The 72089-nt window shown below is 37.7% G+C and overlaps 1 long non-coding RNA gene across 1 annotated transcript; it reads left to right on the top strand.

Moving 5' to 3' along the window:
* Positions 1-29484: 29484 nt before the first annotated feature.
* LOC148051558 (uncharacterized) lies at positions 29485-43941 on the top strand. The gene is made up of 3 exons (XR_015699866.1): positions 29485-29540; positions 43447-43526; positions 43669-43941. It is a non-coding gene; the product is annotated as an uncharacterized LOC148051558 (long non-coding RNA).
* Positions 43942-72089: the final 28148 nt, after the last annotated feature.

Raw genomic sequence — 72089 nt, 5'->3', positions numbered from 1 at the left:
AACTGTTTCAAGGTTCTGAGGGAGTTTCAGTAATACACACACATCTCTGCAAGGAATATACAGAAACTAGTCCGTGGTAAGACCAAGTGTGATAAAGAAATCTGCTGAAATGAAAGAACTTACAGGAGGAAGAAATGGCACAGAAAAGTTAGATTACAAGAAGGAGAAGGTGAAATAGAAAGGGAGATAATTTGTAAAGAATACAGGGGAGCCCTAATTCTAGTTTGGCCGTTCCTGTGTGTCTCTGACTTCTATTGCAATAATAAAAGGGTATCTTCACAAAAGATTTTCTTAGTAAAATAAGTAGAACAATAATAGAAAAAAAAATACTGTGCAAGTTCCTAGTACTTCAAAGTACAGCAAAGAAGTACTAATGTATTCAACCAATAGCTTCTAAAACTAGAGAATACGGAATTTAGGAAAAAAACTGCAATATGAATAAGGCAGAAAGGAGAAAAGCTGCGGAGGGATTCTGTTTTGTTTGTTCTCCCTCCCCCATTTCAGATGGATTAAAGAATTATTAAAAATTAAAATGCAAAATCACTCTCTGACAAACCAAGTGAGAATGGCTTCAGCTGAACCGGGTAATATCTGGATCCCAGGGGGCCCAGTTCTTCTTCGTCTGATTTTGGCTATGATATAAAGGGTCTCTCTGCATCATTTGGAGTGGCCTGCAGCAGTAATAATGTATTCCTTAGGGCTGCGCTGCTCATTGACAGAATGCAGGACAAGAGAGGCAAAAACCACTGGAGAGGCTTTTTGTCAGTGTGAAATGAAGCACTTTGCCTTTTGCGCATGAAAACGAGCCTATGGTGGCATTAGATACAACTTAAGGGTGAAAACAGGCTCTGCTGTGAGAGGTATTTCCCCAGAGAAAGCCATCTCAATTTTTGGTCTGCAGGCAAAAAGGGTGTAGGGCTCAAGCTGAACTCAACTAAAGTGTGGAATGTGTTTGCAAAATTAGGGTTGTGAATATTTTAGAAAAATGTTGTAAAGTTTTGTTCACTTAATTGTGAAAGTATCATTAGGGATTCAGGTGGAAAATGTTACATTGATAGACAGTGGTGTTACAAGGAAAAATAAATCCACTGGTCTTTCCGTCAGTAATGGGCACTGACATAATTTCCACTCCATGACACAGAAAACCCTGTTCCATGCATAAATAGGGAGGAAAAACAAGGGTTTACGTATCGTACTAAAACAACCCAGTAGTCTGTATTAGGGACTCCCAGGCGTACGCTTAAGAGAGCGAGAGTGGAAACTCCTCTAACTCCCTTGCCTACCCCCGGCGCGGTGGCTGGTACTCACGCCGCCTTTCGCAAACGCTCCTGCGCCCAGTGTGGAAAACGCAGCCAGTCCTACAGAAGGAAAGACGGCACAGCGGTTGCCTCGAGCAGCGGGAGGCAGAGGGCACAGCAGAAGATATTCTCATTGGTATTGGTCTTTCGAGACAGCTGCTGCAGCGCTTAGCTGCTTTTTTTTTCCCCCTCCGTCTTAACTTTCGAGTCCGTGCTTTCCTTCTAATTATAAAATAATAAAGGAACCTCACAGTGGTGCTGTGCAATCATCTCGAGGTTTTAGTCGCAATTCTCAACTCGCAATATTTTTATTTCACTTTAATTTCCTTCTCTCCAGTGGTATTACTCCCCAGTAACATTGAAACACGACTTTCTGAACTATCTTTATGGATAACGTATAGATGCAAATTCAGCTAAACGTATATTAGGCAATTTATTGCGAGTGCTGCAGTACATCCAGGGACAAAGACGGAACCTAACGTGCAAAAAAAGACATTGTAATAACATAATTCTGTTTCTACCTTTGCCCATAGTGAGTGAAAGACGGCAGAATGCGTAACTGTGAAGACAAAGGTACGGTATAATACATTTATCCTTATACCGCCCGAGTGAAACAACCGTGAGAAAGATACGGGTCCTAACCTCACAAGGTATATAAATGATAAATGTGCTGTAATATTTCCTCTCTCTCTGTATTTTTTCTTCTTTGGTAATGCTGTTATCTCAAGAGCTCTGCCACCATATTAGAGAATACATTTTATTGTTATATAAGTTGGTGTGCTGTCTTTATAAATAAGTATGTTCAGCCTATCAATATGTTAAATGAAAATAACATTCTCTTAGCATGCCTACAAAATGAATAGCATCTTTACAATGCTATTTGATATGCTGAAGCCTAGTGATATTTCTTGTTCAGAGACTGTAGCCATTCAACTTGAAAACAAATAATTAAAATAAATTATACCCTTAGTGTCTACAAACTAAGGAGGCGAACAAAAATAGCTGCGCAGGAGGGAGGTTAACACGGGGATATCTGTTGACAGCGTTATGAAGACCTCAAAGGGATTCATACGTTTGCCTGCCTGCAGGGATGTGTGTAAGGAATCCCATGTCAGACTGTTAAGTTTAGCAAACAGGATTTCCAGTAATAGATTTTCAGAAAAACGTGGTTACCCTGGGGTAATGTGTGCTTCACGATCACTCAAACATTCAGAGAGACTTTGGCCTTTTTCTTCTTCGCTCCTGTATGCGTGTGCGTATGTGCATGTAATTGTTGGGTTTGCTTGTTTTCTGTGTTTTTCTGTTTATGTGGTGGTGGGCTCGGTGCAGTGAGAGAGATTTCGTGACCTGTAACACAGCTGCCAGTCGCTTCCTATAGGTGCCGGCGCGGATGCACGCCAGTTTTTCTGATGTTGATGAGTGACTCTCACAGCCGTTGTCGTTTCACCTCACAGCTCCTTTGAGTTTTCTTCCTTTGTTATTTTTTTCAATGCGCAGCGGCAAGTTCCCGTGTTCTGGAAACTTCAGGTCCTGAATATTATTAATGCTGAAGGCTCTGAGATGCAGGCCCCTCTGCCGTGCTGAATAGCTAATGACCATGAAGTTTCTACTGCGAGGAAATCATCATAAACAACCCAAAACTCTCAGCTTGGGGCAGGGCATCCTCTTTAGTCTTTTCCGCGTGTTCCGATATCTGTTTATTGGCGCTCATCGTTTCAGAGGAAGGAGCCAACTGAGGTGATGTATGAGTAGAAACAAGGAGAGAATTTTAATAAGGAAAGCAGCATGGGCCAAGTGGCCTTCTCTGTACTTTAATATGCCTTGTGGTCTTGTTGTCTCCAAACACATCCGACTATAAATAGCTTTGTTTTCACCAATCTGCTACTCTTGCAGAAGAGGAGAGAGGCATTAGGCAGGGCTACGCTGGCTTGCTGGGCAACAACAACCCACGCCAGCCCCCTCGGCGCGTGAGCTGCTGAGACAGGTCTTCAGGGCGCATCCAGATCACACCTGTCCTGCCCACCGAGCACCTCATCGGGGTGTTTGTAGGCACGACACGCGCCCCGAGGGGCTCATGTCACCTCCCAAAAGGCTTGACACGCAGCTACGCGTGTACCCTAAAAATCAGTCTTCGACAGCTGACATATAGATGGACTTATATGACTTAGCACCAGCTGAAAGGGGGAAGACTGGAGGGACCAGGACAAACAGGTTTGCATTGGTCTGCAAAGGAGGTCCCGTCCCCCCCACCCCCAAGGATGTCAGCAGCTGTGCCGAGCAAGCAGCCGAGCCTGCTCCCAGTCTCTTGTTACCTGACTGCCTGAACGGATGATGTCCCACACAATCACGTCCCACGCAACGACTGGAATCCAGCCTAATTTGAGATCTGTAAGTTAATTTGCTGTCGGCCTATAATCTTTAGATGATTTAGGCTTCTCTGAATAAGGCTGGTAACTAGATTTCTCTTTTTCTACCCTGTTCTTCTGTCCCAGTTGCTTTCTCAGGAGATCCTAGTCCATAAACAAAAAGTAGAATAATAAAAAGCCAGAGGGAAATGAAGGAAAGTTTTCACAGGGGAAAGAAAAAAAAAAAATCAGATTCAAAAGTTGAGAAAAGTTCTGGCTGACTTTTGATTCTTTTAAAAATTACTTACTTTCCCTAAACTAATGGCTGGAAATGCTTTTGGTTTTTGGGTTTTTTTTTCCATTTAAAAAGGAGGTGGTATTTGAGATTTGGTTCTCCTTAGGGAGAACTATTGTTAGCTTGAACTTGTATCAGACTTCTTTTTCGATGTAAGTTTCATAATTTCAGGCATATCAGTGAGCAGTGTCACACTTAGCAGCTCTATCTATCTGCCTCTTTGGATTTGAAATAGAGTAAGAATACTTCAGTGATTCAGTTACCAGACCAGAAGTCAGAAGATTTGGGGACAGATTTAAGACTTGTCTGAATTGATCTTAGCTATTTATGGCTTCAGAGTAAGTAACCTAATTTACATCAGCTCAAGACCTGCACTTCACAACCTTTTCCCATCTGTTTCCGACTCTGACGAAAAAAAATACTTATGTAAGAAGTCTAGCAAATGACTTAACCCCTGTACCCCAGTTTTCTCTTTTGTAAAATAGGATGACGATGATGATAATTACGTATGTTACTTGGATAGTGATAGCGAACCAGGGAATTTGAGATTTTCAGAATGAAATGTCTGTGCAAATAAGAAACTGTATGGGAATGATATCTAGGAATATTTTCCAAGGAAATGGCATACCGAAGCAGTTTGGTTTTAGAAGCCAAGCCTGTTTTGTCCACGTTTTCACCCAATCTAGGTCATGACTCTTTGAGGATGGATACCTTCCCCTCCTCACTCTGGTTTCTGTACAGCTCCGGACACACTGATAATAAACTTAACTAAAAATGCTGAGTTACTGATGACAGGAGAATGTGCCTACAGCACAGCTCCTGCATTCATTGCCTTGGCCATTTCTCGGCCTATACGTGTCTTTGTAGAAATCGAAGGTTATTTCAGTCCTGAAAATGGTGTTGCTGTTATTTCACTGTGCTGAGCTTTTCATGCAGTGCAGCAGCTAAAAGAGGTGAGAGAGCTGTCCATTTTGGAAAGAAAAAGCTGAGACCATCCATTTAATGTCACTTAGGGCCTATTACAGCAGAATAATTCGGTCATTTAGAATTTTAGATCAAAGTATAAATAGTCTAAAGCTACACTGCATCCCAGAGGTGAGAAGATGGAGACTATTTGCAGTCATAATACCAGATGTTTAGCCATTGCTATAAATTCAACAACAAAAATGGAAAATAAAAAGCGAGCTGTTAATTGGGGATATTTGGAGTCATGTCACAGGTGAAAGATGATCTAAAATGCTGCTTCGTAGCACAATGCAATAGTGAAATTAGCACATGTCTATTATCACTGCTTGTAACTCTGCAGGTAACTAATGGAAATAGCTTAATCTTTTCAAGCTCCTCTAAAAGGAGAAATATAGGATTTCACCTGTTACTGAGTTTTCCCTCCTCTCTTAGTCCTTGCCAAATTCTTACTGCACGGCAGATTTTTATTATTTAATGCCTTGACTGTAGATGGAACCACAGAGATCAGGGACCCGATCGTTCATTTTTAGAGGCAGCTGGAGTGGTCCGTTGTGGTAACGGTTAGACAGGGAAAGGGTGCAGTCCTAAAATTCCCCCTCTTGAACCAGTTTCAGGGAGTTCTCTTTCCAAAGCAGTAAAAGCAAAGGCATTAATTATACATTTCCATTATGACAGAGCCAACATCAGCAGTGACTAAAACATAATTTGTTTAGGTGGCAGTGCAGGCTGTTCTCTGATCAAGTTTTGTTTCCCACAGGGAGGCATCAGTCTTAAATTACACAGCAAGCAGGCAAGAGAAAGGAAGCAAACAATAAAACACTTCCCAGAGGAAGAAAAGAGGAAAATTTGTCTCTCAACGTCCTATTAAATAAATAAATCTATGGTTTTTGTCGCTTAACAAAAAATCAGCAACAGGGTTCAGCTTTAATTAAAGGAAGTATGTTTTCTGTGGGGCTTCATAGGGATTATATTTTAGATTTCCAGTGATAAGTTGCTTTTAATGCAAAGGAAATTTCCCACTGGAAGGAAGGAAAGGAATATAGAAAGAAAAATCCGAGAAGTGCTGACAAGACGGAAACATGGGATGTCTTACTTGTCCTGCTGTAATCCATAAAGATAGTCATTTAGATTTTCTTTAGGAAGGTATGCACAAAACCAGGACCGGTCTCTATCAGCATAGTGAATTGTACAGGAACACTGATATCTATATATTTACATACAATTAAAGTTGGACATGCGTCTTTGAGGAAATATATGTATGTTTTAAGCTAGAATTCAGTTTAATGCTATTAAGTATGGGCCTAATTTTACTTTCTCTTCAATTTCAGTGGATCTATTATTTTGCATAAATCTACGAACATATTTTAGTACCTTACTGAATCAAAGACCCCAAAGGAATGCTTTTGTTATTTGCTTTTAATTTTTGGCTGCTATAAAGAACCATTGGTTGTGATTTTCTATTGTAATTTGACTTTTAATATCACATCCCCTGACTGCTTCAGCCTCTCTGTATTTGGTGTGCTTAAACCAAAAGCAAATATAAGCTGATTTCTTACTATCGCCAACACATTCAGGAGAAACAATAAAAACTAGGATAAGCTACGTGCCATTTAACAGGAGTATCCTCCTGTTCAACATACCATTCCCCCTCCAGTGGAGTTCGCTGGCGATTTCAGATTGAATAGTCAGACAAATCCAAAAACGCACGTCATTTACCCCGTGCGCGGCAAAGACTCCTTTGGAACCGCTGCTGTGCAAAATTAGATTCTCTCTAATACAAGCAAAAAAACCTCCGTGTCATGAAAATGATTCTACAGAATATTGTGTGAGCTTAGCATGTTTGATTTAATTGAAGTAGTTAATATTTCCTGTATTTAAACAAATAAGAAAAGATGCTTCTGACTACTCAAACTTTCCGAAGCAATTAGATACTAGAGAGAGTTGCTGCTAAATATTCAAGTAGATGTTGGAAAGGTCTGCTGATAAGTTTTCGTCTATACCGACTCTCTCTCCGTGGGCCTAGTGAATTTATAGGGAAGAAGGCAAGACCACAGGAAGGGAACAGCTCTTCTTTCCTTGCTTTTTGGTGCACCCGCTGTACATGAGGTGGCGGGAAGAGGAAACGCTGCACTCAAGGGCAGGAATTCTGCCCGTTCCTGGGAAGACTGTCTTGTCTCCTACCCCAAACATGCCAGTTCATTAAAAGAAGAGCTTTTCCTATCTAATGTGTACAGTTAAACCTTCCTAGGTGGTCCAATCTTTCACTTCCATCCTTGTTAAAGCAGAAAATAAAAACTGTGAGTGGAATAAGGCTGAATAATTGTCCCTGCATTGCTCGTAGCAAGTGTTATATCATGGAGCAATGGATATCATGTTTTACATCCAGGTCGCCGTAGCATCTTTTAACTGAATGAAAAGCAACTTCTTTTGTCTCTTCACCACCACCACCTCTTCAGTGGACTGAAATTAAATATAGTAATTCCCGACCAACCCTACATATCTGTACTTTAGTACCATCTTCAATCCTTTATAAAATGTTTGAGTTACTAGAAATTTTCTGTTGAGAAATCATTCCAAACTGTGTGACAGTTAAGTCTGATGACTGCATGGTCTCGCCCTGATTGTCTCTGGGCTTGGTTGGGGTAGAAGACTGCAGTGCTGCGGGAGGCACGAAACTGTTCAAAACAGGAGAGCGGGCGGGAGCGTGAGTGCACAAACACAACTGCAGCGATAGACGCCAGCCTGCCGGAGCAGCTACGGAGTGAATTCCTGCATCATTTGGATAGTTTTCTTTTTGCTTAGTCTGTTTTAAGAAAAGAACTAGTAAAAACCCCGCTTATCTTGCTTTTCTGTATGCGTAATTCTTCATAGGTCTTGTTACCTTTTGATAGTTTAGAGCCAAACCAAAAAGAACCAGGCAACTTGAAGAAGTATGTGCAGTGTTTTGATGCTGGAAGCTGTGAAATTAATTGGGTTTTGAAATGTTTTCTGTATTTTCAGATTTTGTTTGTGAGAAGTGAATATTCCTAGAGACAGTTTTGCATCTTTGGTTTTGCTTTCCCTCAAAAACCAGTTATTTAATGATAATATATTATGTGACATTTTCCATTCTGTTTGAAAAGCCATCTTTTATTTAACAGTGTTCTGACGATGTTTTTAAGATAATTTACCTAAAGTCATTGTCATTTTTTCACACTGTTAAAATATCACGCAGGCTTCGTGAACAGGGACACTAAGAAGATCTTTGAAAGTTCAAAAATGCGTTTTCTGCAACAGCAGCTGTAATAGAGTTGCGCTTGGGGAACATTTTTCCTCTGATGCCTTGTGTTTATACAACTTTTATGACCTGAAGGAAAGATCTCAAGCTGATCCATAGCTGTAAGATTATTTTCCTCCTCATAAGTATGGCACGTAAGACTGACTACGCTGATTTACTGAAATCACTGAAAACGTCGTCAGTTCCTTCCCGCTGCAGATGAAGGCTGGGCAGCAGGAAGAGCTTTCCCCCTGTGTAAATGTTCTAGTTTTCATCTGTAGACATCAGGGCTTCCTGGAAGACGCCAGACTGAAATGGTTTGGATGTGAAAAGTGCCATTTGGTTATTATCCAGACGTAGCGAGCCATTATCTAAATTGTTCTTTTTTGGGGGTACGACGAATGCTGGAATCTTAGTAATTTCCTTTCCAAGCCCATTGAAGTGGACTAAGTTTTGGACTAAATACTGTTGTGAGCAGATTGGAGACCCAGATAAAAGGAATTAAGAAGAGAGGTTGCTCGAGCTGTTCATCTCTGTAATGTGTGTATTTGAAATTTGGAAGTCTGCTGCTCCAGATTGGCTGCTTGTTTCCCAGGCACAGTCATTCTTAAGTCCCCTTTTAACTTTCTCTCCTCAGCAGGATTTCTTCTGCTTGCTAATTGCCAGCAGTGAAAAATCTACAGAGGCAAATTGATGCAGAAGAAAAGGTTTCCAAACCACCAAAGTGGCTAAAATAATTCCAGCCATTGGGGGGGGGGGGGGGGGGGCAAAAAGAAAAGCAAAAAGCTTTTGGCATTTTATTTTCTTTCTCTTTTTTTGTTACAATAAGGAAAAGATCTTTTCCTACTAATTCTATTGACAATGATTTGGCACCTCGGGAAGTATTTCTGTGGAGTCTCATAGTCCCAGCTCCATAAATAGGCAAGAGATCAATAGTTGAAAATAAACATGGTAACTACAACTTCTAGATTTATGTTAAAGATTATGTATTTGCTATGTTTTTTTCAGCTCTGAATCACAATATAGCTTGAGCAGAATGGCATACAGTCCCTGTTGGTGCAGATCAGCAAGGACGTACGTTTTACAGCTTCAGGTAAGTGCATTTGTTTTTCCCTCCTGATCGTGCTAAATAGCAGGTATCTGTAATAGAGAGTGATAGATCTTAAAAAGTAATTGTACATAGGAAATCATCTGCTGGGAGAATTTCTAATTGTTTCTGCAGTTACCTGTTCTTGGCCCAGTACTAGCCAGTATCTGTATCTATTAACTGAAGTCATAGGCCAAACTGGTATTGTTCTAAATGAAAACAGCATTTGGCTGCCCTGGGCTGGCAGCCTTACTCTGGGCCGCAGCATTAAAACAAAGCACTAAATTTCACAGAGGACTGTAGTTTCGCAGAGGTAAACTGATGAGACAGGTCGTTTTTACAGAATTGTCTAGGTCATCAAATTTTCCATATTTCCAATGTGGTGTTATATGTATATGGATCAATATTTCTCTTGAAACAAGAATATGAGCCACACTTACTGAGGAGACTTGTAGTGTCACAGGTTTAAACCAGGCTCCTTATTTAAAATTGTAAGATAGGATTCCTGGATGGAAACTCAGGAGAACGTGCAGTAAAAGTAGGTATTTACTATTCTACTGCACGTAACATTCATGAGAGCATTATCAATTGTTGGGTCAAGTTTCACTGTATTTTTAAAACAAATTCAAGAAAGAACTGCAAGAGTGATCTGAAGTTAAAAATATCTGCTTTTCAGCAGAAAAGTAAAGAAATACTAGGAAGCATACTCTTCTAGTACCCACTCAAGAAGAAGGTTTTTGATGATTTTTTAATTAGCGTGCTAACTCACAAGAAATTCTAGGGACAAAGTTGAATCTAGTTTCAGATGAAAAGTTATGTTTATAACATAGGATGTAATTAATTACTGAAACAACTCTATCAGGGATATTTCAGTTGAGGTCTTTAAATGAACTTTTAGGGACATGCCTTAGCTAAACCAGAAATGCTAGATTGTTTGCAAGGCTCACAGAAAGTCAGTCCCTGACATTCAGAGCTTTCTGTGCTTTTCTCAGCAACGTTGCGAAGCCTTTTCCATACACTGTCCCTATTCTAATCTCAAACGTTTCTCCATGACTGTAATACAGGATGATCGCTTCCTTTTCTGCAAGACAAAAAAGCTGAGTTGCTTTAACTCTTGCACTAGAATGAGGTCTGATTTTTTTTTTTTTCTTTGCTGGATTCCTTTTGTTTTTCCACGCTCATTTGGAACTGTTTGTATCGTTCAAAACAAGACACAGATCCAAGGTGTTTATTACAGATCTTATTAGCATTGTGTGTACATTCTTCAGTGTTAAATTCTCCTTTTTTGTATGTCCAAAGACTTCGTTAGACCTTTAGCAATGGTAAGCTTATATACCGATGTGCTTGTAGTTGATGTCTCTTAAATTCCTGTTTCCTCAGAAAGGGTCTTTTGTCATAGCTTGAATGTTTTCTTCACATATATCTTGCACTGAATTTTTCTGTATTAAAGCTTACTTATGGGTATCCAGGCAATCTGATCATTCTTTAATGGTTCTTTTAATTGCTTATTATCCTTCAAAACTTTTGTAGATGTGGCAGAGTTGCTGGTAATTATATTGTAATTGGAGTTACTAACAAAAATACAGAAGAGCATTTGTCAAAATACAGAACTCATAAGGGTTTGCTGATGGTTCTCTATCAGGAAATTTCAGTTTGGTTTAACTTGAAATCTATTTCATTGCATGGTCTGTTCATTCCATTTACAAGTTTTCTTTAGTTAGTAAAATGACCTGGAGAGTGAAAATTAACGGAGGTGGCTTTATCAATCAAACCTGCAATCTTCAAAAAAAAAAAAAAAACCAAACCCAACAAAAAAAAACAAACCCAAAAAAGCAATAAAAAACCCCCAAGTCTGCTAGAAAAGATCTGAGCTTAGAGGACTGTGTGAAAAGCCTTTAATTATTTTTATGAAGTTTACTCCTCTTAGAGGCTTAAATAGATAGTCCCATTAAATATTCTCATCCAAGATTCATCAAGACTATCACTTACTGGTTCCCTGGGGCAATTACCTTGTCCCATTCTTTTTGGGTACCAAAAGGCACGGATATTATTCCCACTCACTGCAGAATCACACTGGAAGGCGAACATCTCGGAAATACTTCAAGCCATAGAATATTTCCACCCTCACTGAGAGACTGAAACGCTCTCCTGGCCAGGACAATTCCCTGAAAGGAAGCTGAAGAGCCTGGTGATCGCCTGACACACGCCCTGCGATGGAAGGAGCTGTGCTAGGGAACGCTTCCTAGAGAATCAGCGGTTCCTGTTGTCTCTCTGTAGTTCAGAAAGCAGGAGAAATCAGGAAGGTACAAATATCTGAGGAGGAAAAAAGAGGTTTAAACAGCCACAGTGTCCTAGGAGGTCACTCGGTCGGCTTGCTCTCCAGAGGCCCCCAGAGCCTTGCAGAGCTCAGGTCAAATGAAATACCAGGCATGAGGGCACGACGTGGCCTTGCTGAGCTGCCTCCCCTCCTTTAGAGAAATACGTGGTCTCTTAAAGGAGCTGTAAGGGAAAAGCACTGAGTGCTCTCTCTGCACCCCCTACACCAGTGCCAGTAGAGGTGAATGGGTATGCAAGGAAATCATACCATAACTTGCTTTTCTCTGAGCTAAGGGGAAAGTATGGAAGGGGGATGTAACCCATTCCCCAGGCTCCCCTGCTCTGACAGGGACTGTTAATTTGCCAACTCAAAATGCTGCGAGGAAACTCAGACTGTCTCAAATAAGAAAAGGGGATGCTGGTAATTTCTCCAAGATCTCCGTGTGACAATTCCAAATTTAGTTTAAAATGCAACATACGTTCCATCATCCAAACGTACTAGACTATTTTAATGCCAAGTACGTTTTAATTCTTGTTCATATAGGTTTCCAAAGTGAAGACAAAGAAAAGGCGTAGTAAAAGGTGAGAAGCATTCTTGCTATAAGTTCAGAAATGAACTAGAAATAACACCCAAGTAAGGGAATTATTTATAGAAAGCAGAATCTGAGGAGAAATGCCAAGAGATGTCAAAACTGATTGAAACATGCAGCCTTGACAGCTCTGAAATTCATAGGCTGACTGTCTGCCAGAATTTGTGCATGATGCTTTATTTTCTTCAACCGCTAGGTTTGGCTATCAGTATGGTATAAATGGGTGAAGGAAAACAAGAAGCTAGGAAACGTTCGTTAGCTCTGCCTCCCTCCCCCAGTCTTGCGCGACATATACTATTAACCACTCTGATGCAGTTGAAACGATAGAACTCACTGAAACGCCACTCTTTTCATTTAGTGCAAAAAAGCAGTTTAAAATAGATTCCAAGATTAAATTAGACAAGCTTCCTATGCAAAGTTGATTCTTGATTATGATGCTGAATAATGATTACATTCTGATCATTTTAATACTTCTCCCAACAAACAAAATTATACAGAGAAGCAGCACCAGGTGGGAATGATATACAGCGAGCTCTCTTCTCCTGTCAGGGCACACGAGTACTATGTCTTTGCACTGAAATCTTTTGAAGTTACACTATTATAAAAAATGTATAATAAAAAGAGAATGAGATACAGTAGTGTTTTCGTTATAGATTAATCGTAGTTCTGTAACAGTGGCCACGTAACATCAGTGTAACGGAGGCATATTATATAAGCAAGCCTTGCAACACCACTGAAAATATAAATAATATTATACTGTATTATTAGGTCTTTATCTACCTTATTATTCTCCTTTCACAAAAAGGCAAATTGAAGTGTACAATAGTTAACTGACCTATTTAAAGTTGCACAGTATCTTCAGAGGTACATCTGACACCAGATCTCAGATCATCTAACCCTGGTGTCTGCATAAAGACCAATAAAATGGCTTTCTTTTCTACAAAAAGAAAAATAAATAGGCTTTGAACAATGACATCTTACGTAGCTCCATACAAAGGCTTTGTCAGGTGTAACACTGTAGGGATTCTCTCTTATTCAGGACCCATTATAATCCAAATCATCCCAGAGACTTATATGAAAGCAAGATACATGCCTTGTTTTTGTTGTCCTGTAATCCTTAGAGGAAAACTATCTTAAATAAAAATAGCAATTATGATTATTCTACAGTTTTACTTTACATGTAAAGCTCTTACAGAGATACAGTAAAATAAGCATGGAAATAAGTTAGCAAGTACTCATCTGATTTCATTGCTATACATTTCAAACTGCTGTTTTCAAAGAATGTCAGTTATCTATTCATAACCACTTCTTAGAGTGGAAAAGTACATTCTTCTAATAAAAGCAAATTTAGGAGTAATACATTAAAATTGCAAAAGAGATTTTTCTACTGATTTGGTGCAAACACAAGATAAATTAGACACTTCAGTATTTCAATATTCATCAGAAATACCCTTCTAGTTTCAAGACGTAGATATGTAATCAATTTTATCTTTCTTTAATTATGTTTCATAGCATAACCTTCTGCTGACAGACTACTCAAGGCTTATGTCAACCAGAATAATAGGTTGCACATGTTATTGATTTAACTATCACTTCTAGGAACTGATCTTACGGTTTTATTAGACTGTTTTTAACAGTTCCTTTTGGACAAGGTAATTCTACAGATCTAAACAAATATAGATCATGTTCTCTCGAGATGTGCAATCGTTATACCTTCCTTTTAATCATCTATGATAATCAATTAAAATTATGGAGCATTCAAGCAGATGTTCAGATGCATTATGTTGGATGCATTAAAGATAGAAAGATGTACGTTAAGAAAGAGTGGGTATACGAGACAGGTTTACACAGAGTCGTTTTATCTGAGAAGCGATCCCTTAAAGCTTACCTGTAGAGTTTTTGACTACAAATCATAAGGATTTTGCTTCTCCATTTCAGTTTCAACATATGCCCAGGAATTAAGGAACTCCACCAGGTTCTTCAGGGTCCAGAACACCATCAGACCTTCCATAAAATAACATTCTTTTAAATTTGGTTGAAACGGTCTTAGTTAATGTTTAAAAGTCCTCTCTTTTATATTCAAATCCCAATTCCATGCTCAATAAATTAGAAATAGTGAGACTTTTCTATCAGTGTTGACACGTACCTGCATTTTCTCTCTTCCCTTTGCTTTTAAGCTTTCCCAGCTGTGTGCTTCTGAATAGGCATTTAGATTTCTACATTATGGATTTGCGATCCTTACCTCTAAGTTCATGTGCGCACATTTACATCCTACACCGTTTGCTATGTGGCCACAACATCCTTCTGCTATACATAGGTGCTCACTAAAATATAAGGGATAGTACTTAGTAAATACATTTTGCTCCACTGAGGTGAACAGAAGGCTGCTAAATTATGTGAGCTGAAGCTGTCGTTTACACTGAAAGCAGGAAGCTTCAGCCTGCAGTACTGGGCTGTTCAAACAGTACACAAAACCCCAGGAGAGTTTCTGTAGTCCTTCAAGCTCCCTTATAGGAAAGGCCAGATTTATACCTGTATTTACATGCTAAAAGATGCCAACGCCTGGCTGGTTCTCTTGGGCACCGAGGTTCTCGCATACAAGAGACCAAGAATCTGCAGCGATGGCATCACGCTTTTAAAAACTCTCCTTCCCTGAATTTAGCAGTTTTTCTTCCAGAAGGCTCAGCTCACCTGTTTTTCTCATTTGAAACTTCCAGGGATTTTTGACAGGTGAGGAAAAGGTGAATCTTTTTCTTTTCGTTTCCATGTTTCCTATGTTTGATTTTCTTCATTGTCTTTCTTTTCCTTAATAGAGTTGAATAATTAATGGGAGTTTCTGCCTCCTAACTGTAGTACAAACTGGTGACTCATCACAGATCTTTCGGTGTTACCTTTAGGGAAACCTTCAAAAATCTCCTATTATAGGCAAGTAATTTGATTTCTCTTCTCCATAAATCATTCTTTTTTAGAATATAAAATTAAAGAGATTTCTTGACATTTACCTACCCTTACCTAGAAAGAAAACAAAACTGAAAGACACTTCTTTTATGTTTGCTGTACTGAAACTTTGCATGTCTTTTCAAAGTTAGATGCGTACAAGCTTTACCTTAGTTTAAAATAAAAATATAAAAATAAGATAAAGAAAATACAAAGCTTTCCTGTGAAGCACTCTGGGACTGAATTTTCTTCTTTGCACTTGGGCTGAGATGCTGATGAAATGTCAAGTAGATCATATCTGCCTCATCTTCTGAATATAAAGCTCTTGACAATCGGAATCTTCTCATGCGATAGTATGTAGGCTTGGTTTGAACCATACTTTCCATAAAGTTTAGAAAGAGCTGAACTTATTTTACTTCTAGAACTCAATAGGAATCACATGGAAATATTTGAATTGCCTTCCAACTTACTATTGCAACATTTTGATGAAGTCAGTCTCACCGAAATTATCAACAAAACTCCATTGACATAAAAAACCTTTACAATTTTACATTGCATTATTTGTTTTTACTTTATAGTTCCTGCTGTTCCTGTTTTACAGTACCATTAGTATTATAGCAAAGAGGTTGACAATAGTCAAACCATAGCAGATTTTTTCTTGGTTTTCTACCTTGTTAGCTTCAGCAGAATAACTAGAAATGTGTTGGGAAGATGTGCGTATAGCTCGCAGATTTGCTCAACAGGCTTCCAACTTCTCACTCATTCTGTTGTATTTCTGCATAACATTACTCAAATCCACCGATGTTATTGCATAGGCACCTAATAGTAAGGATGGTATTCAACCCACTGTAACGTATCCTATCTCTTACAAACATCTTAAAGTTCATTACAGTATCTTATTGTTTGATCCTTGTAGCAGACTTTTGGTTTAGAAGAATGAAAACCTGCGTGTGTGTATATGCTCTCTTTAGTTATCAGACCTACTGTGAACATATAATATATACAGTTACATTTATATAAATTTATTCAATCTTAGTTGCGTTATCCAAACTCACTCGCTTTTCATTATAGTCAAATACAGGCAGCCTTTCTGACGTTTCAGCTCCCCTTTTTAAAAAAGTGAGTGTTTTGAAAATACCTTTCTGTATGGTATTGTAAGCTTTCTAAATAGGTCAGTTTTCATAGCTGTTTTGTTAAAAAAAAAAATCAAAACCAATACTGAACTCAGAGCACCAAAATAGGTCCATGTACTTGACAACTGAAAGGACAGCAAAGATCTGTGAAATGTATCAGTGGTTGTAATTGCTATTGAAATTATTTTGCTTCTTGCTAGTTAGTGGGGTTGTCTCCTACAACTGTAAAAATGTTATGATAACTAGACAATGTAAAAGTTGTACTAAGAATGTGCGCTTTTCTTTTTCTCTAGTTATTTGATCAGTGTAATACATTTAAAAGAACAGGCAGAACATTTTTTTTATACAATTATGCTTATTTTAATAACATGCACTGCTATTTTAGGCCTGTTCAGTACAAAATCAGACTTGTAAAATATAGATTTATTTTTTTTTTTTAAAAACTCAGTAATAGACAAGTTACAGCTTGCAGGATCAATGCATTGCTGTGAAGTAAACTAAGAGGGATGAAAACTTGGAGGGCAATACTGGTGAAAGCAGAAGCGAGATCGTCAGGTAGATTTGCTCTTGGAATATTATAATTGCTGAGTATGTGCTAGTACGTAGAGCATCAACAGGGTGTAAAAATAAAATGGTTTTTCATAGTTACTTATTTCTGTTGTGCTGCTTTTTCTATTGAACAGAATTTTTAATTAGCTTTTTAGGTTTTGCATGATTTGTAGTGACTATACAATGTCCATACAATGCTTCTTTCAGGATCTGGGTCACTATTTTATACTTATATGATCGATATTTGAATTATATTCCTTTGAGAAGTCAATAATTTCGTTTTACGGAGTCTCATTGCATTTTTATGTTACTTTCTGCCCTCCTAGTGCACAGTATTGCTACTGGGTTGATTCTGAACTTTCTGTATTTTTCAGTTACTGGTAAATCTGGCAAATTCTTCTTCCTTTTATTAAATAAAAACTTGTACTTACAGCAATCTATGATTAATCCCATATGCGATGTTTAGCTTTTGTAAGTCTTTCAAAACTGGGGGATTTTTATGGAAAATAAAAAAATCTTCTTCCCTATTTTTATTTCAACTAAATATATTTTATTTTGCCAACCAAGAGATGATGACAGCCCATTTAAAATGTCAGATCCTTAGCTTGTTTCGGTGAACTGTGTTAAAACTGCATTAAATCTCTCCTGAGAGAAAGACCTCTGTGGGCACGCAAACCTGAGGCAGAAACCTGAAGAAAAGGACCATAGATGGCGAATTTCCATTACTTTTACTCTGTATCCTAGATTGATCTTCTGGTACACATCGAAGCGTCCCACACTGAATTCGATGTCGTCATGCCGAGCAACGCTCAGGTTAAATATGAGACTAGAAAAACGAGACAGTGGTTTGCCTTTGCCCGGGTGCCCCACTCCTGCACTAGGTGAAGTTCTCATTCAGCATAGCTGCAAATGCAGGGTTTGCTTACTCTGTCTTCCATACCCCCGGCTGCACCTCGGGCATGGCCGCTCTCGAGGGCACGGCTGGGCCCCGGTGGGTCAGTTTTCCTGCAGCCTGGCACTGCCGCTGGCGCTGCGTGACATGGCTCCGTGATGAGGGGACAGGAGTAGCGTGGGTCCCACCGGGTGGGATGCTGAGCATTTATTTCGCCCTGATTTCTGTTGTCTGAACATTTTAGCTTATTGCAGAACACCCTGTGCTTTCCTGACTAACAGTTCTCCTGATTTCAAATAAACCAGTGACCAAACAAAAGTGGGTCTTAATTACCTAGATCGCATTTTTTTTTTCTCTGAGAGATTCGAACAGGTATGAAGTGTTACTGTCGATTTCCATGGGAACAGGAAAGGGCGGGTGTTATACGATGCATACTGACAATCCCATGACAGTTACTGGAAGGCAAAAAGACACACTAACTCTCCTTTAAATTGCAGGATGAAAATCGTGTATTAGAACAATTATGCCTCAGGGTGAATGTGTAAGTATAATGATACTGAAACTTGGCTTCTTTTCAAAATACACAAGTCTATGACAGTTTGCTATTGAAAAGCTAGTGATTCACGTATGTAAAAAATAGAAGCTGAGCAAAAATGTCAAGGTGTGACAGAGGGCAAACCTAAATTACTTCCAAAAAGAAAAAAAAATGTTTGTTTTCAAAAGAATAATTGCTGAGTCTCTTTCTAGGAATATATTTATATCATTAAAATATCATTTATGTATTAGACATAATTATAAGTTAGATGGAATAATTCTTTAAAAGGTGCAAGTATATAAAGAAGCCTCCCACTCTGCACATTTAGCACGCACAGAAACAGCTTACAGTACGAAGAGCAGGAGTTAATGGTCACTTTTCTTGCCGGAAGAAAATCACCACGGAGTCCCACGGGGACGTGTTCAGCGGTGATCTGAAAAAGAGAATGAGCAGTGAAGTGACACAGTTTCCTAAGTTATTCAGGGTAATGAAGGCAAGCGTAATGACAAAAAAGACGCAGATGGCGTTCTCGGGGACTGGGTGGTAAAATAGTAGATCGAGATCCATGTTGATATATGTAGCGTGGTAAACGTAGGAAGAAAAATAATAGTAATTCAACATACGTAATGGTCGGTAGTGAATTGACTCTTACGCTGAGAATCTTGTTACTGGGTATTATAAGAAAGTTTTATGAAATTCAGCTTAAATTTCCTCTGTGGTCAAAAACTCCAAATATTTTTAGAAAAAGAATGAGGCAGAGAGCATTGTGAGCCGTTACACATGCAGCTGCCACATCACCTCAGTTTGACAACTGGGTGCAGATCCACTCTGCCCTCACAAACGGTACAGTAAAATGTGACACTATCGGGATAGCACAGTAAAACTCGATAAGATATAAAGAAAGGTGACCAAGATAAGGAGAGGTTGGGAAAGATTTTGGGCAAGTATTTGGGAAAATTCAGCCATGAAAAATGGATCAACGGAGGTGGGAATAAAGCATATAAACAATAAAGTGCCTGCGCTCCTACGCTCTTCCAGGGATATCTGTAACTGACCAGTCAAAACCACACTGGTTTCTAGACCACACTAAACTCGCTTGCCTTTTAATTTATGCCAGTATCGCTATACTTATGAAATGCATGTACCTGGATATTATACTGTTGAAACATTCTGTTTCTTTTCATGAGAGAAAATAACCTTTTTATTTGCACAAACATCATCCTTAGATAAACTTGCATAGCTTCTACTGAAGTTACTGCAGGTTCTCCAAATTCTAGTGAGATGAGAAACAACGGGGGCACTGGACTGACTAACAGAGGAATTCATATGAATCCGTAAGTTGTGAGTAAATAGCTTAGCACCCCTTCGGGCCTCAAATCTTGCATCTCGGTAAGTCAATTATATAGAATAGTTACATTTGCTACCTCTACTGTGATCCAGTTTACAAATTAACTATACCACTCTGTCACATCCATTTATTTCCTGTTTATTTCCTTTATTTCTGGCATTTTCAAACCATTCTGTTCTTTTATTATAGTTTAAGCAAGACAAATTGAAGAAGAAATGACACTAAATTACAAAAATATTTTTTTACTTTATCTCAATTTTTAAGTGTCTTTTATCTTCTTTCTTTCACCAGATTACCAATACCACCTGTTACATTTTGTGTTTTAAAACAACACGGAATGTGTGCAAGCCTTGGAAATACATGGGTTTACGACTGCTCTCAGGCTCACAGTCAGAGTACTCTTTATCTCCAGTCAAAGAAACATTTAATTATGAAGGGCCGAGATTGATTTTCAGGAATGGTTGAAATGGGGCTGGTTCAGAAATGCACAGTACTGCTTTGATTTTTATCGTGCTTGGTTTGGGGAATCTCTGAAGTAAGTGTGGTAAAAACTAGCCTAGAAGGATATGCTTAGCTTGTTTTGGCAGTGATGGCTTTTGAGAAGCTCCCTTTAAGTCCAGGTCAGTATTTTGTTTTGCCATAATGAAGATTTTGTTCAATGTATTATGCTTATATCTCGTTTGGTTAACAGTATATTATTTTTTTGCTTTGACAACACATTTTGATTGCATGGGATAATTTCTAAAGGGACACCATGCTTTGTGCTTACGGTGACCCTTAGGTAATGTGATGGTTTTGCTACACCATTGTACCTGTCTGTTGGAAGACAGACTGTTAGAGTTGGTATTATACTTTGTGAACGGATGGTTATGGTTCGTACAGCAGTGATCTGGCCAGAAATTCTATTCTGCTCCAGCAGAAAATCAGATCTGGAGTTCAGTGTTCTCTGATCTTTTCCACATATGAAAGTAGTATTTAAAAGTATAATGTCTCCCATGGTCTTATTTCATCAGTTTGAGGGAAAAATAATAACAGCATTAAATGAATTCCTATGCAGAAAATTGCCTAAGGACTTAGGCCCCAAATGGTTTAATTTCAATATAAAATGAGAAATAGCTGCTTTTCACCTATCACAGCAATTTTTCCCTTCAGCTTTTCAATTCTGCCTCTGCATGTTGTGTAGTTTCAAATGTACTGAGCACGAAAACAAGCTCTTCTGGATATTTTGAATCCAAATTTTTATGAATACTCTTTTGAAGTTACCTATTTAAACACCAGCCTTTTTTGAGCTTTGTGTTCAAGTCAGCCACTCTCAACTGAACAACTGGGGAAACTGGCGTTTATTCATATTACATCTATTAATATTGCTTTTATTCAGCTACGTCGCCTGCTTAAACACACATTTATTAGCACTAAACCATACAATGAATAAGATATTAATCGGCTGAGCAGTAGGGGGAGGGACAATTTTGTAGGTTTAGCTCATAAATTACACATGTACGACACCTAAGAAGTGTAAGTGTAAAAACTACGGATGCTTGTGTCACTATTAATTAGTAAACCCAGTTAACCTTATCTGGCTATTTCTTAAAAAAACCAAGGCATTTGAATAAAGCCTGCCACTTAGATTCAGCACAGTCACCTTTAATTTGGTGTTGAATTCACCAGCGGATTCTGCAACATCTTAAATCAGCTCAAGAATGCTCGTAACATTTCCCAGTGTCAATGAAAAGCTTCTAAACCAGCCACATTAGATGTCCTGGCAAGCCTGGTTTGAGCTGCAGGTCCTCAATGGCTTTGGTTTTCCTTGAATAAGTTAAAAAAAGTCCAAATAGGGAGAATTTAGTCTACTTCATACTGATAAACCACTGTATTGTGAACCTTTGCTTTATTTGTCAGGATTTTCCACCCCTTTAGCTCACACTTAATTCTCCAGCTTCCTTTTTAATCGTTTGTAGTTCCAATCCTACTTGGTATGAAATAATTGCGTGTTGTGCCAAAAAGCACTTTGAAGCACTCTCCCAATCACACATAATTTCCCATAGATTTTTTTAAAGCTTCTGCATATTCAAAGCAGCTGTTTCCAACTCAATATGATATTTAGCAATACAGGCTTTATTGAATATCCCAATTTAATTCCATGCTAGCTACTAGAAGGATCCTGGATTTATTTTCCTTTTAAGTCTTCCTTCAGAAACAGACTTCATGCTCTTCTGCCTTTACAGGTAAGAATAGGCCAAGTTGTTCAAATCTGGTAGCAAATGTTCAAGACCAAGGACATACGTAAAATCCAATACAACAGTTCCCTCTCCCGTAAGCACATGATCAGCCTCAACTGCTACAGCTTGGATAGATTCCAAGGATCACGTATTACTTAAAATAAACAGCTGCCCTTACGCAGCAAAACTGATGTACCAACAGACAAAAATAACCTCCGTACAGTGCCACAACTTGAACTATGGAAGCATCACAGATGAGGTGAAATGGTACTGCTTTATTTTTGATTCCAAAGTGGCGCGCTCTTTTAAATAAGGTACAGATTAAAATGTGACATTCAAAGCATAAGGGCCAAACAATTTCACCAGATGTGCAATTACTAAGAACTACAGCATATTACCTTCCAATCTTGCTTGAGAAAACAAGGAGAGCTGTTTCAGAATAGCAGAAAAAAGTATTCGTATATTCAAAGGGACCCCTGCGCTTCCCAGGCTGATGAAAGGGAAATGAAGGTCACTGCTTATGCAAGGTGTGGCCTCTTGGAGACAATACCAGTAGTTTATTACGAGTGAAAAACATTCTCATTTGACCAAGGTCATGCAGAACAGCTCATTTTTTTTCTGGGGAAAAAAAGATTTTATTTATTGTGCTACATATCACACAATTTAAATCTTTTCAGCCTTGTGCCAAGCATGTTTCTTAGGCCATATTTTCTATTACAGTACACTTATTTGTAGAAATTTCTGTAAGAAAGAAATGTCCTTGTCTTTCTCACAGAAAGATCATCTTCACTGAAAAAAAGCCCTTGGATGTATTAAAGATTCTGCCCCCCACCTCTCAAAAATTATAAGATGTTCCACTCCTCCTCTCTTACATCATTAATAATAATTGATTAGGGGAAAAATGAAGAACTTTATTTTGTACTCTGTAGCTCTCAGATTATGCGTTGTGGGGTACCAAACGCCTATTGACCTCTTCTTTTTCATCAACAGACTGAGTTTGCGTACGTTGTATTGGTTTGTGAGCTTACATATATTGCACTGCATTGTGGAATGACACGCCAGGGCGCTTTTTTAGGAACTCTGAAATAACAGAAGCAAATGTGGACCTTTAACTATAGAGCAAGCAGTTAAACAAACTATGCACTCTTCAGTTTTCTGAGCCAGGACTGTGCAAGTTCTAGTTTCTTGTTTCTTACACTTACGAGTTAGGTGTGTAGCTCATGAAACTAAATTACAGTAAGATGTGGTTAGAACTAATCTGTTCATCCCTACACACAGATTTGCTAAATCTGAGGACTGAGCAACGCCGAATCAGTGTCATGTCTGTGGTAAGAAGTGGTAACTGCAGGAACTGGATGTGAAATCGTGTCATTCGGTCCTGCTACACCTGAGGCTGCCACCTGACATTCCACACGCTGCTGCGAGGTAGGCATGAAGGCTCCCCTCCGCGAGCAACTTCAGACCATTATTGCTGCTCTTGCTTCTCCTCTGCGCAGTGGCAGCACCAGCGCTGTTGCAGAGCTTGTGCGCTGGAAGAGTGGCCACGGGGTTCTCCTGGTTCCCTCCTCTGCTTCAGTCCAGCTTCCCAGATGACTGAAATCCCTTCATATTCCTGGGGGCCTGAGGACGCTGCTGACTCACGGTAATTGTCACCTTTGCATTATGAACAAAGAGCCCGTGACTTCGATGATACGTTTTCTTTGGGATCTCTCATACTAAAGACTGTGTAAACTGGGAGTAATAAGATCCCTAACATATTATCTATGGGGAAAATCACCTTATTTTATTGGGTTTTTCCTGTGCTGGAATGCTTTCCCTATCGTTACTGCAAGTTTGTCACAGATTCCTTTTACAAGACGTTTAACAATTACATAAGCTTCAGCTGAGCCCTTTTGTGGTAGATATAAGGTGTTATACATAATCTTCTTAGGAGCTTTGCACGCACTGCCTTATACAGGCAGAATAATAATAAAGTTATGTTGACTTGCTCACCAAGAAAAAAAAAATGTTACTACAGCAAATTAAATATTCTCCTAAACAAGCATTTAATTAACAAAACAAGATATAGTAGTTATTGTTGGTCAATTAGAGATGTAATAATTACTCCGATTAGCTGATGAGAACAGGACAAGTAGGCAATTACCATAAAAAACTAAAGTGCAAGTAAAATCAACTAAAGCATATATTATGTTGAAGCAAGTGGTAACTGAAGTACACCATCAAGACTTCTGTTCGTCCTTTCAAGTACATGTTAAATTAAAAAAAAAAAAGTCAGTATAGAATGGTAGTATAGAGCTATTATTATAATTATATAATATATATAATTAATAGGTATAATATTATAATACTGTGTTCTTAGTATAGAATAGTATAGAGCTTCTCTCTCCCTCACTCTTCACTTTAGTTTCCCCAATTTCTGTAAAACCAAGAAAAAACTGGGCTTCCAGATTGTGTCAGATTCTTCTCGGAGAGAAATTTGGGCTCAAATGGGGATATATTTTCTAAAGATTTTTATTTTTGACATTTATTAGAACTGGGGAAACAGCTTACAAAAATTAACATATTCAAGAATGTCTGTCCTTATTCTGTTCATAAATTATTTTCAAACAGACTGAAATGAAGGAATTCATTCTTATTCAAATTACTCAAAAATAGATTGTGCAAAGATAGGCTAGCCGTTCACTAGCTCTTTTTATAATACTTACCTAAATCATATTCCATTGTTCCTTTCCTTTGATTAGATCACTAAAATATTTATAAATCTGTAAAAGGATAATCAAAGATTTTCTAGTGCTGAGTTCTTGAGGCTATCACTGAGACGCAGAGACTAACAAATCCATCCATTAATGAAAATAAATTTGATTAGCAAATATTTAATCAAATGTCATTGACAATAACTTAACCTTTCCCTCTTGACAGGGAAGGGTGCCTCTATTAGACATAAAGTAATTTTTATATTATTTCAAATAATTTAAAGGGAGACACTGACTTTGGACTGCACTGCAGTGTATTTTTTGTCGCTCAGCTGCTGTAAAGAGATTACAAAATAAACTCCATCTGCTCCAAGGGATAGCTTTAAAGCATGTTCAGAAGTGAGTAAGTACTTTACACATCTTCTAAGGCTTAGTTTTCAGGGATCAGATTAGGGGTGAAAGTGGTCATAGCCAGAGAGCTTTTACGGGCACTGGGGTCACGGTGCAGCCTACGCGCAGGCGGTTTTCAGCAGCTGTCTGATTTAGATGAGGAGCACGGACTCTTCCCAAGGACTGAATCCTCCCCCTCAAGAAGGGTGCCATGTGCATTTCTTTGAAGGCAATACTGGCTTAAATGTCCTTATCTCTAAGCGCTGCTCCCTGCCCCTCTTGCTGCTGTGCTGGTACCACTGTTTCCACAGCTTAGTAGTGAGCTGGACAGGGGAACCAATTCCTTAAAAGAACCAAGAACCGGGGTGTTTTTGGTTTTCCCCGGGGGATCACTTACCACTTTTTGACTAAGTACTTCTTTATTCTCTGCTATATTATCTAAAAATAAAATATTTTAAAATAATGGATGCATACATGAGATTCCTATTTTTAGGATAAATTATGTAATTTTTAGATGTAATTGTATTTCCATTGTCATGCACTTTAAGACAGACCTGCAAAAATATTTTCTAACTGTAGCCAAGTCTTCTTTTGAAATGAGGTTCAGATCATTTTCTTACTTAATTATTCTTAGTTTAATTGAAATGTTCAGTAAAATTATGTAGATCAAATAATGACTGTGAACCTGTGAAGTGATGGATTCTGAATTCTAACATCAGATACATCTCTTGTTTTACTATTTTCCATTCATCACATGCAACTTAAGAGGGGAGCCATTGATTATACAGCTCTTTCAGTTCTCCAAGCACTTTAAAGATGCTCATCCCTTTTGCTTTCTGAAGAAGCTGCAACTTAGACCCAATGTTCAATTTATGCAGTTGTTATATTCCCATCCCAGGAATACAGAGCACCGCAAGCAAATTCTTTATAACGATTATCATTTTGTTGGTATGGATGATGATGAGTGTGGACCTCATTGTATTAGGTACTGTCCTTATTTATCATCATCTTTAAATAATTACACCGAAGGGTTCAGGGGAAGCTAAGCTAGTGAAAGGTCACTATTGGGTGGAAATAATTTTATTTTCCTACCAGGAATTGAAAGGGTCTTGCTTTTTCTTGATGGCACTAGGACAAAAAAAAACCATTCCACAATGCATTCGTTACCTGCATATCAATCACCTCGGGTAACTATGCACAAATTAATTTTCTTTTCCTTTTTCTTTTAACTTAAGCATCTTTAGTCCTTAAATTCATAGAAGTCCAAAGCACACACTCAAACATCTGACTCTGAGTGTTATTTTGAAATATTTGGTTTCATCTTGGCAAGAAATGCTACAATGCCAGCCTATTTTCCATTGTTTTTTAACTTTATTTCTTAATCATGTCTAAACCACAAACTTGACAAAAGCAGAAATGTTAAATGGACAACTATGAATTGGGAGTTTAGGTCTATGGTGTGCTGTGCTGTAGGACTGGACAGAAGTCAGGAATCCCTTCAATGATTGCTTAATGTTACGGGCAGTAAAATCTTAGCCTGGGAATTTGGGAGCTCAGGAGAATAATATGATCTCAGTATATGTTCTTTAGCATGGTTTAGAAAATGAAACCTTTTGTCTTTGTTCTGTAGAATTGGCTCTTACTTTACTCCAGCCAGTTTTCCCCATCAATTGTGTTTTGAACATGAGAACCAGAAGGTTGCCGAACTTTGCAGTATCTCTGTTTCTTTACTGCATCTTTTAAAATTGTTTTCAGAAATGCCTGTGGTGCGATTTTTGTTAATTCATAACCTTAGAGATACAGATTATCTTGCCTATAGATCCATTCAGTTTTAATTCCAAATTGACAAAAGGTATGCATCCAAACATTTGTAGAAGTGTAGTTATTTCAATACACTTAGAGGCCACTCTTAAAAATAGGGAACGCTCTTTTAGTGCAGAACTCGGCGGATCCAATAGTGGACTACACTGGCACTGCTTAATCCCCCTCACAACAAAGGCATTTTCAGCACAATAGCTCTGCAGCAAAAGTATCTTTGGAGAAAGTTTGATGGCACGGAACTTTCATAATAACTCTTAAAAAAGAAAAACCCTTCTCCATAAAGCCAGTAGGTCTACCTGGGCAATCCCAGTCTGCTGTTGGCAACTAAAATGAGTAGGAACAACTTCTGTGTTTCTCTGGCCTTTAACCACTGGATCAGCTGGCATCAAGCATCGCCAGAATCCAAGGCCACCTTCTCACTGTGCTTTTCATCTGAGCAAACTTGGCTATGACGGGTGAGAGCCTGGACCAATATACACTGGTATGAGAAATCAATCCTTAATTCAGCAATAATAGCTAATTAAACATTGGTAATTTAAATAGATAGTCATAAGGAACATTTTCCTAATTAATGTACTGGCAAGAAAACTCTCTCAAGGAATGCCAGATTTATGTATTTTGAAAGCGCATTATATATATGTAATTTGTTAACGTGGCTCTGGAGAAACTTGACATCAGAAACTCTAGAAAAGCAGTCTGTACTTTACAATCTTTAGCCTAATGGAAGTTGAAGCACTTAAAAAAACAGATGGAGAAAACTGAAGGGAAACCAGGAAGAAAAGTACATTTAATTTCTAAGGTTCCAGCAATTTAGAAATATTGGAACACACATTGAAATCTTCATAGTCTTAAAATCATATCCAACAATCCCAATATAACTGCTTGTTGAAACCCAGATTTAAGTTGTTTAACCTTACATTTACTAAAAAACAAAAAACAAAGAAAACCCCAACATTTATATATTGCCACAGTTGTAGAAAGGTTAATATGTCAGAAGAGATACTAAGTCTAATGATCTTCTAAGTGTTATAAAGCACAGTCATTTTGCATTTTTTAAGCCAATAAGCGTATTACTATGTAGGCAATTTTCTTGACACAAATTCAATATTTCCTTGTGTAACCTGGATTTTCCACAGTGAAGGTGTCCAAACCATAGAGCATATCTAGTACAACGGTATAACAGTATTTGAATCATCCTCATCAATATTATTATTGCTATTAGCAGTAGATTAAAAAAACCATATGCTCAATTTATGTCATTATTGATAGCTACTAAATGACTTACCAGAACTAAGGTTCTGCTGTGTTTTATTTTTTTTAAACAGTGCCAGATCTTTACCTATGTTTTCCTGAAAAAAATGTATGGATGTATTCTAACGGTTGCAGTGGTTTGGTCATTCATATAAAATTGGAAGCAACATTCTTTCCAAATTCAGAGTTATGACACAAAAAGAAATTCTGTTTGTGCGCTATTCCACAGAAAAGCGGACTTTTTGGCTAATGTTGCTGTCCCAAAGGATTTTTCTTTAGAAGTCAGGTTTGTGGAGTGATAGTTAGCCATGACAGCTACAGAGTGTTCTTGGATAACTCAGATTTTTGCAGGAAGACGTGTCAGAAGCCAGACAGGTTGAAGTATTTCACAAGCTGTCCATTTTTAGTAGAGAACTCGAGAAGTAGTAGTGATAAAATTTATAGTTGAGAAAGAGCAACCTGCTCTGTAGTCTCGTGGCATTTTAGATCTAATCATAGAAGAAAGACGTTCTTTTCAGTTATATTTTTAAGAGATCAGAAACCAATAAAATGAGCATGCAATAACTTCTTTTTACACTCTAAATTACCTCTTTTTTTTTTTGAAGGAGATGTAAGAGGGAGAATGTGCGACTCCTTCATGTGCTTTCCAATTTTGAGCTCCGCTGTAACTCTTTCAGATACCATGCGGAAAGAAACTGCGCTGAGATAGAGACGTAGAATTTTTTTTTTTTTCAGAAGGGACTTCTGGAGATGTCTGACCCAGCACCTGACTCAAAGCAACTTCAACCCTGAAGTCAGATTCCACTCCAGAGTTGAATGAGGCGGCTCAGGTCCTGGCCCAGTCAAAATCTAGGATACATATTCCAGTCTCTCTAGACAACCCAGTGGCTTTCTACCTCATCAGCAACCAGACTGCACAGGTGCGTGGGGATACTGCATCCCAGGTGCAAGGCTCTGCCTTTTTCTTTATTGAGCTTCATGAGGTTTTTCCAGCTTGTCAAGTTCCTTTTGAATGGCAGCCTTACCCTGCAGCTTTTCAGCCCTTCTGCTGATTTAAATAATTTTATATTTCACCTTTCATTTAAAGTCTTCATAGAATATTTTATGACGAAGGGTATCGTAAGAAGCATTCAGGAAATAAGGAAACTAGCACAGAGATGTAGCATGAAATGTCCAAGGTGACTGAACTTTGGTAATTGTACTGTGCAGACAAAATGGAAATGAAAAACAGTTTTTATATGTCTTTTCTGGTCACAGATTGTACTAAAAATGAGTATGTAGTGTCTGAACTTATGGCCCTTAGGCAAAAACTCCATTCAAATACCATTGCAGAACAGTCAATGACAAAATGTGATAGGTGAGGGAAAAGGAATGCAGAACACGGATCTAGAATGGAAACCTGGGGAGGAACATCATGAGTGAGTCGCTTAGAAACCGTGTATTTACTACCTTCTTAGATATTTATTTATCATGTGTTTGTCAATATCAGTACAGACTCCACTAATAAGAACTGTTATATAATAGAAAATATTTTAAAACGTAGCTACTTCTTTCTTTTAGATGCTTGAGTTCACGAGTGCCTGAACTGCAGCAACTTCAAAGGAGCTAATTTTCAGTGGGTGAGTGGCAGGTTTTTTTCTGTATATCAGACCTTTTGACGTTTCCCCTTAGGCTGAGCAAAGCAAACAACATTTTTTTTACTAAAAATCTAACTTTGTATTTAGTCAAGTATCAACAAAGTTCTATTTCTACATAGACCTATGGGAAAGACTGTTCTTTTTGGATGATTTTTAAATCAACTAAAAAGTCTATTTAGATCCTCTTTTATACAGGAATATTGGAAAGTTCACTGGTAATCCAGTTAAAAGCCAATTAACAGACAGTAATAACAGGCTAATAGTAAGCTGGTTGCATTCATGATGAAAAAATGAGAAGTGAAATCCTGCCAATTTGATTACTGGATATTGAATAACTTTAGATAAAGTCCTCCAGTGATAGGTTTGAAAGAAATGCATTGAACATTTAAATGTAAAATTTAAGGTGAAAATGACAGCAATCAAAATTGTCATTAAGCATAACTTTTATGGAACCTGAAGTACTCTTTGATTCTCTGTAGACTTGTATATGAATAAATTCTGCAGATCTGTACTGAGAAGAGAAGGAAATGTACTATGTTCTATAGTTAAAGTGCTTATGCAAATACATGTTGCAATATTACATCTGGGAGATGTGATATTGCTGCAGTACTTCTAATATATTCTATATACTGAAGCACATGGTCATACACACAACATATTCAGGATAAATGTGTCATTAAAACATAAAAATGCTGGTAGTTGTAAATGATGCATTAATATGCTCTTCAAACATAAGAATACATAGATTCATGGACATTAAAGGTAGAAGGGAGCATTAGATAATTTAGTTTCAACTCTTTGGTATCAAAGGTGTTACATTTCACTTACTGCCAGGTATTCTGCCCAAAGAAACAAAGAATCTCTACTTCCATTTGTCTCATAGTTAATCAACTTCATTGCTTACAAATGTATATATACACGAGTATATCCTTACAGTCTCCAACAACCTAGTCTGAAGTCATTAGGTTAAAATCATCTCAGCTGGTCCACCTGTAAGAGGTAATCATACTTTTGTTTGTATGGTGCTCAGGTGTTTGATATACCTCTCTCCAAGAGACAAAAAAGACCTTTCAAAATTCAGTATTTTTTGGTCTTTCACATATAATTCTACAATCAGGTTTTGCCCCATGCTTTTTCTGAAAAGACAGAGAGACTGAGATCTTTTTTTCTCACTATAAAAATTCTGTCTAGAATTTGTGACTTTTCATTTTCAGAATTTTTCAGTTTTTCTTTTTTAATGTGGGCATGAGATCAGGATAAAACATTTAAGCATCGGTATTGTCAGTGCTACCTAGATGGATTAACACCACCTAACTGCTCCTGTCCATTATTTCTGAGTTTAGAAGACTGTGAGATAGCTTTATTTTAATTTCATTTTTCCATACCTAAGTTTCTTTATCCAATATAATCCCCACAATAGATTTCTGTCGTTGAAAACCTTAGTTCAGTCCCCTGTCCTATAGGTAGGACTCATTTTCATTAGATGAAAAACATTGCATTTTCGTCTTTTGAAACTCATTTTGCTGGAGTGAGCCCAGAGTATCAAGGCTGCAGGGATTTTTAAGGAAGACACAAATGCTTTCTACTAATACTCCAAACCCAGACAGCAGCAAAACAGAAGCTGTGCAGTCGCGAGTAGCAGGACGGTGTGCTCAATAAGCTAATGAACACTGCTGAGAGTTCAGACACACTTGTTAGGCTGACTGCATCTGCATGCTTTTTGAATCAGAGCTAGCACGCGTCTGGCTGCCTCAGAGCAGAGCCAAAACCAACGGAAGTCAAATAAATATAACTATTGTAATCTAGATCATTCCAGATGAATGCAAGGCCTGATTATAATTATTTACCACTCAACCAATCCTTGCATCAGCCATAAATTTTATCAGCAGTGATTTTGTGCTTACTTCCAAATCGTTGCTCAAAATATTGAGAAGCATTTATCCTAGAGTCCGGTAGCGGAGTCCTGTATCACTCCACTACAAACAGTGCCGTACATTTAAAGTGTTTGACTCAAATTACTTAAGAAATATGCAGCTATAGCCATATACAGGTTGGAAGCATGTATATGGATATATGGTTGGAAGCATTCTCTAATAGCAAGAGATGCTCCTAGACAACTACTTATAATTTGCCTACTGATAAATTTAGACAAATCACATCTACTAACCATATGCAAACTTTACAAAAAATGTGTTACAGTTTTTATCGTTAAAAGGCTGTGAAAACAGCTTGCCACACATAGGAGTCACAAAGGAAGAAGAGACACAGTCATACTACAGAGTTAAAATTCCTGTCCTGAAAGTAAAGAATTCCGCATACCTGTTTGTTTAAAACTAGTAGCCTGGATTCTGGCATCCATGGGAAAGTCTGAAATGGAAAACACGAGTGATTCTATATTCTTCAGGATTGCTCTAATTTATAGTCTCGAGCAATGACTGGATCCTTAGAAGACTGCCAGAATACCATGTACTCTGGTCACTCCTCCCCTCTCCCCCTGGACACTCTTTTCTTTGAGATAATTAAAATACTTGTTTACCACTCAGGTCTTCAATTATGCCGTCAGTATCCCCAGCTGGCCGCTTAATCCAGTTTGGGTTTGTTTTTACCAGTAGTACGGCATAAAAGCTGGATCTTGACTACACTTTTCAGAAAATCAGTTAAGTATTATTTGCTAATTTCATTACTGCTGTCTAACTGACGACTTTGCAGTCTTGTTCTTTATAGTATATTAAGAATATGCACCAAAACCAAATCTCTGTCTGCATAAAAAAAGCACTGGTCCAAAATGGAGATGGAAGAGTAATAAGAAGTAATGGCCGTTTTGTTTTATTTTTGGCTCTAGACACTTCTGGCTTTAAATATCCATTAAAATATATTTTGTCTTCAGAGGTAGCACCAATAGAGAAGTATGGAGTGGTTTTCCCAGGGTAGCTCTTTCGACTTAAGTTTTCTTGCACAGGTTTAGATTTTCAATGGTATGCCTAGAAGACATGGAGGGATAAGAATATCATTAGCTCAGTAATTCAGAGCACGTTAGAGTGACCTGGCTGTTCTAATTTTAAAGGTTATTTTAATTTTATGTAAATCTGTAACTGCCATTCACAAAAAAAAAAATCTGCATAATATGCCTTGCATTTTAGTTTTACTTGTCATCCACTTTTGTACATGAACATGAGTTAACTTCTTTTTTGTGTCTTCTGGTACACCAATGTCTTCTGAAGTGAAACTTGAAGAACTGAATTAAAACTGAAAAGGCTTTTCTCCCCCCTCCTTATGAAATGCAAACTTGTAACTTCCCATTCGTATTTCTTTTTGTTCACCAAACAATTTTCAAAATCATGTGCAGCTAGAACAGAAAAAGCTGACTGTTTCGTATCTGTGAAAAGAATAAAATCTGAACCAAGGAAAATATTCAAATGCTTAGGCTAGACTCTGACCCCAATACTCATATTAGTGAAGGGTTATTCAGCTTATTAAAATTAATCCCATGTTCATGTCACTACCTGCCCCAGAAGGCATTTCTTTATTTTAGTATTTATTATATTTCATACTCTGTACTTTTAATTAAATTTTATCTTTAATAAATCCCCTTTTGCTTCGTTTCACCCCCTTCTGTGATTCACTAGAGAAAGATGCATGATAGGGATTCTAATTTCCTGATTGGTTAAGCCTACTTCCAGAACGAATCTCTAAAAGTGAATGACCACGTTTTATATGCTACCAGAAAGTCAAAGAGAAAAGAATCAGTGTGAAAATGCTCCCTCCTCAACACCAGCAGATGATATCCTCTGCTCTGTTTGTACTTTCAAGTTATTTTTTACTGTTTAAGGTTGGCACTGGCCCTAGCTGAAAGAAATATCAGAGCACATTCTTTGAAAATCACCCACTGGTCCTTTCCCTGTTTGGTGAAATACAGACTTTGCAAGGGAAGACAAGCAGATATGCAAAAAAGCATGTGCTTTTTTGTTTTAAACAGAGGACGTGAATTTAAGGGGCACAAATTTTCACAGATATTGGCACATGGTAACATGTATGAAATTCATGACATCCAGCCTCAGCTATGTAAGAACTAGATATCTACTCGTAGTGGGTCTCCTAGGTCCTCTAATCAATGCACAGAGGTAATAAATTAAGGCTGGAAGCCTCTATAAGATGACGGGGAGAACCACCCTTTGTAAAAGTCTGTCTACCTTCAGTAGTGCTAAATATCCAAAATATTTTCCAGGATGGTAAAAGTCTATAAATTTCTGAAGAACAGCTTGACAATTAAATGAAAATCGTTACTTTCTGTCATTAAAATAGTAAAATCAAGTAATACCACAACATCTTTTAAAAAACCTGAGCTTCCAGGTGAGGAGAGGCACCTCAGATACTAACACCAGTAAATTTACCTTTCTATCCATATAGTAGAATTATTTCAGTTAGTTTTGAAGTATTTGAATGATCTGGATTTTAATTGTTTCTGGATTTTAAATGTCCTGAAGCCCATAGCAACTTAGGGTAGACCACGAGTACCTAATTTATTTTCACATCACACTCTAAATTTGTTAAACCTTCCTGTCCTTTCACACCTTTGTTCTGACTAGGAACATGGTGATAATGAAGTCCTCACAACAGCAGTATCATGTTAATCTTTTATCTGTTGCTGTTGATTCTGGACTTTACCGTTTTATAGTTCTTTCTAGTTTAACTCTCACAATGACTTCGTTCATTGTTCTTGTTTTATGTTCAGCAAGGCTTGTCAGGAGATGAAAAAAAGCTGGAAGCATAAGAAACATCACAGAGACTGTCAATTAATATCTCATTAATAAAGAAAACAACAAGGAAATGAACAGATAAACAAAGAAAATAGGCTAAGTGGAAAGGTGTTAATTGAGGCAGATCTGAAAGGCTTGAAAGATCTAAACATAAAGAATTAAGAAAAGAGTGAGTTTTTCACGTGAATTTATCTGCTTGGAGGTTTGAGGAATTGGTCTTGCACAGCTGTGATGTTGTGAAACAACATGAAGAATACAGGCGTAAGGAAAATCGACAGAACTGGGAAAGACAGTAGATGGACACTCAGGATTCTGGGTTAGTGTGGATGGAACAGACATAGTCGAAAACTTTTCAGATAGCACTGGAAAAATATTCCAGTCATTTCTACTAGCTGAACACCAAGCCAGTGACCTGAAGTAAAGAAAAAAATAAGCAACATTCAAGACTCTTGCTTTCCTTGAAGAGCTTGGTGTGAGGGATGTGCAGCACGTCTCAGGTCCTTGGAACCCAGTATCCCATATTGGTCACTCGAAAAATTTTACATTGTTCTCTTGACCTAGCTATGTTAAATGCCAAAATGGATGAACAAAATTTGAAGGCTAATTTAGTTTTGGGTTTGTTTTTTGTTGTTGTTGTTTGTTTTTTGAGAATGACTAGGAGAGTTGGGAAAATTGCAAAAAAAGGGGGGGGGGAAGGAGAGACAGAATCCTTCACATAAGGATAAGTCACATCTATTACAAATCCAGTTGGGACAACCGGTGATAAAAATGATTCTTGTGTGGTAACTTTCAAGAAACAAGCAGATATGTCCACTGGAGAGTACAGGCAAAAAATAGTCAAACTAGACCTCTGACCACTGCATTATTGGCCCTTGTTGAGTATTCTAATTAATTAAAATAATTCATTTTGTTAAGGAACTTGTTTCACACTGTTGTATAGGTCTAGCTATGATGAAATAATAAAACACATAAACAGAAGATGAAGGTAATTTTGCTGCATTACATTTAAGAGAAATTTTAGTTTCTGTCTTCTGTGTGATTCCCGTTATTAGCATGATCATCTAGTATTGTGTGTTATTCTTCCTCTTTCTTATTTTCACTAAGACAAAAAAAGTGTGAAGATCTTGGGATATTAGTATTTTTAAAGCTTTTTTTTCTCTTAAAGACTTTTGTAAGATGGAAAAGACTAGCTGAAATTGGCACAGGAAGAAAAAAAAAAAGCATGATTATTTTTAGAGCTGGCCTCTTGGGCTGAGTATAGGCATTTCCGCTGAATGAAGAAACTCTTGCAGTTCCAGTGTCATACTTTCTCTCTTTGCATATTTTAATTTCTAACGCTGTCAAGTTAAACCATTTTATCAAAACTAAATTGCCTGAACTAAAAAAATAAAAACAAAACAACAGCAAAACCTAGACCTTCTTCATTAACCACAGTGAATAAGGTGTACAGTATTTTTTCTCCAAGACCAATTTACTCTGTGAACCATGCAGGCAAGCTATCAAAAGCTGTAAATTAGTGGTCACCTCAGGCATTAGAAATAAGAGCTTCTTTACAGGAGCTCCCATTGAGTCAGTCTTTTTCATCTTTGCTAATTAACACTTTTTTACCATTGCCTTATAATAAATAATTGAAACTATCATGTAGGACATGATTCAGAAAAGAGAGAGCAAAAACTTTAAACTAGATCATTTTCAAAGAAATCTTTCTCTGATTGGCTTCTTCAGTAAAACCCTGAATAATTAGAAAATAAACTCTTTTCTGGCTTTAAAAAGTCATTGAAACTCTCTACTACCTGAACAACTTTAATTTATGTGCATATAGAACATCTTACTGGTGCTGAAGACCAAACACTTCATTCCCTGAAAAATCCAGGTAAGCCATAAAATACTTCACAGTAGCACGAGGATCACAGCCGTGTACTCTAGTACGTAAGAATGCTACAGTATCACAAGATCTTCTAAAATGAGGAAGCAACTTCTAGTATGAAAAGGAGTTATCTTAAAGCTTTTGGATTGTGTCTTTGATCCTGACTGTACCAGAACACCCAGCCAACCACACAAGCAAGGCTTTGCCCTTATTTCTCAGTAGCTTTTAAAGCATCCCAACTTTGTACTAATTCTGAGCTGGTATTAGCTCTTGAGTACCACCAAAGGCAGTAGTTATTTGCATATTTTGAGCTACCTGAGGTAACATGATCACAAAAGAACATTTTTGTGGTCCCAGCTCTCACCTGCACTTTTGTCTGCTTCAAGCAATTCTGTAATAATTAGACACACCTGCATAGCCCTCATTTGCAAGGAAGAAATTTCTACCATACTGTGATTGTCAGTATGAAGACTCGTTTGATTAAGCTGTGTTAAGCAAATGTTGAGTGTGCCTTTTTCAGGATTGGTCCACAGAGCTTCACTGCAAGGAAATGCTGTATGAATAAATATAATTACGGAAAAGGAAAACCTGAAGGTAATTTGATAACCCTCTGTAGAATTTAGCAAGGTGTCGAAGAATGAAATGTTGACATTTCTATGGTTACTTTACATATAAAAGAGGTACCTTTCATAAAAAGCAAAGCACTTACTTAACATTCCTCAAAGGTGGATCTAGTATTCTTCATTAGCTAAGTTTCAATTGCCTTTGTCAAGCTTGTCTTCCTGGCAAAGGTCTCTGTCAACTGTGAAATCCACTTAAGGTAATTAGTATTCTGTTAGATTTAACAGAGTCTGTGAATTAGAACTGTAACAAAAAAGAGCATCTACTTGTTTCTTCATCATCAAACAAGTGGAGCTTCTAGCTCCTGTTGCGGCTGAATCTGACTCTTTTTCATGTCATGCAGGCCACGCTTAGACCATGCTTAGAGTAAGGATTAATAGCCCTGCTCAAAAATGTGATTTTCCATTTTACCAGAAAAGATGACATTTCAAAATGTTTCTATTCTGATTCATAACAAGAGTAAATCTCAAATTCTCCACAACCAGGAAACAGTTTCCTCCAGATCAGTGTAGTATTTTATTTTAAAATTTTCTACAGGTGTTCAAATTTTGTTTGAGAATTTTGACATTTTCTTTGACTTTTATTTGTAATCTATAGTCATATTGTTATTCTTATATTTGATTATGTCACAGAAGCAGTGGCCATGTACAAATGTACAACTGTTACAGACCTCTCAAACTCTGACATGAGATAACATTTGAAGTATTCTAATGCATACTTTATTTTTAACATCTGTCACTGAATGTTTGCCACTTGTTGACTGGAATATTTTCTCTTTTCTAAGCCAAAGAGAGGTTTTTTTGATCCAAAAAAAGCATGCTGGAATAAAACGGAAAGCTTTGCTAGCATCAAGCCTGCACGGACTTAGAAACAAAAGGTCCCAAGTAATTATAAGCAGCAATAAAATCTGGAAAAGGATATAAAAACTGGGAAAAGACTGGGTTATTCATTGTAAGGTCAAAGAAGAGACAAAGAGGAAGACAGTGGATCAATTGGCTCAAAATCTCACTGTCTGTATACTAGTGCCAGAAATACCGTGAATAAACGAAAGAAACAAGGAACTCCTAATACTTTATGAAAGCATATGTTTTAGTCTAAATTTATGATTTTGCCAGCACAACAGAATTTGATAGGGCAGGCCTTCTGACCAGAATATATTAATATTAAAACCCAATATATATCAATAAAAATTGACATAATATGAAATGAAAATGTGTTGCCCTGTGTTAACATTACACGTGCACCCTTTGAACTGCAGACTATAAAACGAGATGGTTCTGTTAGTAATCTGTTAGCCACAAAGAATGGCTCCTTTTTATTCCTTAGCAGCCCAAGGGAGTGTCCCCATCAGATTTCTACTAGTTTATACTTAGACATGCAGGCTCTTAACATTACCCATGCTAGCTAAATTCAAACTAGAATGAATGTCTGTACTGTCATCACCCCTTCAGTACATTGTGTAGACATACTTGGAGATCAAAGTGTTTTCTGTTTGTCTTATAGTGACACAATTTGACACTTTGAAGTATGAAACCTCTTCATTACAACACAAGTAAGAGACATTTTTGATGCAGAAAATCTGTTTCAGTCACTAGGAAGGGTCTATCTACACAAAGACGCTAGTGAGAAATCGGTAAGCGTGTGAATTCAGAAGTAGTAGCTGTTGCAGACTAACTCTGGGCACTCTTACTAGGTGCTTACAGCCTTTCTGCGATTTAGCTAAAGCCATTTAGAAAATGTTTTTAATGAGAAATAGTAACAGCCGCACCAGGGACTAGAATTTATTAATGACCCAGGTCATTTCAAAAAACAGGGTTTAAGTAGAAAATTTTTCTCTTGCTGTGAATTAAACTGACAAAAACATGAAAACATGAGAGAGTTCTATACTTTCAAGCGTGAGTTTGAAATGCTGAATTTTTTGAGGTTTTCTTAAAATTTCACGTATGATTTAGTACTCCAAGGAAAAAAAAAATCTTATCAAAATAGCAGCTAGTGCTCCTCCAGGCAGAGCTTTCACATTCCCAGTTGTCCTGTGTGTGTCCTTTGTATTGCTAAGTCACGCTCTCTCAGGGTGATGCTCAGCAAAGGAATTATTTTGGTCCATCTCATTTGTGCGTTCAGGCAGTTGCCCTGTGGCACACTTACTACTGGTAGAATTCTTCAAACAGCTTTCATATCTCTGCTGACATACGTATACAGCTTCCCTTACTATCTTATTTATATATATGTTTTAGTTTTAAATATACCTATGCTTTTTCCTAAGTGCCTGCTATCGTTACGAATTGTCCAGGGGGCTTTTCAGAGCTGTGCTAATGCATACGCATGCGGTGGGGGAGAAAGGGAGTCCAGCATCCCATCTTATTTATGTATTTATTTTCTTTTAAGCATACCTATATTTTTCCCTGAGTGCCTGGAACAATATATGCAATAAACAATATTAATCAATAACCATGCTCAAATCATTCGGTTCCTTCAGTTCAGTGCTGTGAAACAAATGGGAGAACTAAACAGACCTTGTGGAGTGCCCTGTAGTTTGATAAATCCAAGGCCTGTCTGATCATTGGGACAAGGTAATTTTAGCAATTGACATCTCATCTGCAGTACTCTCCCTCTGTTTCCCTTCAGCTTCAACTGGAGAATTATGAACCTTTTTTTTCCCCGCTTTCAATTTACTTTAAATGTTTGACATGAAATAGAAGGAGAAATAGTTAAAAAGAAGTCAATGGGAAAGACTCAAACTGTTTCCAGACTGATAGAGTACCACAAATAGCTTAATTTTACTCGGGAAAAGAATCTTGGACAAAGAGGAGGAGAAGAAAGAAGAAACTCTTAGTGGTAATCTCAAGAAAATACTGAAATCCAGAAGAAAACTGAGAGAAGAGAAAGGAAAAAAGAAAGTGCGTGTTAGCACAGCTGCCTGTCTGAGGTGTTAGTTGTATCTCTAGGTGTGTTTTCGGTTCTCCTATACACTTTGCACAGTTAATACTGTTTTTGATATTACTCCATAGTCACTCTTATTCCCATAAATCTGGGAAATAATATGAAAGCAGTTTCTTCTCATCAAAAGCTCAGAAGAAAAAACAAATAATTTTGTTTTTCAAAACCATGATCATACCAAGCACTAGTTATTATAAAAAATAGATTATGCTCAGAGTTTTCACCTTTGTATGTTATAACTTCTCAGTTGCTGAAGTTTCAGACTATTAAGTGGAAAAACACAAATGTCAAGAGATTCTTGTCATAGGAAATTTAAGAAATTTGCACAGCTATCGTATATTTAGCATATAAGTGCACTAATAGAATAGGCCTGATAAAATGGAGAAAATTTATCAACTCTATATAATAAAAACTGTAAAAAGTGACAGCTAACAAGTGTTTATCAAGTTTGATTTTCATTACTCAATTTTTTTTGATAGCAACTCTGAGTCAGAAGTTGAAATTACATGAAGCCTTACAGCTCTTGAAATATAGTTTTTTTGACAGTGGTCTTTAATTGAGTAACGGAAAGTGAAGACAACCTCTTCCCCTCCCTCAAAACACACATCTATGCCAGCAGTATGTCTGTGAATTTATGCGAGAAAGAGAACAGGCACACGTCTTGGTGTTGTACTTAGGAATTGATTTTCACTTTAAACATACCTATATTTTTCTCTGTGTGTCAACTATGGATATGAATTGTTCAGATTGGTTTTAAGTCTATGCTAATAACTTTGTATTTTCTTCATGTACTTGTACTGCAATAATGCTCGGGAGACTCAATCATGGACGAGGTTTCTTTGGGCTGTGAAAGGTGTACAAACTGTCCTGGTTTCAGCTGGGATAGAGTTAATTTTCTTCCTAGTAGCGAGTATAGTGCTGTGTTTTGGATTTAGGATGAGAATAATGTTGATAACACACTGATGGTTTAGTTGTTGCTCAGTAGTGCTCACGCTGGTCAAGGACTTTTCAGCTTCCCCTGCCCTGCCCGGTGCACAAGAAGCTGGGAGGGGGCACAGCCAGGACAGCTGACCCAGACTGGCCAAAGGGCTCTGCCATCCCGTATGGCGTCATGCCCAGTATATGAACTGGGGGGAGCTGGCCGGGGGGGGGGGGCGGGCAGTGATCGCTGCTCAGGGAGGGGCTGGGCGTCGGTCAGCAGGTGGTGAGCAGTTGCATCACTTGTTTTTCCTGGGTTTTGTTTCTCTCTCTCTCCATTTTCCTTTTCATTACTACTTATTACAATGTAGTATTATTTTATTTTATTTTATTTTATTTTATTTTATTTTATTTTATTTTATTTTATTTTATTTCAATTATGAAACTGTTCTTAACAGTTGTCTCAACAAAGTTTTCTTACTTTTGCTCTTCAGATTCTCTCCCCCATCCCACCGGAGGGGAGGGTGAACGAGGGTGAGTGGTGCTTGGTTGCCGACTGGGGCTAAACCACAACACAAACCCAGAACAAATTAGCGGTGATCCAAATAATCTGATTTTGTCTATACTTTCTTCTGTCCTTTAGTAAGAATATCTTTAAAAACTGCTTTTCATCATTAGAGTTGGAGTTAGAATCCTTTTCTTTGCTGTGGCCTGATGATTTATTTAGCTTATATAGACTCTGCAATTTCAAAGTATATATATTATTATATTCTTTTTTAAACTGCAAGACACATTTGTTTGCAGAGGTTTTACTGGTAACTGAGTAATTATTCCAGACACAATATGTTGCATTGGCAAATACATCTCCGATTTGTATGTACGCAGCTTGATATTCTTCTCCAAGGTTTGTATTTTAAGCACTGCAGTCTAGATGTTCAGGTTGGTATCAGTCAAACAAAATGAAAAACCAAAATGCCTGCTTATCCTCAGGGATGCCACGACAAATTAGTAAGATGATCTCACATTATAACAATGCTTTCTGTTGTTATGACAGTTGTCATATTTTAATTCTTTATGAGCTTTCATTTGGGCACTACCATCAAAATTCTTTGTACTAGCTAATTTGCAAAACCTCCCTTATTTCCCAGTTCTTTCGAGCGTGTGCCAGCCTGGTCCCCTGTGAATCGGAGCATCCTGAGAACCACTCCATTTTCTAAGAGACTGTCTGTGTTCCCGAGGCATCGTTTTGGCAGCAGCTGATGATGGAGACGCTGCAGCCATCCCTGCTTGTCCCTGGCTGTGGTGGCGGTGCTGCAGAGAATAAAGCAACTCTGCGCTACTTACGGCTTAGGCAGGAAAGTCATCTGAGAGCTATTTTAGTTGGGTTACAGCTGTCCTATGCTTCCAGTGTGGCATAAAGCATCTATAAAACAACATTTGGGGCATGGGGTGGGTGGATTGCGACTGTTCTTTTGTATCCCATTCTAAGCTGTTAAGTAATGCTTCTGTTGATATTTGTCAGCAACCTGACTAGCTTCAGGCTGAAAATCAGGAGATAAAATGATACAACTGTCGTTCCTAATCCCTGAGTCACTTCTGCTCTCAACTCTCAAAAATACTATGCGTTGGTATGTTGGGCCTTTGGCAAGAGGTTTTTCAGATTTCTATTGCATTTCTTCATTTAATTTGGAAAAAAAATTAATCCATCAGTGAAGAGCCCATTGTGTTTATTCTTAAGATATGAAGTGACTATTAGCAGCTTTCAGACAGTGTAGATGACACTGTCCTGTACAGCTGCATTGTGGATCTCCCTGCTCTAAAATAAATCTAAATAAACAAATAAAGCAGCAAACCCCAATCTCGCTCTGAGATCGCGCACTGAGTGACTAATCCACTCTTGCTAGACAGCGGAAGCCTCTGCAGACTGAGAAAAGGTGTCATTAGCTGATTTTCATTCCAGGACCAAAACCAAATAAAGCCAGAGCTGAAAACAAACAAAAATGTATTAAGCTGACAAAAAAAGTCTCCAGTGGGAAATAGAAGACAACTAGAAACAATGATAATAACAATTTCATGTGCTTTCATTACACGAGCAATTTGGGGATGTGCTGAACAATTCAGAAATATTTCAAATTGCTGGGTATATGCCATAATTGCTGGTTTACAAATATGTCAGATCCTTTACCATGCATGCTCCTTTTACCCATTGCAAACAATTCTAGATCAGATGTTTTCCATTTAAACTGTTAGAAGAAAATAGTGCAATCCAGAAATAGTATTAATTTTCATGGCTGCACTGTTGAGGATTACTGGAGCACAATATCATCCTGGCATTTATCAATATGTAACCTTAATTTCTATAGTGATCTCAATTAGTCTCACTCTATACTAGCTCAGTATAACATAGAATATAAAAAACTAAGTATAAAGCTGAGTAGCCTGGGACAATAGTTAAAACGGACACTTGCAAAGATGCTAGAATTAACTAGCAATTGCCTTTCTTTGAGATTATCTGGTTTAGCATTAATGTAAACAATTGATTTTGACCATTTATTGGTGTTTGTGTATATTGCAGCAGTAGTCACCCAATCTGAGGGTTTAGTGTAATAATACGTGTCTTTGATTATTAAAATTAGAACCATTTTGATATCTTTGTGGCTTTCTAACTTTGGGATGGTAAATTTTATATGTAAGAAGTCACAGAATTGCCCCCCCCCCCCCCCCCCCCCCGAAAAGTGGTTACTTAGAGGCCACAATATCTCTTCTTTATCTGTTTTTACTGGTTCAGGGGGGAGAGAGAGCCAAAGGAAACCTTTTGCATTGAACTGCCACTGCAGGCCTGGAGGAAATGCCACCACTGATCAGAAGGTATTTAACAATCAGTGTGCATTGAGCAGTTCTCACTCACTGCTCACTACCTCACTGAAGATCAAGACCGGTGATGTGTTGTTTAGCAGATACCCTGCCTGGAACAAGTTATTCTCATGTGTTCCCTACTACGTTTTTCCAGATTCTCATCTCCATCAAAACCAAATGCTATTCCAACGTGGTGAAAACTCCAGCGGACTATCTGCCATCTCTGAACAGCACTGGTGGGCCATGCAGGCATTGGGCCGCTGCTTTGGGATGCATCTGTGACTCATCTCTACTTAGAGTATGTCAGTTCATGTTGTGGACAACCTCAAGAGCTTGAGAAGCACCTCCTTTTGGGCGAAACAAAACTGGAAGATGCACACTCCAAGAGCCTGCCTTCTGCACTTCAACCATCAAAGAATGCTCAGTCCACAGGGTGAGTATGAAGTAGCCCCCGCAGAGCACGTATGGTGTCAATACTGAATTCTTGGCACCAACTGTTTAGCTTTACTTGTGTGGTTCCACTGTACTGTAGAATTTGCCCTGGTAGCCGTTGCTTTTGGCTGGTGGAGTGCTACCAGCACCAAGACTAGGTGAACACGTGGTCTTGGGATTTCTTGTATTGCTCTGTGAAAATTAGGAAATTCCCTTCACCTTGTCACAATCCTAAAAAAAGGAATCTGGGAAAACCTTGACAATTTTTAGTCTGCTTACATCACCAAACAGTGTCACAAAATGTACTGGTCCCCCTGTCTTCATATGACAAATTAACAGATATTTGTCTGTGAATCGTTAATAGAAATGAGCTTTAAACAAGATTCTGGAAATTTTCATTTTCTTGCAATGCCAAGGCCATACATTGCAGAAAACACCGCACGATGTCTGAGTAAACATTTTCTATGAAACATGCATAAAGAAGCATATTTTAGTTAGAAAGTCTAACCCAATAGGGGTTTTAGAAATGGAGTAGATATAAAAACAAAGATTTGTTTCGGCTGGATTGTTTGCAGAAGATTTAAAAAACAAAGAGGTTAGAAAAAATATGAATGTATTTATATTATTTTACTTATGTCTTGCATTCTCTGTAAATAGTCTGGAAGCAGTATCCTGTTAACACATCCCTTTGGTGTAATACAATTACTATATTAAAATTTATGTTGTTGATTTAAGGATGTCTGCTAAAACTGCCAAAGCCTCCCACTTGAACCTTCTGTCACCTTATGCTATTTAATGTGACATGATTATCTTAACTGATTTTGAAATTCATATATGGATATACAATGCATTTGAATGGCTTCTTTCTTATATAGACAATTGCATGAGATGGCATTGATATAACTTAATTACGAGACAACTGTAAGCAAAATGCTAAACATGGACATAACTGTCCAGTACTGGAGAACTGCCAGCCAGAAACCCCATACTTAAAGAAGCTTAGGTCTCCAATTTATAGCTTAGGCTTGACTCCTGCTGTAATGACATTTTCCTGTTTATCCTCTAAGACCACTTCTGAGTTGTCTTGTATGGATTTGAGGGCCCCACCAGACTAAGTGAGTAAATTCAGAAGAGATTATCTAGGTCTGTGTCTGTAAGTAATGTACAGGATCATGACGAAACGGTGAAGCTAAACTTATCATCATGATATGTACTGGCCACCTAAATAATGACCAACATTTTGTAGGCCAAAAATATTTCTTATGATTATTAGTTAATAATATGAATGCATAAATAGATAATTAAGCATATAGCACAGTAGTTGTCCTACAGTATTTTCCTTTATCGTAAATAAGCAGTTGCCTTATGTTTGGGGAGTGAGACTAGAACGAAGCTTGATGAAAGTAAGCAAGCAAGGGTTTTTGTGAAGGTGCAAACTGCAAGCAGTAGACATCACCGTCACTGATTCTGTGCTGACAGTAACAGTCACAACCAAGATCAAAGTCTGAGGTTTGTTCAAACTTTGAAGCATTTCAGACTTACCTTCTTGTATTTCATTCACTCCCAGGCCTACTTATGAGGGAGAGCTGGTGGCACATATATATATCTCTATATATCTCTGTGTGTGTGTAAATGTGTGTATACACCAACATATAAATCTTAATTAGAAAACGGTAATCTCAAAACATCTAAATAAAGGAAGCATTTCATTTTGTCCATTATTACATTCCATTGTATGTGCTTCCCTATTGCATGTCATACAGTGCAATGAGTTCACGTTTGACTAGGCGATAAGAAAGTTAAATGAATCCTATGTTCTAATTATGCTACAGTGATCTGTCAAAACCCAAATATTATATGATAGAAAGAATATGCCACAGTAGAAAGGTACAGGGAACACAGCAGTGAACGACAGCGACTACAACTTCAGCCTCACCCTGAATAACATTGGTAGGGCTCTGTTCAAGAAATATTTAAGGTCCTTTCAACCACAGTCATTCTTAACATTCCTTGTAAAGTTAGAACTGATAAATTAAATGTAAATTATATTTGTTTTGTGACACAATACTTCAGCAATAATTGCATATTTCTCATTATCAACGTGATAACATTTGTGTGCATAAAAATGTCTGAGTTTTAAAATCAAATTATGTTTTAAATGTAAGAAATACACTGACAAGCGTCAAGTCATTGTAACCTTCAATACCGTGACCAAAACTCAGAATATTAAACTTTGTAGTTTTGTTCATTTTAAAATTCAGTGATGTGCTTGTGTGCAATACTGTACTTCTCTTATCAATGGACATACGGTGGAAATATATTAATAGTAACAATGCACATATTCTTATTTATCTGACACATTTGGAGAATCATATAATTAAAATATAAGTAAATATATGAACGGTGTGAGATTCTGGAGCAGTTTCTTTAAAAATTAAAACTTCCTTTCTTTTTCTTGCAATCAGGAGGAGAATACTATTTTCCCTTTAATCTCTAATTGGAAAGGATTTCTTTTGTAGGCTTTTAGAAAAATGCAGAATACATTGGCAAATTATACATAGAGATCCGGAGTCTTCTCAATTATTTTAAACTGTGGATAATGGCTTCTTAAGTAACATATGGTTAATACGCTGAAGTATTATCATTTTTAAAAATCAAATTGAATATAAAATGCAAATATAATTATTCAGTGTTCAATAATAACTAATGCATTTGAGTGTCTGTCTTAATACATGAAAAGGTACAGGTTTTTCAGTTTGAGTCTTCTGTAATGTTGAAGGTATTTTCTTTGAAATCCTGGCCTTACAATTACTGCAGTTATTCTACTAATTAGAAAGTACAGTGAAACCGTTTATATATAACTAATTTAAGTACAGTGAAAATTTAGAGGACAAGAAAAATGTCTGAATAGTTTCCATACCCTGCTTTGTGAAAATTTCCATTCCAAATTCATCTTGAGCAGATAAGATCTATAAGGAAGTCTGTCTAAAAAATAAGAACTTTCTATGAGAGCATTATTTTTTTATCAGCTGCCTAAACGGTACAGCTGTTACTTTGGTAATGTTTTAAGAAATGTGATACAGTGTCAGACAGTTCACAAAAACGATGAGCATTCTTGAGCACTGACATTTACCAAGTGTGTTTTCTTCCTTATAGACAAAAAAAAGTTCTTTTTTTAACAACAGCGGCTGCACTGTGGAATGAGGTGTTGAGTGGTTTTTTGTCAGGGAAATTTGTAAAATTTGAGCATGTTTTCTTTGAAATTAAAAAAATTTAATAAACAAATGTTGAAAAGAGTTGCTGTTTTAAGTAAAGCCCACATTGATGGCAGAGCTTTTCTTGGAACACAGAACATGAGGCACAGGGGACTGATGCTGTCAGCCTTTGCAGCAGCAGCACCATGGGACATTTAACACTGTGCTGTTCCTCTGGTGAGTGCAAATGATAAGAAGCCATGAGTAGTTTTATTAGTAGAGACAGAGACTCCACAGAAATATTCTGGGAACCTTGATTTTTAAGATATTTTTTTTTTTCCTCCCCCCCGGTATGCTTTGGTTAGTTTTATTTAAAATGTTGATCTTTGATACTTGACATAGTCCTAGTAAACTAGTTTTATTGTGGATTTGCGCTACAAGTTGAATATTGTGCTGATTGATAAACTGCCCTGTCCTTACTTGGTTTGATTTGCTCCAAGTTCTTATGTTGCACTAAGACTCTAGCCCAGATGTTTTCTGCAATACCATTCTCAACACCTGTGTTTTAGATGGTGGTGTGAAGAACAGTTTAGCAGCTACCCAGGGTTGAGGACTGTTGCCTCATTTGTCTCAGCTCTTCAGCACAAGCAGAAGGCAGCAAGTAATGTTCAAGCTCAGGTCTGTATCCTGAAGTGCAGCTCAATATAATCGGAGAGATTGGTAGGCAGCATTTTTCCCCTAATGCTGTGCCAAGGAAAAGCCTGGGGCTGAGGAAGAACTGAAATGGACACAGAATGAGGATGGATAAGCAAGAGAGGAGATTCACTATCTAAAATAGAATATATAGAAAACGATTGGACTGTATGGAGGGAGGATTCACAGATATGAAAAGTATGCGGATGAAGACTGAAGATTAGAAAAAAAAAACAGAATTCAGAAGAAATAGGCAAAAAAAGATGAGCAGAAATCTCAAAGTGCAGAATCTCTTTTAGGTGATGCCCTAAACCTCATCAGTTCATCAAGAAGAGAAAAGCCTTATACCCCTGCAAGAATAAGAAATACTGCAGACGAGAAAAGTATTTATCTTTCTCCTAGAGAGCAGGTTGTCTTCTGCAAGACAGAACAGCAAAAAAGAGAAACAGAGAAATGCCTGTTCTGAGGTGTATACTCGCCAAGTATATGTCACCTACTTCAGGAAAAATGAGGAAGGAAAACAAGAAGAGGCCCCATTCAGCCACAGCAGCATTCAAATTTATAAATGTTTAAGTATTCCCTCAACTTTCACAGGTTCTGTATTTAAACATGCATTTTTAATTGACCCCAGAAATAATTTCAGTTTATATATAGCTTTTATAAGCCTGGGGCCTACCTGTTCTGGGCCCATTTGAAGATTTGTCTACAGAAATCTTTTACGGAGGAAGGAGGGAGGATTTCATTTACAAAGGCCTAAATTCAGAAGCCTGTTCTGGAATTTGGCTTAATTATTGATGTGCAGTTACACAGGGATTTCCCACACAACCTCCCAGCAGCATCAGATTACCTTGAAGTTACAGTAACCACTGTAATCTGAACAGGTCCCTTGTAGAGAGCAGAAATATAGGTCTGGATGTGAAAAAAATCTTTAATGCATTGCACACTGACAGCCTGGGACCACACTAAAACTGTTCTTAAATGATGCAGGTAGTGCCCTTTGCTACTTCAGGTCCTTTCTCACCTATTTCTTCAAGGAAGAGAATCTCAGAGGTTTAACTACAGTAGAAAAAAATGGATTTGCTTGGTAAAGTAAAATTACGTGGAACTGGATAGTTTCAGGCTGAGGTCGTAGTATACGGGGGAAAGTCTTTTAAAGATATTTGGGGTTCTATTTCCTTTTAAAGGCCCTAGCAGGATTTCCAAAAGCATATGGGGAAGAGTCCTCCACAGTATGCCTGATACAGATATTGGCTTCCTTTCTGAGGCTTTAAGTACCTAAGTATCTATAAAATGTAGCCTACAGTTCTTTTATCTCTTTGGTGGGGACATTCCTGTACCCATATGGCAATGTGCCTGCCATTTAATGGCAGTCTTCTTGATGATAGTCCCTGGAAATGCTCTGAACATGTATGGAAGACAAATTCTCCATTTCTTTTTAGAGCACTGTTAATAGGACACTGTGGGAAAGGTTTCGTTATCATTACCCTTAAAATGAGCATAAACATGGGCATTCAAAAATAATACTTAGCCATCATAAAACTTTTATTTACCAACTTTCATCTAGCAAAAGTTCAGTTTGTTTTATATATTGTGTTTTGTATACAGGGATCAGTTCAGTCACCTCTGGGGCAAAATTCAGCAGCTGTTTAATAGTGGCAGCAATGCTGCAGAACAGTTTTAGGACATAAAGAGTAAAAGAATAACTTATCTAATTGAAACTGTGTGGGGAATTTAAGTAGGCAGAATGTAATTACTCAAGCTGGAATTTGGCCATTCAAATATTGAAGCCTTTAAAGAAATGTTAATAACTATTCACAGCTTTAGGAATATATCTTCAAATCACAATTTTAATAAGAATAAAAAAGAGGAAAATACATTTAGCGGCTTATGTTAGGGAAATATTGTATTAACTGTAGAGGACAAAAATGAAGGTAAATATTTAAATACATCTGTTATCATGGGATAAGACTTTGATGTATCAATCCCATCTCCACTAAAACCTCCTGCTATAAAAATAAAACTCCCACACTCAAGTATGTGTCTGGTTTGCTTTTGCTATGATAAATAGCTATCACAAAAAAGGAAATTTGGCATAAAACATGGATAATAAAAGATCTGATTTAAGAAAATAACTTAAGGCAGTGGTTTTCATTACAAAAAGGTACAAAAGATGGAGCAGAGCAGTGATTTGTTTTGCATAAACACTTTAAAAAATATTGTCTTTGTGATAGATGGCTTGTATACTTGCTATTCCATTGTATTAGCAATCGCTAGCCAGTGTGGTTATTCCTGAAGATGAAAAAAAACTGGCAGAGTTAAAAAGGTATCCTATAATTATATCAGAAGATAATTGCAGTGTCTATTAGGTAGAACTAATTTACACTGATAATTTCTAGACAACCTAGTCTTCTTCAAAGTTTCACTCTGAAAGCTTATAGAGCAAAATTTATGTACACTATCAGGTTACAGACAGTGATTAGAATTTTAGCAAGCCTCTTTATGAATTCGATTTCATTAAAAAAAATTCCAAGTAATATTTAAAATGCAAGTTGAAATCTGTTTCAGTTTGGATGGTTAGCTGAAGTTTAGCCAGATTGCATAAGAATCTGCAAGCTGACGCAAAGATCTGCACTGGCAATGGTGGTACTTTTATCTTCCTCGGCTAGTGAGAGTGATACCTATTATTATCAATCTTGTCGGTGATGGTGCCAAGCATGATAAGTTTGTGAAATCCTCCTAGAAACGCAAGGTTATGCAAACTAGTATGAGTATTTTCCACGTGGTGCAGTGCAATGCATTCCTGTGCAATAGCTACTGGTTTGTCTTGAAAGCATCAGAGCTCTATTAATGCAGTACTTCATCGCAGCTTATTGTGGCTGAGCTGATGAGCTTTATTGCCATTGGTTTGGTCACAATGGGTTTAGAGATTGCTGCCTGGTGCTCCAAAACACACTGTAGACAGGCATCAAATTTATCTTAGGCTTAGACACAATTAAAAAACAATAACAACAAAAAACACAAAAGGAAACCTACAGTGCAGAGGGACAGTTAAGCATTTTTGTTTGAGATTCAAAACAGTCGGCATACTGAGCAAGGCTGGCTGCAGGATATAAAACTAATACGCTTTTTACGCATTAGCTGACCAGTTAAGGACCAGAGTGCTGTTCCCTCCTCATGACAAAGATTTAAAATCTCATCTTACCAGAGTCTGCCCACGGCTAGTCTACCTGTTCCTGGTGAGACTGGGACTACTTACTGTACAAGATTTGTGGAGACCAGAGCAAAGGGCGCACCTGTATTTGACATTGTGGAAATGTGGTGAGCCTGGGTTTGTCCCTTGGGCCAAACTGTCCTTCCCATCCTTCTGCCAGGTAAGAGTGCATGCATTCCTTTACATCATCGTGCTCACACTGGTTTTCAGTCTGAAATGAAAATAAGCGAGAGAGGACGCACTCAGGACAGTAAACAAAATAGGGAAGGTTGAATGTCAGTACCTTTTTCAGCCTCATTCCCCACAGCTGTCATCAGACTGCAATTATGTACCTTTCCAAATGCATCTGTGTGCCCGTCTGTGTGGCTCCCACATCCCCCAATAACTTGATAATTTCTGCATGGTTCATTGCAACCAGATTTGGTGGAAGGTAGAGGTCTCAGAAATAATTACATGGGTTTGAGTTCTGTAGCCACAGACAACCTGCAGAGGGAAACTGCAGAGTCTTGCATAAACGCAATATCGGACACCGAAGAATCCTCTCTAGAGAGGCATCCTATAAACACCTTTATGGTAGGAAAATCTTTAATGAAGATTTCATTTTCTATCACACTAACCTGGACAACAACAACAACAACAAAACCAAAATGTGAGAAATTTAGTTTCCTTAGTTCTACTGGTCATGGAACTGCATTTTTTTTTTCTTTTTAATATGGCTTAGTCATCCATAACTGTTGTAACAAGCCTCCCAAAAGGTAATAATGATATACTATGACAAATTTTATACATCATGGTACATGTCCTTTAGGCTTCATAAAGGCTCCTTGTGATGGGTTTGACAAGCTTCCTTGAGGCAACTGAGGCTTCTTTACATAGTTCATTAGTTGAAAAGAGAAATGGGCTTCAAGGTGCTTTGAAAAGATTAATATTTTTTCAGTTCACTGTTCATGGGGAAAAGTGCATGTACAATAATTCAGGGCCAAATTTGGCTTTAATCAGAAAAATACATATTTGGGGGAAAAAATAGAAAGATTTATAGCTGGTTGCATAGATTGATAGATGACTGTTCGCGAGAACAGAATGTGGCTCAAACAAGACAATTGCTGTCCTTAATTTTAAAACAGAAGTAGTTTGTCCTCTTTGTGCCAGATGCTAACTTCACACTTTCTTCTCCAAGATCACCGTTTGCAACATTTATATCAGAGAACATTTATAATAAGCTAAGAGCATTTATAATAGGATAACCTAGGACACGATAATGAGTGTTTCTCAGTCACTCAGGGAGAAAGAAGCACAAAAACCTGACTCTCGTCTTGAGCTATACTGCCTTGTCTACAGCTCAGCCATTAGTAAAGGCCTGTGCCTTAACATATTAGCATAACCTTTCCTTGTATTGTAGGTCAGATAAAACTCCCATTTAAAATCTCCCTCATTTGTCAAGAAAATTTCTCTTTTGACATCATCCAGAAGGTAGTTGCTCTTATTGCCATCTCTCCACTATTTTTGCTGGAAACAGATTATGGGAGCAGCATCCATGGTCTTCCACATAATTACTCCCCTTCTGCCTTGCTACCAGTCTTGATTTTTTGAGTGTGTCATTTAAAATGAACCACTGGCTTTTCCCGCAGGTGTAAATCCCACACAGGAGTCTCCTCAGTGGCAATCATTACAATATATCAGACAATGCCAATAAAACAGATAATTAATGTTTTTATACTCCTTCCTATCTCTCTTGCAAGCCTTATATTTATATATATCCTTAATTAGGGTTTTATATTAATGCTGTAGGGCTTCAAAAGTAATATGACTGCAAAATTGACTAACATCAGTTGTCGCTGGTAATAACAGCGTTCAGAAAGTTCATGGAGATTTATTCCAAGCAAGCTTTAGTGTATCTAGTAACATGTATGTAACTCTGAAATGAATTAGTAGCAACCACAATGGCAAAAAACATCCCAAGGAACTTATGTATAGATGTGATTTATGAGAATATTCTGTAGGTATTAATAGACCATATGTTAATATTCCCCATCAGGAAAAATTTTGAAAATTATGTGCTAAATAACATAAATAATATATATATTATATGTGCTATATAACATAATAAATAATATATCTATTATATGTGCTATATAACATAAATAACATAAATAATAATAATGTGCTAATAATAATGGCAATTTTTTGACATCTGTTTTCTTATATTTATGTCATAATTAAAACGGCTTCAATAAATTCTGACTTGTGGTTATCAGATAAATTGTAATCCATTCCTCTTCCTTTCCTTCAGTCATTCTTCTTTTATATTTTTTAAAGAGTTATAATACTGTAAAAACATCTAAAAACTTAGAAAACTTACAACAAGTTAAATTGTTATTCTAAGAAATATCTCCAACTTATATGGCTTATATTATATTTAGAACATTAATGAACTGCATTTGTTATCATATGCGTGTTTAGTTATTGCTGATAAAATCAGCGCATACAGGCATAACAGATCTGTGAGGGAAAATCTGTAATGCCACAGAAAGGATTTTTATCTCTGTCTCTACCAATATAGCTAAGTCAAGCCTGGTTAAAAAAATGAATACATGCAGCTTGTAATACAGACTAATACAGCCATAGGCTTTTGCATTCAGCGCGACTATCGTGCACCACCGCTCAGATTATATAACACTGCATAAATAGGAGTGTCAGTGGTTTATAGAGATCCTGTGTTTCAGTTATGAGTATTTGCATTTCAACCGACTTTTCTATCAAAATAAAGCTTTCAGTAGCTTGCTAAAGATCAGTGGCTAGAATAAAATAGGTCCCGACGTTCATTTTTTCCCAATGGCAGTTTCACATGACTTAGTTTTAAGAACTGATACAGCTAAAATTTCCTCCTTATTCAGTATTTGAAAATGTCTACATACTGTTTGTTTCAGTCCCAAATGTAATATTCTTTTAAGCACATCTGTACTACCATCTACTGGAAAGGTGAGTAACTATGTATCAGCAATCACTGTTTTCATCTGCTACGGAACCCAGACTAAAAATTAAAAAAAAAAAAAAAAAAAAGAACCTTACATTTCTCCCACAAAAATTGCATCTTTGTGTGCACTTTAAGTTGTACTGACACTAGAAATCTCTCATTGGTAATCTTTTGCAGAGATCAGGTTGAACTAAGGCTGGATAGTTTTCATGAGGATATATTTCAGCCAAAAGCGAGATATTCTTTATCATTTTCTTATGATAAGGTACTGCACATCAATAGTTCTCTTTCAGCTTCTGAGATAAACAGAGGGAGAACAGCGAGTGTGTCTCTGTGTGTGCGTCTGTGTACAATTACAGTTTTCGGGCAAATAAAGGACTCAGAATATTCAAGAGAGCACAGCAGAGACAGGTACTGTGCATGCTATTTTATATGCTTCTGGACTCCAGATCTCAGTTATATTTTCTCACGATTCTGTTATGCCATTCTAGGATATCTTGAGACTGGTGAATTGTATTCTTGTTTAGCAAGATGAAGAAACATCTTCTGAAGTGAGATTAGATTACTCTTTTTCATAGATATGTAACAGTCTGCATTCTTCACTAACCAGCTGTGCATACCTCCCCCCCCCCCCCCCCCCAAATGCAAACACAATAGGAGTTTGGCAAATAGTACAGCTGGATACCATCAAGGGAATATGAAAGCAATCTCTAGCTGCCTTGCATGTTATCAGCCTCCTAGACAATTACATCATTTCTGCAACTGGCCATACACACACACTGTTACCTGCTTCTAGGCAATTAAATAATATTTGATACTGATTACAGACTTTTCCATTTTTATTCTTCAAAAACATGCACAGGCAGACGCAGGGAGAGATGTGCAGGAGTGTAAGATGAGCGTACATAAATGAAAAGCAGAGGATGGCAGCAGTGTTATTAGTTTCTGGATATGAGGAAATGGCTGTTCTCTGTACATCTATTTAAAACTCTGTAGAATACTGCATAGGACTTATTTTAAAGAAGCTCATTGTGGTGTTCTTGGGCACATCAAGGACAGCTAAAATAATCATTTGTTCAAATAACATCTAGATGAGGAACTATTAACAACGTATACTGTTATTAACATACATTATTTCAGCACGTGTAAAGCAATGAGAAGTGTTGCAAAGAAAACTTTTAAAAAAATATTCGACACATTAGACCAAGCCTGTAGCAACTGGGATACAGTTTACCTTTATCCTTTTGCTATCTATCAGTGAGTGGAAGAAGGAACCCTGCCTTTTATTAGGAAGCTGTGTAAGACCCATTGTGCATCATCAGAAATTGGTCTAGCAGCTCATTTTGTGTCTCTGAAAGCAGTGATAACTTATTTCCAATAACAAAACATGCAGCCCTTCTAAGAGGATGTACAGTGAACGCCTTCCACAAAGGTACCTTCATGACATCAGGACAGATAGTGAATAACCTCCCTCAGTCTCAAAAAAAAAAAAAAAAAAAAAAAAAAAAAAGGAAAGAAAATTGAAGGGAAAAATGAAACAAGCTAACCAAACACACTCCGATCTTTCACACGCTTTGAGTAATCCTTGCTGGATTTCTGTGTCTTCTGCAGTGTCCTACCACACAGGGAGAGCACAACACTTCATGGTGATAAACAAACATACTTTACTGTTCCATAGCCTTCTTTCAGCTTTAAACCTCATGTTTTCATGTTTCTGTTCAGACTTCATCAGTATGAATTCTTTCTGTCCCTAACCCGAGACTTAAGAACCTTCTCTGATGCTAAAGAAACCATAGATGGCCGTTCAGTCTCTTTTCTCCTTTTTACCTTCTCAGCTGTGACATCTACCCCACCTTGTCTTGAACGCTTGTCTTCATGCTTTCCCTTCTCCAAAATAGATTTTACCTTTCTCACTTCAGTGGCTGCTTTCTGATACAGGTGTATGTTGTCTCCTCTTTTAGTATACTTAAAATTAACTTCTCTGTAATTTTAATCCTGTAAACTATGTTTTTTTCAAATCATCTTGCTTGATTGGCTTTCTTTGTTCCCCTGCTAGTCATTCATCTTAGAAAATGTTGTAACATAACCTTTACTTGCCCTTCCTAAAACTCAGATGTCTTTACCTTTCACCAATTTTTATCATAAATATCCTAAATTCCCTAAGGTTGTTGATTCCAAATTTACTGGCAACAGTACTCACAGATGTAATACTGTTCTAACTGATAAATATCTCTACTACTGTCATTTTTCTTTGACTGTATTATCTGTGCAGGATAAGACTTAAAAGTGTGAATTTTTTTCCTGATGTGATCTATAAAAATGATATCTCTTTCAAATACTTCCTCAAGACTCAACTCTGCCCTAAGGCCTACAAAATTCTAGCTGTTAATCATGTTGAGGGAAGTGATGGCCGGTAACAGTAATTGCCTTCCTTTTCTTCTTTCTTTTTTCTAATTAAACTCTCCATTACCCTCTCCCTAACTTTAAGTGAAAAAAATCCCAACAACATATAATTAATAGTTATATCACTTCTTCCCTTTCTTTATTTACTTCAACGTTATAGCTGTATTTCTTACCTATCCATCTAGTGCACCTTTTAAGACTATAAGCCTGCTGGAGACCAAGGTTTGCTTTCTCCTTACTTGTTTGTACAGCTAGCACAACCGTTCTCTAAACCTGAGGGAGTCTGTTGAATACTGCTATCAAATAAAGGAAACAACTTTTCACTAGCTCACTGCTGTCAATTAGGCTAAAAACTATTCTACTTCTCCCCTTTTTTTAATGTCCTGATAGAGGAAGAGAAGAGGGAAGGGGAAGAACCTATCAGTTTTATTTCAGGCTAAAATACATGTCTAGTCACATTTGGGCTGGTTGTATCTGTCTAATCTGAATCATTTGACAAGACAAATTGTTTGGCTGATCTGCACAAGGGTTTGTAGAGGAATGAACTGAACTGCTGCCTGAGAATGGGATTAATTTCTCTGAGAAATTCCAATATATATGTAAATTTCAACATACTCATTTCTACCATGTAAATGGAAACATGTACATAGAAACATGCAGTTTCCAATCTTCTGACAGGAATTTGGGGCTATCCCTCAAATTGTTCGCGGTTTTTTGACACTAACTTCCAGACCCATATATATCAGATGTAGTTTTGACCTAATATGGGAAGGTATTAATGTAGCAATGCACGAATCAGTAAAAACCTATCATGTTCAGAACATTTCTTCTTTCAGGCGTAGGTATAAAGTACACCACCACCACAACCAGCATGTTCCACCCACAAAAAAAACCACACAAAAAAACCTCTAACAACAACAACCCACAACCCTCCCCTCAACTTAGAGCCTGTTAAATTCTAAAATGTGATTATACTCTCTAGTTGAGCAGGGGGCCCAGCAGGAGAAACAGTAGCAAAACAACACCCTACACCCACTCCTGGGCTGCTGCTGAATTCATGAATATTGCAGAAACATTTTAGCTTGATGAAAAGGAGAGTGAAAAGATCAAATAAAAGCACTGAGTAGGAAAAGTAGTTCTCTAAGCCATTCACAGTGGGAGGAGAAAAATACAGCAAAAGTGAAGAGAGGTCCTTTTAGACTAGAGAACGTTGAGATTGGAATGACATGATTTTGCTCTGTCATTATTAAAATTCATTGTTTTTTAAAATAGCACATTTATGCAGCTGTTTTTTTGAGCCAGGCATGTAAAAAATGGGGGAAGCTATTCTTTAAATTACCTGTTCCTGAACATTAAATCAATCCTATTTAGTGTTCTTTATGTGGCAGGTGTGAGTGAGTGGATCTAAGAGTGAAGAGTGCCACCATCAGGACGACTGGCCAAAGGCAAGCAGTTTCTGTGAAGGTTGGTTACTCTCTCCTTTCCCCAACTTCAAGGTTTACTTGTGAAAATACTCTCCAAAGTTTTCTTACCTGAGCATTCAGACAAAGCTGATTGACTGGCTTATTTACAGGAGGTGCAGATTTCTCTGAAACCTCGTGCTCTTTCTGTTATTCTCCCCGTGTCACAGTACATGCGTTTTTTTTGAGGTTTCACATTTTTCCACTTGTGGTCTGTGTTGTCTTTCAACTCTTTCACACAATGACAACTAAATCAATCCTGGTCTTTTTTTTTTTTTTTTTCTTTTTGTTTAGTCTTTGGACAACAGTTTCTTTGGTTTCATTTATTGATAATCAAGAGAATACTAATTGTTCCTTCATTTAGTCTTGGCACGTTGAGAGCCATCTTAACCTATGAATTAGCAATATATTGCAAGATCTCAACAAACATGGCAGTCTCACTCTTCACATTTCATTCCTACTGGGACTTCTTGAACTCAGAGGCATACAAACATGTTTTTGTTCTTCCACAGAATAAAAAAAATAGTCAATCAAATAAGTGGATTTCATTAAAAAGTTCATTAAAAGTGCAACATACTGCAACAAGCTGAGTAACAAACTAAATCTTGCCTTGGGCAACAAGCAGAATTTATTTACTTTTTGTCCCTTTATCTTCCAACCCTCTCATGTCAGACTGTGATGGATGAACTGAAAAGAGTTTCCACACCAAAATCTGAATTCTCAGCAAATTGCTGACAGCTGGTGTCATTCCAAATTAGAGATAGGCTATTACTAGTGATCAGTTTATTCCATGAATTTAGTCTTTTTGACTGCTTGCAAATTATCTGTAAATTGGTTTTGATTTTTCATGTGCATTTGTTTGTAATTGATTTTTGTTTGAGATACTGTTTGTGTGGAGAAATGTTAATTGTGTGGGAAACTTGTTTATCCCTGTATGAGCTTTGTAGTATTTTTTTAGATAACTCATCTTACTACTTTCATTCTAAACAAAAGAGGTTATTTTCTACTTAGTATTTATTCCTGAAGATATTTTTAAGAATATTTTGTGAAAAATTTAAATTATGACAGAAAGATCTGCAATATGAACCATTCAGCAAGTCTTATTGAGTAAGTATACTCAGCTTGGCTTCTGTGAGAACATTCCTGCTAAATGAAACCTGTCTATCAAATGCTTTATGACTGGACGGTAGAGAAAGGTCACTGCCACAGCAAGCACCACAGTAAAAGCACATTTTCTTTGCAAGAGCATATAAAAATAACATTATGCTTCATTTGTGTAATTCCAATTCAGTGGTCTCTTTTGCTTTATCAGATTCTTTCAGATTTGTCAGCTAGCTAGTCACTACCTGACAGTATCGGCAAAAGAGAGAAATTAAAGATATGTAAAAACAAAATAGCACACCTGTTTCTTGTTTATATCATTCCTTCCTGGTGTGAAGTAGATTGTGTCCTTCCCTTTTTTTTTTTTTTCCAACAGATAGAGATCAGAAACACATAAGCAGTAAAAATCTTCACATTATCTTTTTATAACTTGCTTATTATTCACTCCCTGTCTCATCTTGGCTCTTATTCTAAGGAGCAGGATTCCCTCACGTTTGATTTTATATTCTAAATCTCATGCTTCTCATTTCTGACCAAAAAATAGGAGAAGAAAAGAAAGACTGAACCAAATTGTGTTGTTCTATGCTGTTTAGATGATTATATACACAAAAGGAACCTTGCTGCAGTGCCATGAAAATGATCTTGATAATCTGGAAAATTTTGGCAGGGAGGAGAGACTTCTCTCTACTCTCTGCATGTTGCCTGAACCAGTTCTTCTCCTTACTTACTGTACGACGTTTTGTTGAACAGCGTCTTCAAATGCTTGTATGTTATCTTTACTTCATATTTCTCACAGCACAGAATTCATATTCATCATTCCTGATCATGTTCATTAGGAGAAATAGTCCCAGAATAAATCTTTACTCTCCAACCTTTATTTTTTAGTAGATGATAAAGTTTTGGAACGTTTTTTTTCTCTCTCTCTTTTCCCCCTTCAGTTAGATCTAGAATCAAAAAAGCTGTTCCCTATATCTAGTTCACCGGTGGTAAAAGATGTCAGAAATCTCAAAAGACACTTGTCTCATAGGAAGAGACAGGTCTGTATCAAAAGTGAATTCTATTTAAAATGGACTTTAGTTTGTGGAGATCTCATAAGCACATCTCTAATCAAAATGGAGTAATTGCTGCACCAAAGCAGCATTCATACAGAATATACATTTCAATGCAGCTGAGCTTGAGAGGGAAGATTAAAATGATTTCAGGAAGGGATATGCATGATTCAACACTGAGTAAAGGAATAATCTTTAGAGAACACAGAAAAGTGGCTCTTCTCAGAAGTATAATTTCTACTGCGTGCAAAATGCATTAACATGAGAAAAGAGGGTTGTGATAAGGTTCCATAATACTGAAGCTGCATTTGTTTGTTCCGATGCTCTTTGCGTGACATCAGTATTTATTGCCTTACTGATTTGCATTATATGTCAATATGGATGCATCGTTCTGGGGCTTCCATGAATCACATTGCTCCTTTCATTTTTCAGGTGCCACAATGTCAGCTGGACTTGTGCTGCCTCCATTCAAGGCTGACAAATTCAGCAATGATAAAGTCACCCTCCTTTTTCAGTATGTATGCAAAATGTCTTTGCTAATTAAAAATGATCTATCATTCTAAAGGTACTTAACAACACTGATGTAGTTTTCATCCCTGTGAAAACAGCACCCCTTACAACACCCCACTGACAGAGAAATACTACTATTATTTTCATTTTACAGGTGCAGAATTGCAATAGACAGAAAAAATGACTTCTCCAAGGTTATACAGTAAGTCTACAGCAAAGCGAGGAATTATCTGAGATTTCAAAGCTTCAGGCTAGCACTATAACTATTAGACCAAACATTTGTCTTCTCTTCAAGAACATACTGTATCCTAAATAGAGAAGTGACACAAATCCTTAGAGGAAAGAAAATTAATCCTAAAGCACACATTTCACATCTGTATGCCTACCATACAATTTTTCCCAGTACATTTCTGAAGCTTTAAGAGTATCAAATATCAGACAAGCTTAGGTTCAGGTACTAGTCTTTTTTTTTTTTTCCCTTCCCCTCCCAAATGAAAAAAAAACACACCAAGTCTCCAGCAAAGTAGAGAATTACCTGAATTTTCAAAGCTTCAGGCTAGCATTACAGCTATTGGACTAAATATTCATCTCCTTTTCAAGAACCTTCAGCATCCTGAACAGAGAAGTGATAATAAGCTACTGCAAATTTGAAAGCAAGTAGGACTGTTGTTTGATTACTTCACTGCACAGTAAGTAGAAACATTAAAGCATGAAATTTTCAAATATTTTAAACAGTGGCTGATCAGAGTTCGAGGTAGGTGATATTCAGGAAGGAAAATCAGAAAGAAGAATGGAAAAGACTCTTACATAATGTTTATTTATATTAATTTTCTGTTTTGTTCATCTCTGTTTAAAGAGTAAAAAGACAGAACTTCAAGTTATTATTACTACATAAAGGTGATAAAAGTTATTAATAATCCCATTAACTTAATACATTAGCTTTTTTTTTTTTTTTAAACTTCAGGAGTATTTCAGTTTGTCAAAGCAGACTTGTTCTTAAAAATGTGGTTGAAATCTCTTTCTGTCAATCTAAAAATATAGGGAATAAAAAAATTTTTTTCCAACAGTTTTATAAATGGAAAGGGAACAGAACAAGCAAGAGGCAACATGTGCTTTAAAGCAAGTTGGGTACCATTTGCAAAAGTCGTGTCAAACACCCTGTAACAGGCCAGTTATATTTCTTCTTTGACTTAGTGGGAGAACTTGGTTTGTTCCTTTTAGCATGAGTGGTATTATTGAAATAATGAAAGATTGGTAAAATGGAAACAAGAGAAAGAGGGTAGATAAAAATGCACAGTTCTCTTTCAAACTCTAGGATGGCTATAACATCAGTGGTGGAAAAAGAAGAAATAAAAAAAGAGAAAAATCATTATGATACAGATGTTTACAGACCAATTCCAGAGATAGTCTAGTTTTGGGCCTCCTTCTTTCTCAGATCTTTGACAGTCACATTTTAAAATGTGACAGTCACATTTGCACATCAAGGTAAAATATTTGCTTTACACATTTAGTTCACCACTACATTTCATTGATATTCATGTTTTAGCGAAATTCTTAACATTATGCTAATGTAAATCTATATAAGAGTCTATCCTTTAGAAGAAAGAAGTGAAGGGATATGTGAGGAGAATAGTTTTCTAGGATATTTATACTAGCTGTTTCTAGCAAAAAGAATAATAAAAAACCACCTCAGTATTCTTAGAAAACAAAAATGTTGACTTAAAAAATGGGCAATTTGGAAGTGGTATTTGACTCTTGCTAAACTGCCCTACTGACTGCTCTCTAGAGTGGCCACACACTTGCTCAATGAATATATAATTATTTACATCAGAATGAGATTTGCTTTGCTGTCTTCTGCTGAAATTATCTATCCGGAAACTTCCTAGAGAGTGTTACATAGAAAGTCAGTCTCCATGGTCAACATAGCTTTGTCTGGCTTTATAATATAACTTGATTTTAAAAACGACAGAGAACCCCTCCAGGACAGCCACTGTACTGCAGAGCACTCTTTAGGGATATTGGAAAATGATGCTCAAGTCCCTGCTACACATCAGTCAGGCAGATTGCTTTGAAATGGTATCTCCCACTGTGGTGGGTTGATGCTGGTTGGACGCCAGGTGCTCACCAAAGCCACTCCATCACTCCCCTCCTCATACGAACAGGGGAGAGAAAATATAATGAAAGGCTCGTGGGTCAAGATAGGGAGAGATCACTCACCAATTACTGTCATGGGCAAAACAGACTCAACTGGGGGAAAGGAGTTTAATTTATTACCAATCAAATTGGAGTATGGTAATGAGAAACAAAACTAAATCTTACAACACCTTCCCCCCACCCCTCCCTTCTTCCCAGGCTCAACTTCACTCCCCATTTCTCTACCTTCTCCCGCTGAGAGGCGCAGGGGGACGGGGAATGGGGGTTGTGGTCAGTTCATCACACGCTGTCTCTGCCGCTCCTTCCTCCTCAGGGGAGAACTCCTCACACTCTTCCCCTGCTCCAGTGTGGGGTCCCTCCCACAGCAGACAGTCCTCCATGAACTTCTCCAGCGTGAGTCCTTCCCATGGGGCGCAATTCTTCACGAACTGCTCCAGTGTGGGTCCCTTCCATGGGCTGCAGTCCTTCAGGAACAGACTGCTCCAGCGTGGGTCCCCCATGGGGTCACAAGTCCTGCCAGCAAACCTGCTCCAGTCTGGGCTCCTCTCTCCATGGGGCCACAGGTCCTGCCAGGAGCCTGCTCCAGTGTGGGCTTCCCATGGGGTCACAGCCTCCTTCAGGCATCCACCTGCTCTGGTGTGGGGTCCTCCATGGCTGCAGGTGGATCTCTGCTCCACCGTTACCTCCACGGGCTGCAGGTGGATCTCTGCTCCACTGTTACCTCCACGGGCTGCAGGTGGATCTCTGCTCCACTGTTACCTCCATGAGCTGCAGAGGACAGCCTGCCTCACCATGGTCTTCACCAGGGGCTGCAGGGGACTCTCTGCTCCAGCACCTGGAGCACCTCCTCCCCCTCCTTCTTCACTGACCTTGGTGTCTGCAGGGTTGTGCCTCTCACATATTCTTCTCTCCAGCTGCAGTTGTGCAAGTTTGGTTTTTTTTTCTTTTTTCCCTGTTTTAACTATGTTATCCCAGAGACGCTACCACCATTGCTGATGGGCTCGGCCTTGGCCAGCAGTGGGTCCGTCTTGCAGCCAGCTGGCATTGGCTCTGTCAGGCATAGGGGAAGCTTCCAGCAGCTTCTCACAGAAGCCACCCCTGTAGCCCCGCCCCACTACCAAAACCTTGCCACGCAAACCCAATACCCACATTGCAGGGAAGTGTTTTTGCCACTCTTATTTGTTTACAGTGTTATCTGAATACTCTTTTCTGTCTACAGAAGGAAAGCGGTATCTAGGAGGAGATGAATGGCATAGCAAGAATAACCTGAATCCTTAAACTTTGTCTCTTCACTGTTGCCCAGCACTAAGGCTCTGGGCTGCCCTCTCATAGGAGATGAATTTTAAAGTAAAGAAATTTCTCTTGTTGCCTTGTGCAGAAGGAGACAGCTCGCTGTCCAGAACTGCTGCCTGTGTTGCGCAGACTAACCGCAGACTAGTTACTCAAGTGCCATGAAAAGCACTATGATCCTTTCTTTTTTCTTTTCTGTCTTAAAGGATTCTTTCTACAGACCTCTAATTCGCATAGTGTACAAGCTAAACTTCCTAACACAGAACTGGATAGCAACGAAAAGTCACACGTTGGAATAGTGAGAAATCTTTGGAGCTCCTTTCTTGCAAGACTACCATCAAGAAATGTAGAATACATGCCTTTTTTTTTTTTCCTCATCCATTCCATTCACTTCTAAACAGGTTAAGGGAGCTAAGTGATATGGATAACTGCACGCGTACAAAACATCTTTTCTGAACGCTTTCTTAAAAGTTGTGGACCTCAGAGTTACAATCACCTGAGTAAACAACAGAAATTCATTTTAACTTTGTAGTCTCTCTTGTTGTGGTGTGTTGTTAATAAATTAAGAAACAAACAAGGCTATTTTTCAAGTGTGACTTTGTTTTTCAACTTCAGAAAGCATTCCTAAAGAATTTCAGAAGGGGTATCACTATTACAGTCTAAGACTAGAAATTTGCTATCACTTTTTTTTTGTAGGTCTGCCATAACATAAAAGCAAAGCGTGAGGTTCAAGTTGTCACAGTGTATCAGAAAGATGTGAACTAGGTTTTTCTGATACCCCAAGTGAGTGTTTCAGCCACATCACAGTTAGCTAAAGCCTTGATCATTGCTTCAGGTGAGATGATTCTTTCAACAAGTTCAGTTCCTAAGCCTCTTCTAATGCATTGTACATCTCCAGAATCTCTTATTGAAAGAGCTGTTTCCACTGAGGTGAAATGGGTTTTGCTAATAGCAAACTTTGCAAAACTGCACTCAGCTGGGTTATGCTATGTATTATTGAAACTATATTCTTCCTTTCAGTTTTCCTTGTGGCAGCAGAGACATACCTCATCACTGTAATTAAGTCATTATAAATATACATTGATTATTCTGAAACCTGTGGTCTGATATAAAAACCCAGCATTACTGTGCTTGAAAACATCGCTTTGACATATTACTTAATATTACAGTATTGTACTCCAGCAAGATAGTAAACTATTCAGTATAGTACTCTCAAGGGAATGGGGGACGGAAGAGACATAAAACCAAAAACTTGGTACTGTATCCTCTAGTATTGATTTTAGTAAAATGGTGGAGTGCTTTCTGTAAAGGGCTAAAATATTCCCCTTTGTTTCGGCTGTGAGAGTCAGACTCTTCATCTGTCTAAACTACTGAGGTTAAATCTACAACACTATTTAAATAGAGTTTGCAATCCAGCACTTTCAAAAAAAAGTTCCTCTGTGGATTGACAGAAGATGGGAGATGTAAAATGCAGAGATCTGAATGGCTGGCAACAAAATTAATAGTGTGGGCAAATTTATAATGTATATCATACAACTGTAGATCCAGGATTTCTGTGTTTCATCCGAAGGTTTTGGCAGGCTCTTACTATCTTAACATAAACTGGGCAAGAGAATCTTTTTTCTTTCTGATAACTAGTGAACAAATCAATTCTACTTCTTTTTATTTCCTTAATCCATCCTTACTGATTTTGCAACATTATTTTCAGTTTTCTTGGCAACAAGAGAAATTTCTTTACTTTAAAATTCATCTGCTATAAGAAGGCGGCCCAGAGCCTTAGTGCTGGGCAACACTGAAGGGACAAAGTTTAAGGATTAAGATTGTTCTTGCTATGCCTGTTCTATCTATTCAGAGTCTGACCCTCACTTCAGAGTCCTTGACTCACTACAAAGTTGGTGATTTAGATATTATATTGTGCTGTATGTATTAGAATACAACTGCTCCATAACTTCAGTCTCACCTGTCAGTGACTCTCAGTTACCGCTAACAACACAGTCCATTAAAAATATTAAATTTATCACTCACATTCGTTTGCTCTCAAAGCGTACCTTGTAGAAAGGAAAACATAGTGTATTAATTATCAAAGAGCCCACTGTACTGTGCAGTCACCATTACCTATTAGTAGCTGCTTGTCAATAGCGCTTTTGTTTATCTGAACTTTAACAAGAGTTAATTTTGCTCTTCTTCAGATTTGTGAAAACTTCTGTTACATGCAAGTGGAGTGTAAATGTTCCTCAGGAGGATGCACTGGATCACCTGTTGGGCAATCAGCAATGCGTATTTTGAAAGTGGCTAGATCTCTTAGTGCTACTCGATGTCATCCTGTCGTCATCCAGAGGAGAAAGCAGGCTGGCTAGTTGCTTGGTTTCAGCTCTGTGAAAAAACTCTTGGCAAGGAGGCACAGAGAAGTGAATGCTGTACCTTTTAGACCTCCACTCACCACAACAGTAGCTTGACTTGCTTCTTTTCCTCCCCTTCTCTGTCCTCTGCTCGAACCAGTCATCTGAGGAATTGCTTGGGGACATGAGTTCCTTCTATAATCCTGGCCATCAGAAAGGGTTGGCCATTTGATAAGCAGAGCCACATGTGCTAGGATCACAGGAAGGATGTGGTCCACTGAAGCAGAAATCCTAGGATATTCAGTCCTGTATAGATTTCAGAGAAGGACGGAGGTGTCGGAAAGGACAGGTGTAGCTTCGTCTCACTCAGTCTTGGAAAATTCCACGAACAGGAAGCCCAAAACTGTTTGGGGCAATGTGGTCTCCACAGCTTTTAGGGGTGGGCGGGCTGTATCACTCTCCTAGTAAAGAAGGTTTTCCTACTATCCAGCCTAAATGTTCCAAGCCAAAACTTGTGGCCACTGTCCCTCATTTTACCATCTGCCACTACTAGAAGTATTTGTCTTTATCATCTGCAGTTTCTATGAGTTAAATATTTGGGGCCAATCCGTGCCCTCTGCAGACTTTTTTTCATGTTTTTTGGTGGTTTAACCAGCTTCTGATCAAGCCTATATACAAATTTTACCATATCCATTTTGGTAATCTGGACTCAGCAAATTTGAATAACAACATTAAAGGTAATTCGTTGAACCATCTCTGGTTATAATGCTGGCTTTGGTATGCAGCAAAGGAGAAGCGCAGTACTAGATTCTAAAATGAGTATTTCAAAGTATACATTTTGCAGATCAGTAGAGGATGACTGATCTTTTTTTACGCCTCTAAACATTTTCATTTTTTCACTTCTACTATACAATTCTATGGTGAAAGTTTAAAAAAAAAAAAAAGTGAAATTCATTGCTAACCAGGTAATTCCAGAAAAGTAGTATAATTATATGCTTTTAAAGCTGTGCATTATTATGCCTAAATGCTAGGACAGATTGCTTAAAATGCTCTTTATAAAGAAATAGGGTTATTTTCTGGCTTTAGCTGAGGGACAGGCAAAGACACACTTAAACACCAAAAGATGTGAGTCTAATGTAGCAAAACAGCTAAGTGTGACCTTAATTCTAATGATGAATTTAATTCATAGCAGTATCTAAAGGATACTTAAATTTAGCCCTTTGATCTGAGTACTACTTTTATTTTCATTTTCTTTCAGTACTTGATGTCTAATTAAAAATGGTGTTCTAGTGTTAACTTCGAATTTCTGACCTTTTAACTCACAGATCTTGCTATTTAGCATTCACTTAATATCTGCAGTAATAATATCAGTAATATAATGCTAACTTAGAAGTTGATCAATATTGGACAATTCTACTGCGTACAGCTGCTTTTTGAATTAGGATATAGCATCCTTAACCAGATCATTTACAAGTTTTTTACTACTCCACAGAACTGAAGATGGTGACATCTTTGGAGCTGACAATAAAAAGAGCAGGAACAAGAGTCATCAGAGAACTAAACAGCTAGCTTAAAAGAACTGGGATTGATAAGATTTTAAGAGTGATATTGACATTGTTCTTACATTAGTATGAATATTGAGGGAAGTTAATTTAATACAGTAGAATTGCATCCATACAACTGAACACCACATCTTATCTCCAGACTTTCTGGAACTCTGGATCCTCATTCAGACAAACCTGACTGTCGCTTTCATCCTTCAAAGGTAAATTAATTGAATACCACATAAATCACTTGGAGTTCTTACGGGAAGAAAGAATAAACTTTCTTTAGCATGGATAGGAAAACTTTTACTTCACTTTTTGCAGAAGTGCAGTAAAAAATTAGTAAAAATTTTGTAAAAAATATTTCATCAAATAAACCGCTACTACCATCCCCATATATGACAAAGCAAGCTGTTGCCTAGTGTTTTGTATGCTCCTGATCTGTTGCAAACCATCCCAGTGGTGATTTATATTTTAAGTCTGCTAAAGGCATGTAGTTTCTGAAACTTATTGAAATCCTTTAGGTTAAAGGGTGCTATATAAATCTAGTATGCTTTAAAATATTATTCCCTGTCAACAAATGCACACATATTTTCAAACGTCAAGCAGAGATTGCACTGGGAATTTTGCAATACTGATGGGATATTGTCACGAGCATCACAGTGGTTATTGAATAATACGCATATTAAGGAAGACAACTGAGACCAGAGGTGACCTCAAAGTGAAATTCCAATCAGTTCATTGCAGCTCTTTCTGGGAACAGGAGAGATCTCATTATTTTGATCTGTACTGTCATTTGCAATACAAGCATACCCTTTAGTGAACCTTTCTAAAGCTGTTTATACTTAAGAGATTAAGATTCACAGTCTACTTTCCTTTGCAGCCCATTTAGGGAGTATCTGCTGCATGTGCAAGTCTTCATGCTTTTTATTGAACTATATGCATTTCCATTTCTTTTTTCCTTTGGCTAAACTAATCATGTGTTGACAAGAGTTCCTATTGCAGTGGAAGAAACAGCCATGCTCTTTGTAAAGTTCAGCCATATAAGGATGGAGAGGAAAGGAATGATAAAAGAGGTTTTGCTAAATATTTTCTACTAATTTTGATGCTTTATGGAAACTTTTCACCTCTTGAAAACCAAAGAAATGTCAATATATTCATTCATGTCTTTCTTTCTTTATGTTTGTGAAGTAAATGGTAAACTTCACTCAACAAATGTATTTTCTTTCTCTTCTTTCCCCCATGAAAATAAAATATATTATCTGTTCACCTTAAACAAGATGTGTCTATTCTCTTAGAAAGATGCCTAAGGATATCTTCAGTTCCTAATCTAATTTTTCCCTTTGTTCCATGGCAGATAGGCACCTTCAAAAGTTATAAGAAACTGCTTTAAACTCATATTTTAAAAGAGACATATTCAGCCATTGTGGGGATGTGTGCAGATAGCTGCAATATTCTGCTTCCTGGAAACCCTTCAACATTGCTGCCAGACCTTGCAATATTATATTTTTTAGCAGAAATAAATTAGTTGATCTGATCTGAAGATCTCAGTTTACCACAGGTTCTCGGACCATAACTACAACAGCTATCCTTCTATTAACTCGTCACTGAGTGAAGGTGCTTTTTATATAGTATCTTAATGCTGAAACCGTCTCCAAATACAAGAGCTGGATTCACGTCATTCCTCTGCCTGAGACCTCTTAATCCTCTTTATCCCATCTGTCCAGAGAATCGTAATTATGCTGAGCTATACCACAGAGGGAAGCATCCTGCCTTTGTTTTTGCTGAAGTTATTCCATTTTACTTAAAGGAATTCAAGACTTCTCAGGCAAAGATTACCAGCGTTAGCTTGGCCGTGTAACCATTAAGAGTTGTCTTGATACCTAGTCCTTGTTTGAATGATACCTTATCTATTCACATAATGTCTACTTCGTGTAAAAATATATGAAGTTATTGAACTAAGATCTCTCTCAAGTGAAAACTTTATCATGAGGCAGGAGTTACATCTGAAAGCGGCACCATCTATTTCATGCAGATTTCACAGGTGGCATTCAGGCATTCTGGAATTCAGGATTACACCACCACCCTGAAGTGTTAATTCACTTACATTATCTTTCTAGGTATCATCATTGATTCATGATTTCCCTGTTATGTTGTGATTTTCTATGAAGGCAAAAAGAAAAAAAATCCTGATGTAATCCTATACTAAGCCTTAAGAGGAACGGCGCAGGACTTGTCTGATCATACTCCCTTGAAGTTCTTGGGAAACAGCCTAGCCATTTTTGTTGTTGTTGTTTTCATCACTGGAGGTGCTGTTATTCTAGCTCACAGTACTAGATCTGTAGAGTCCCTTGTGGTTATGAATTGGGTGTAAAAAAAAATCTATAGTCATACACTGATAGTGCATATTTTTAGGCAGGAATAGATAAAACCAACTGGTTTATATATAAACTTCTAAATTTACTTCACACAAAATAAGCTTTTACAGCTTTAACCATACAACTTTGCTTTAATTTCATTTAAGGTTTTCTATTTCATTTGATAGTCACTGAAATGTATTGCGTTGTCTCAAAGTGGTACTAAATTCTGAGCTGCCATCACCAACAGGGCAGTCCTAATTTTATCCATCAGTAGCATGAGAAGAGAGAAAAACATTTAAAAAATGAAGGAAGAATACTTTGCAGAGTTAAGGCTTCAAGAAGACAAAGGCAATTAGTTTTTTACTCTCACTGCTCAGTCAACAATTTGCAACCTGGAGTAGTGACAAGTCAGTCACTGAGTAGTGTGTCAACACGTATCTCCTCTTTTATTGTGGCATTATCCTGCTGTTTTTACATTCTCAGAAGTGGACCTGCTACTGAAACTTATCATTATATGAAAATTAGGATGATTTAATAACAGTAGCTTGATTCCAAGGTTTTCCATGTAATTGGTTATCTTTTCTGTAAATCTTTATGCAATGCCAAATTGGCAGTGCTCAGTTTTCACTTGTAGCATGTTGGTTTTTTGTTTTTTTTGACTGCCTTTATTTTTTCTGAAAATAATGTGTTCTTGACACTTATATCTTAGCTTTTGGAATTAGAGGGCTCTCTAAACACAGATAACACAGAGGCAGATCCCTTCCCGCATATTGACCAGATAAATTACGGATTATTTAGAAATTTTTCTTAGTTTGTTTTTTAACTTTCATACAGAGTAGTAACAAAATTAAAGAGAATTGACTTCCCGGGCCTCTCTTTGAAGTCTATGAGAGTGTTTATACTGCCTCCAGTGGGCCAAGGTCCCCTCCCCTAAAATTTACCTTAGAATAAGAATGAGAGGCCACTTTAAGAGCAAAGCTGAAAGCTTCCCTACTGAGGCTAATTGTGGCACCTTTATGATGTCCCCAGAAGCACTGTCAGCGAAAAAAATTTTTTGATCATTGAAGGAATTGGGCCTTCAGGCAGCCACTGACAGCAGTGACACTGTAGTCACTGGCATAGATGAATGCAGGCAGGTGCTTAAACTTTAAAGCAAATGGGCGTAAAAATCTCACCAAGTATGCTATTTTTGTAGAATGCAGACCAAACAGAGTATTTTTCATTTTCTTAAAGCAAGTGGGCTCTCTGCACAGACAGCACTGACATTTGGAAACTCCCAGATTTTAATCCCAGTTTACACTCAAATTCCGCCTGCAATCATCACAGGCTACTCACATTGCTTACTGTACTTAAATTCTCATTTCCTAAAAGGGGCATGTCAGAAGGTTATTTAATGAAGATAATTTTAGCTCTGAATCAATTGCCTCTGGAGCAACATACTGAGGAAAGACATATTGAGAGATTATCATGTCGCACAGGAACAATGCACATTTTAAACTCATTAGCAGTCCAGGCAGTGCCTGGTGGCCCCTGGCTCCCCACGTTTCTCAAGACAGTGTCGAACATTCCCCCCCTTCCCTGTGAACTCTAGTTTCTCTCTAACACTGGGACCGTCCAGTCAGTCCATGCAGCAGTAGGGAGGGAGGGCAGAGGCAGCACGCTCAGAGAATGCAAGTGACTTTAGCCAGCACCCGCTTTTCTTCCTGACAATATTGCCTCTGCTGTGAGAGATTAGCCTCCTCAGACAGTCCTATCAGGACTGCAAGGTTCTCGGGCATGAAAAGCTACCAAAATGGAGTGTTCGGCCTTCCCTGGACTCAGACTATTGTTTTGTAATAAAAGTTATAAATTGAACTTCAGC

This window comes from Nipponia nippon, unplaced genomic scaffold (genome assembly GCF_047370975.1).
Source record: "Nipponia nippon isolate SJK-2023a ecotype South Korea unplaced genomic scaffold, ASM4737097v1 scaffold_6, whole genome shotgun sequence".
Lineage (NCBI taxonomy): Eukaryota > Metazoa > Chordata > Aves > Pelecaniformes > Threskiornithidae > Nipponia > Nipponia nippon.
Note: the sequence above shows the minus strand (reverse complement) of the source record. Positions and strands in the feature narration are given on the sequence as shown.